At 38.0% G+C, this 53383-nt stretch overlaps 1 long non-coding RNA gene across 1 annotated transcript; it reads right to left on the bottom strand.

Annotated features, from left to right (window-relative positions):
- Positions 1–6016: 6016 nt before the first annotated feature.
- LOC107316636 lies at positions 6017–48746 on the bottom strand. The gene is made up of 4 exons (XR_004307920.1): positions 48560–48746; positions 36976–37099; positions 7710–8828; positions 6017–6982 (listed from the first exon to the last, which is right to left on the bottom strand). It is a non-coding gene; the product is annotated as an uncharacterized LOC107316636 (long non-coding RNA).
- Positions 48747–53383: the final 4637 nt, after the last annotated feature.

Below are 53383 nucleotides of genomic sequence, written 5' to 3'. Positions count from 1 at the left end.
GGGGGTCTCAGGACCCTCAGAGATGAAGTAAGCAGTTTTCGTGAGTAAGAATATAAAAATTAATTGTGCTTACTTGTTTAACACTTGGCATTTTATTCACTCATTTACATAGAAAGATGGCACTTATTTTGTGAGGATTCTCTGGGGACAGGGCTATTTGTATTAAAGTAAAATCCTTTCTAAATCTCGGTGATGAAAACAATGTCCTTATTGCACCCTGAGGATTGCTTTGTAAATCAGGACTGAAACGTGCTCTACATCCGACAGGAGTATTCTTCTGCTGGAAGTGCAGTGAGGAGCTGATGAGTTCACAGCGCTGGACCCTAACAGCTGTGACCCTGTGAACACTATGGAACACAGTGACTGTGACTGTGACTGTGGCCTTACTGCTTAATTGCCTAGGGCTTTTATTTTATTTTATTTTATTTTATTTTATTTTATTTTATTTTATTTTATTTTATTTTATTTTATTTTTTATGTTTGGCTTGTATATTTTCTAACAGTAAATAATATGTTTAGTTCTACAGCTTGCAAATGTGACCATAGTTATCTCTCACTTTAAATAGGGCTCAGTTCTACCACCAGGTTCTGTCATGTCAACGATCTCCAGTGGTATTGGGACATTACATCACATAAACAATTTGAAATGCTGTATAAAATGTTATAATTTGGAAGAACCACTCCTCCCTGGTATTTATTCTCGCACTGAGTATAAGAGAATATATGTATGAGAATATGTATGTAATATATACATACACAAGTGCAAAAATGTACATACATCCTGAAATGGTGAGTAGGGGACACCATTATAGTAGGGGACACAGATGGATCAAATTTTGACTAACCTACTGCAGCAGTTAGCATTTTCAGAGTTAAGCTGTGGTCCCACAGAAGAGTCAGAGAAAGAGAGTATCAGACCATGCCTGGGATAATTCAGCATGTAGCATTTTGACTCAAACTGCTTTAGTTTAAACTGAGATAGCAGTCTTTGCTCTCAAACACTTGAAGTGTTTACAAAGTGAGTACAAGCTTGTTCTCACATTTTACCAAAGGTCAGGTGTATTTTCTTTAAATTGTGCATCATGCCAGTTAAAAATACTCTGCCCTCCAGTAAGAATAGCTGTTTTTTACTTATAAAGTCACAAAAGTGAAATCTCTCGTTTTGTGATTCTAAGAAGATATCAACAGAAAATCCTAATCAAAACAAACACAGGGATAAAATATATTAAATAACTGGAAAAGTACAGAAGAATTTTTCTGCTTACATCTAGCTTTTAACCACAGAATTTTATTTCCGCAGCTTTTGAATTTGCAGTGACAGTGTCTACACAGGAGGCTGAAAACAGCATGTTATCTGGATGGTTATATCAACTCTGACGATACGAACTGTTAAATGTTCTCACTAGATGTACCATGAACCCACTGCAAATGGAACATCACCTGCTGGCAGGGACTCGTGCCCATGAATTCTATGGTTTTCTATTCTGCTGGGAAGGTAATCTCTTTCCTGACTCATGCTGTGTAAACAGGTGCCATCAAATAAGAAGGCATATGGCATCAATGTGGCAGCACCATCTCACAAGAAGAGCTTCCTGTGGCTGATGGCACATGTACCATGACTCAGGCTGTCCCTCTGAACGTGCTGAGAGAGAGCAAATAGGGAGAGCTGAGCATCCTTTCAGAGTGCGTCTGAGGACAATACCAGGAAATAAGCAGTCTGCTTTGAGGTGCAACCACCGGGAAACAACTGATTACCCTTGAGAAATGAGCTTATGTTGTGAAAGCAGCTGAGTGACATGGAGAAAGACCACATCCTCTCATGAATTACACTATTGAGCTTCTCTGCTTAAACACAAAATGTAGAGTAAGGGGCAGGAGAGAGATTTGTTAAACAAGAAGGAAAAGGACTGTGTAATTCAGAATAGAAGCAGTGAAGTGAGGTTTCCCTTTTTCCTTTCCTAGATTAAGACTTTTGCTATTGAATTATAGAGTGAAGCCCTCTTCTGTTCACTGCTTTTCTGGCCTCCTCACCCTGCAGTCCCTTTTCTGCAATGTGTTATGTCAAGTTCCAGTTCTTAGAGTGTCTAAACTTCTGATTTGGGAACATATTTTAAGTGATGTAGGTATTAATTTCTTGAAGCTGAACAGACATTCATGTCTAAAGCCTCCATTTCTCAAGGAAAGTTTGAAGGGGCAGACAGCAGTGCAGGTTGGACACGGCATGGTAGTCTTTTTAAAGCTCCTGTGCTTGAGATCCTAAATGCACAGAGTCTGAGGCAGAGTCAAGCCTCATATTTCTGAGTTCTTGGAAAGGAGTAAGGATGCAGGCATCTGCTTTTGTTGGTATCTTACACAGCTGCTTGCTAACCATGTGGGTGTCTTCACTGCTTGGAAAGCACTCAGTTCTCTGTGACAGTAGTGCATGAAACCATGTACATCACTGTAGCAACACTGATTGCCCACTCTAAGGAAAAAAAAAAACAAACCAAACCAAAACAAAACCCACAAAAAAAAGAACAAAAAACAAACAAACAAACAAAAAGATTTTAAAAAAGTGAAATATGCTGGTATAAATTTCTCATGAGACATATCTGTATGCATTTCTGAGTTATCTCAGACCGTGTCTACTGCTCAGTACAAGTGCAATACAAGCTGAAGTTCTCTCTAAACCAGCTAGCTCTACTACCTTGTTTCATCAAGTTAGTGAAGCACTAGGGATAAGCTAACAATATCACCTTGCTTCTGGTATCTGAATTAACCAATGTCAAGTGGCTGTATGTATATTTGGGGCAGCTGTAATGAATGCAGAATGCTTCTCTCTCTCTCTTTTTTTCTTTTTTATCTGAACAAAATGTTAGCTCAGACCCTAAAATAACACCCAATTAATACAAAATTAAATACTGTATGAGTCAAAGTGAAAATACGAATTTCTACATATGGTAAATATAGAAACACAGAAAACAGTGATAATTCAACTGAGACTAATAGCAATTAAGCCAAACATAATTATATCTTTGAAACTTGCACAAAGGGAGAAAGGATAATGTGCCCAACAAATTCATATTCAGCAGCTTAATGTTGTGCATGAACACTCCATTAGTAAGCCATGGGAAACATAGTCATGTTGTTTTCCCTTGGCAGTTTTTGTCATTGTGCTCAAAATGATACAAGTTAGAAATGATCTCATGCTGCACTCCCTGGGCTGGCTCCTCACCTGGGATGAGCACTCCATCAGTTCCTATTCTTCTACATGTAAGAAATAGAAGTTTCCATGTAGATGCTCATTGAAAGTACTTGATTCTAATGGAAAAGCAACTGTAGTAGCTCTGATAGCTTACTCCAGTAGCTGATTCTTAATCCAAATACTATTTGCAGTTAAAAGTACTTCATTAATTAATCACAGAATGGTTTTCCTACCAGCTTCATTTGGAATACAACATTTATACACAACTAATTCCCATTAAAGATAATCAGTGTGACCTTTGGCATGCTGTAGAATTACAATTTTGTGCAAGGTTCAAACTGTACTTTCAGATAGCTGCTACTATGCACCAGCTGCAGGCTGTTACTCCACACCTCAGTGACACAAGAAATTGCATCCTCTTCAGTTTCAGTGCAAGGTCAGACAAGTTAACTGAGCCAAGCCAACAAAGAGGGGATAGAGGGGATGAGAAACAAACCTGAAATTGTTCAGAGCAGGATATGGCTGTGCAAGTCCTTCTGCTGCCTTTCTCTCTCTCTCTTTTTTTTTTCCCCCTTTTTATTTTTGGTGGAGGGAGGGTAGGGTTGATGACAGTGTTAATGCTGGTTGTTACAAATTTGTGAGTGAGAAAGCAGGAAAAAGAAAGAAAAAATCTCTGACATCAAGTATACAAAACTGTTTTAGAGAGATCTAATGTCTTTGCTCACCATTACTTTTTAATACATACTAGGTAGCATTCCTGCCCATAGCAGGGGGTTTGGAACTAGATGATCTTAAAGGTCCCTTCCAACCCGAAGCCATTCTAGAGTCATAGATTTACAATATTTCCTGAATAATACCTCATTTGGGTGACAAAAAATGGGTGACACAGAGAAATACTCTTTTGTCCATGAAGGTACCAACACATTCCCAGCTTGTGTTGAATCCTTGCCAAAACACCACTATTCCCATAGGCTCACCAGGAAGGAACGAGCAGACTGCGAACTTCCACACAACTTCCACGATGTGAAAATACCCCACATATGTTTTCTATTGTTTTTGATGATGCTCTCTCAGCTATTTCTCATGGTAGTCAAATAAGTGCTCTGCATTCCTACACAGAGGTGTGGACTGGGGATACTGTGCATGAAGTGGTGTTTTCATTTCCTTACTTTCACTTGTACTTATCCGAACACGTACTTTTCCTCACTTCACCAAACTGAGGTGCTATATTACAGCAAATCCCCTGCAGGTACAATAAATTTGTTTAAAATGTCAAGGCTATATCATCGATTGAAATGTATAAACATTTGGCAACTTTCTCTTCTTTAGCAACAAAAATCCATTTTTACCACCTAACTGTCAGTTACATTTTAATTTCTTTTGTTAAACCCTTCGGAAGTATTTTTCTATCTCCAGTCCTGCAATGAAAGCAGTCTGTGCTGTTCCACAGAGCCGTGGCAGCAGAGCCCCCTCGTGGAGACACCAGGCTCAGTGCCAGAAGGTGGATTTGTGCCCTGAGAGCTACAGGACATGATGGCACTTTCTTTTACACCCTCTACCTTAACCAGGCCATTGCTTTACTTGACCTGCTGCTGAGTGCTATGGGTCTTTCTGTCCGCGTTCTCTAATAAGCATATAAAGCATCTCTTACTTAACTCTCAATGTGTAACTTCAACCATTTTTCACTCTTTAAATAGAATACGGATGTAAAGATACCAACACAAAAAAATTCCATGTATGTTATAATATTTTCCTGTGTTAAGGACCAATTAACTATCTATTGCATTCTCCTATAACCTTTGCTAGATGGCTAGGCCTTTCTTCAACTTTTCCAAACCGGAAATGGAAATAGATGATTTTTCCATCTTCTATCTTTCTCAGCAGTTAAATTAAACCTGGAAGAAAAAAAGATTAACCACCCTTTCTTCTATTGCTTCCTTGCTCTACTTCATCTGATTATTTCAAGAACCAGCAGCCACTCAAGCCAGTAAAAGACAAGTTAGCACAACTATGTCTCAGCTTCTTAACATTTGAATGTGGTGTTCATCTTTCATCTCCTTGGTGATTGAGAAGGAGAGATACTGTCTCACTGCTTGCAGGGAATCTCATGAAGCATAAATACTTCAGTGCAGATAGTATCATCATAATACAATGGGAAGGACTTCGCAATATATAGTTTACCTTCTGTTTAGTGGTCCTGAGGCATTGAAAACCTGTGCACTAATTAGTTCAGAATTTCTTCATTGTTTCGATAAATCTTTTGGTCCTGATGTCCTCACGGATTATTCAGATCTTGGCAGGACACTGTGCACCCTTTGGAGCTCTGGGATTTGCAGAAAGGAAAAGAAAAGGAAAAGAAAAAAAAGAAAAAAGGAAGCCGGAGAAGTATAGTAACAAAAAAAGTAGCAGTGAAGTTCTAAACTTAGGTGTCTTTGTGTTAATTTATTTAATTCCTCTCTTAACAGCCACCTAATGTTGCATTAGGTGTTCAGCTCTGTACAGAATGTGATGCCAAAAGCTTTCCTTTTGAAGTGATACATTTGATTTATAATAAAAAGCAACTCTTCACTATGTGAGACCAACGTGTGTTCTGGGTGGAAGGAATCCCAGGGAGATAGGAGTAAACGAAGATGTCAAAAAAAGAACAAAAAAACCCAATTCAATAAACAAAAAATAAACCCTGGAAGAAAAAAAACCAAACCAAAACAAACAAACCAAAACAAACAAACAAACAAAACAAAAAAAAACAAAAAACAAAAAAAAACCCCTAAACCCAACCAAGAAAAAAAACCAACACAAAAAAGCCCAAACTCAAAACAAACAAACAAACAAACAAAAAACAACAACAACCAAAACCAACAACAACAAAAGCACCAAAAAACCACCAAAAATCACAACAAAACAGCAGGCGTTACAGCACAGTGTAGACCTAGGAGGAAGACTGTGGGAAAGGCTTTATAGATAACCACCTATACAGAGAACATACTTCACTGGAAAGTGGCAACACCTTTATGGACAGTGCATTTGTGGGTATTCTGAACATCAGAATATATGTCCCACTTTAAAAACATCCTGAAAGAAAATCTACATTAAGGAATTTGTACTGTCGTAAAGCAGTTTCTAATGTACTTGAACAAACATTTTCCAGATAGGTCCTATGTGTTCTCCACTAAGTTAAGATGTTTAGATTCTTTTTAGAAGTAAGGATCTTACTGCCATTGAATATCAACTATAAATTTAATATGATTAAATTGCAAGCTGCTTCCTTTAACCAAAGGCTCATTAAAGTGCAATCAAATTCTTTGAAACAATAAAAAAACAAACAACAGTATTTTCAATAGTAAAGCAGATTGCAACGTATCTGGAAATATAGTTTCATAGAAAATGGCAAAATTATGAGTTCAAAATAACTTAAGCATATGTCAAATTGTTGATGATCCAAAATTTTACTTAGAAAACTGTTCTCCAGAAAAAGTCACTGTATGATGCCCCTTAGAAATGTCTTCATCGTGTCACAAAGTGTTACATTTGTTAATTAACTTTTCTTCGTACAATAGCAGACCTTCAAATTAATAGCTATTGCAAACTATAGGCAAACAGTGGGTGCCTGACTTAATTAACTCAGACTCTGTGTGATGTGATTTGTATTTCAGCAGTGCTTGTTCATAAAATGGGCACTGCTTTTCCTATGGCATATGGCTCTGTTTCTTCCAAAGGGCTGTGATATAGTAACTTCAGGATCCAGGATCCTTTATTGTTATCCTTTATTGTTATTTCATGATTTCATCTCCTGGTGTCCTGCAGAATTAGAAGATTTGTGAGAACCAAAGCAAATATACAAAACAGAGAGCAATGCAAAACTGAAAGCATTATTATTTTCATGAAGGCTTTCTACAAATGACATAAAATATTTGTTAATAGGAATACCAGAGCTGACTTTCTGTGTGTCTATGCACAGATGTGACAGAACCCCAGCACACTCAGTGGAATGTCATATAGAACAGCTAAGAAGCAACTAAGCAATAACTGTATCAGTGCCTAGTCATGCTACATTTTAATAGCTGATTAATATATATGTATATAGATAGATAACCAAATGGTATTTCTCCTAACATACTAAATTTGAAGGGAGTCAACACATTCATTATATTATTCATTATATTATATTGACCATACTTTCTATTTTGAGTTGCATCCTTGCAATCTTCACAAAGTAAAAAATGCTCGTATTTCCTCTAAGAAAGGCTTCCAGATAAGCCTTTGGCAGCATTTCTGAACAAAGAAGGGCCACTGAAGAAATAGACTGGCCTTGTGACTCATATCTCCATGGGGTTCATGAAGCAAAATGACTTCAACAGAGATAGTAGGTTAAAGCAAGGATAGGCAGCCTCCTCAATTAGCATCACAGAAAACAAGAGCAAATACCTCATTCAGCGCACATATGATTCAGTAGTTCTGAAAAAGGGCATAGGTCAAAAAGAATAAAACTATTCAGCTTTATGAAATCATGTTCTTTAATCCTTACCTGAAGGAGGAGTCCTGCACATAACTACAGTGCCTCAGCTTTACACTAAGCTTACTTTGCAGATGTAATTTAAAAAAAATAAAAAATAAATCTCATTTGGCATGATCTTAACATTTGGAGGTAGTCTGTCTTTGAAAATGGACATTTCACAAGAAAATATTTGATCTTCTTTTTGTCTGTATGCATTAGTATGTGTTTGAGGCTTTTTTGCTTGTTTGTTTGAAGCACTGGGGTCATCCTTAATTCACTTGTGTAGTAACTAACAGGTGGCCTGTTATTCAGTTGTTAGAACCCTCTTTCCAGCACAGATACTCTAGGAACTGTATTCCTGTTTTTTTCCTATTACTCCCTAATTGAATAGCTGTTATTTTCTACCACAGCACTTGTTAGCCACAGGATGGATTTTTTCCCCACATCATGCATGCAGATATAATGAGTGGTTACTTTTGGAAATCCTTTCATAAGTTACTGAATACATTGTCCCACTGCTTCCTAGCTTCCCTTACAAATTGCTTTGAATGCAGATAACATTCATTTTTGAATCTGAGTAGTTTTCATAGCTTCACAACTTGCTGATAATCCTTCTATCGCCTGTGTGTCATCCTCCACTGTATCACTGTGTATCACTGTTGGAAATTAAATTCTGAGAAAAGAAACATCTTGTTTTTCTTGGCTTTCCTCCCTTATTTTCTTGAGGAAATGTTGCCCATAAGAGCTCTTGTTTAAGAAGGGGAAGTTTAAGATGATTAAGTTAATTAGCTATTCACTGATAATCTCTAAATGCAAAAAAATCTTCACAGAATTGTTTCTAGAGATGTTGGTTTGAAAGGCAGATGAAACACAGTTTATTTTGTTTTACTTATTTTATGCTCAATAATAGAGTTTACTAAATGACAACTCTTCTAATATTTCCCATACGGAGACCTCTGCTGAAGAGAACATCTTTGCTGGCATTCTGGAGGACCGAAGGATGTGCTGTTTGCCAGGGTTGCATCTTTGCTGGGTTATTTTTGCACGTTTCCTTATTGCTGGGCCGGTTTTGTCATTTACCAGTTGACATCAGGAAGTCTGGCGGCAGTCCAGGAGACAGCAGGAAGCAATGTTTGTTTGTTTGTTGGTCTGTGGATGAGCAGAGAAGAAAGATGGTGCGAAGGGGGAAGAACAAAGAGAATTAACAAGGAATAGCTTCAGCTACAGTGTAATTGTAAAAATACATACAGCAAGCTCATTAGCCATTCTTTCTTAAAATACATGATATACACATGAAAATAATCATGAATAGCCTCAAAATCTCAGTCAGATCTTTATAACAACCTGAAGTTATAATCTGGTGGATTATTACAGCTTTTTATAAATAATACACAAATACTTCTGGACAGCACCAAAACTGCTGAAATTTTACAATTTAAGCTTTTAACAAATCCATCATCTTCAAGGGCAGATTTTTGCAAGCACAATTTGGAAATCAAGAAATGATAATTTGTCTTTGAGCCTTTACATTCAGAGAGAGCATGGGGTGTGTATGTGTGTGTTTGTGTGTGTGTGTGCGGGGGTCGGGGGGAGGTGTCAAAGACCACAAAAACAGATGATTATGTCACTTGAAAAAAAGAATCCATATTCAATTTCAGTGAAGAACTGATTTTAATGCATTAACAAATACTTGACATCAACACCTACATTTGTTTCTGTAGCAGAAACAAATCTCCAGTTCCACAAATATCGGTTGGTTGACCTCAAAAGATCACTTCAAATGATTATAAATACATGGGCAGAAACAATAGATATATGTAAATTCCTATCAATGAGTTCCAAACCAATGTCAGCTGTTTCAGTTTAAACTGAGAATATCAGCATCTGTCTTACACAGAAGCCAGCTTGTAAAGCAGTGAAAAATTAAAACCCATAAAATGGAAAAGAGGAGCTCCTTGGATTTGCAGACAGACTCTCCCTGTCCTTTTAAACTATGGGCTGTTTCCAGCCAGGTCCTCGACCACTGAGAGCTTCAGAAGTCAAAACAACTACTCGGAGCTCTACCAGGACACTAGACAGAGCACTGCAGATTGATAGATAAGTACAAAAGGCTTCTGATGCAAGATCTATGCCAAACAAGTAAAGCAGTAAACTAGATGATATCACTTAGATCAAGCCTGCAGTCAGCCGGATGTGGTTATTTCTGAGTTACACAGATCAGTGTGAATGAAGATGAATACAAGACAGGGAAAGTACGATAAAGCACACATATAATAAATTAGTCATAGTATTCCCATATGCTTTCAGATTCTCAGGAATAGAACCATGCTCTCAGTCCTGGGAGCATTCCTGGAATTAACTTTACTCTCTGATGTGTAGCTGTATTCTATGCACGGGAGATTTCTGTGATGTATAGCAATGTAATGCATGGGAATAATTCTAATTTCTCCATTAAATTTCTCCTTGTCAGTTGCAAAAGGCATTACTTTTTCTCCTGTTTTTCCATGTAACTACAAACTTGCCAAAGAAAATGCTATGGAAGAAAAGGAGTTAATGGTTGGGTTTATAACTGGTGTGGAGTGAATCTTAGGAAATATGGGAGAAAAGTGACCTCTGCTCAGATGACTGCCTGCTCATTAACAGATGGCTGTAGTTTAATGACTCCGCTATGGGGCAAAGAACAAATCAAATTAGGTGTTATGTGAAGCTGTCGTTGCACAGTGTTTATCTGCACAGTTCTCTGCGCTTAAAACATGATGCTCCTTTCATAGCAGTCCCTGTGATTACTGTATCTCATCCTTTCCACATCAAAGTGCTGTCAGCACTTTTTTAATATAAAAAGGATGCGGAGATAGTGTTACAGTATATTCTCTTCAAGTATCATTGACTTGTACACTTGCAACATTTTTTTTTTTTTTTTAGTTCTAGTAAAAGAAGATGTGTTAAAGTGAGCAGCATCCTAAAACTGAACAAAGCCAGAAGTATTTACTTAGAATCAAACCAAAGCACTTCTACAGGGATGCTGAGGAATTCAGAAAGTCAAGTCTGTTCAAGTGCTGTCTCAATTATATTTCTGTCAACAAACAGGAAACACTGTGAGTATGGAAAATGTCCATTCCTTAAAAAGCACAGAAGGCTCTTTTTATTTACAAGCTGGAACACTATAGAACCTTAAAGTGAAATATATAGTAATTCAGATCCAACTCCTTACGTCTAAAGCATGGCCTCATCTAGTCACTGGCGCACAGAGATGGGCTTGCTCTGATAATATTACTGCTTTATGACAAAGTAAAATACAATTAAATGAATACAGAATTGAAGGGATTGAAAAGCAGCAGAAAGAACTTTGGAGTATTGGCTTGAACTCTGCAGGGCTTTCTTTAAATTTGCTCCACCAAGAAATGTTCTTCCTTCCTAGATACTCCATTAGCAGCTACACATAATCTGTCACTGTTTCACGCTGTGTTTATTGGTCATGCTGTTCCCTTGCCATGATCTGTATGTCACAGAAGGGATAAGGCTTGACCTGCAGGTGACAACTGCATTTTTTGTCAACAGAGAAATTATAGAAAATTTCAAAGATTTCAGATGTGTTTACAAAAGAATATATAGCAACAAATAAAGAAATAATAAGTTTCCATTTCCTTTACAAGGTTGCAATGACATTTTTCATATAAGCTTTTCAAAGAGAAAAAAATGCAAAGCATAACTGTGAAGAAAGTGAGCTCATTTATGTAAAAACTGAGTGCAGTGGGAGACAGAAAAATCAATATTTGGGTAACTCATATTTTTAGCTGAAAAAAAAAAACCCCGACATCATGAGGATAAAAGTTTAGGTCTATATATAATATTCCTGTTAGATACACCTCTGTCCAAATGCTATTCACTTTTATCCTAGAATTATGGAAGATTTGTTCTCAAAATTGTTTCTTCCTTCCTCAGTTTCCGTTCATCCTCCCACCTTATTAGCATGTGACTGTCAGTAATGCGCCTTTGAATGTGAAGGAAGAACACTCAGACAATTATGTGTCATCTTACACACAGGTCACAGACTGATCTTGGCTAAATCAGCCTCAATCTGGAGGGACTTAGCTGAGATCAACGGGCTTACCCAGGCCTGAAATCAATTATTACCCTGGTGAAAGTGCCTTGATAAACTCACTCATTTATGACAAGCTGAGAATAAAGACATATTCAGATAAGATCAACAACAAATACTAAGAATTTGTTTATTTTTTAGAAGTTCACTTCTTTTATTTTTATGTTTGTTTGTTTTTTTCCTAAGTGTTCTAAGTAACAGCTCAGCTTTGCAGCATGTTGGAAGTAACGTAGCTCATTCTTTGAAAATGGGCAGGTTTTTTTCCTTTTTTTCTTTTTTTTCCCCCCTCCCCCCCCCCCCCCCCCCTTTTTTTTTTTCTTTTTTTCTTTTTAAAGTGCATCGATGGGGGGCTGGGCAAAAATATCTCAAACTGGACAACTTTCCTGTTCCTGGTTTAACTTCCTACTACAAATTCTGTGTGACACTACAGGTTGTTATGCTGCCTGCTGTATTGTCAAGCTGCTGCTAAAAGACTGCTCATTTTTTTCATCTGNGTGACACTACAGGTTGTTATGCTGCCTGCTGTATTGTCAAGCCGCTGCTAAAAGACTGCTCATTTTCATCATCTGTGACAACCTGAATGTGTCTGCTTACTAGCTATGTAAAAATACTAATCCTGAATGCTAAAGAGAAAGCTGCCATTTCCTTTATCACCTCTTTATTAAGCTCCTCCAGTTAATTGATTTGAAGTATAAAGATAACAAATTAAAGCCAGTGTTTCAGGGACATCCAGTTTGGGTGAGAATTTTGTATCTTTGCTGCATACCTAATAGGTGACAAGAACTGAGATAACTAATGATTGCCTTTGCTATAACCCAAATTCCCTGAAATATCCAGAGGAGTCTCTGGGTGGTGGCTGAAGAAATAATAGCACCTGTGTGTGTCATAAGACCCAGATGCAAGAAGGAAGATCATTACTACAGCCTCTGAAGAACGACTGGGGCTTGTAGGTCAAAACAGAGGAAATTTCTTCACATCGATATTACAGACTGAAACTACATGAATCCGTGGAACATACAGAGGGCACTGAAGGTAGACAGAATTCATTATGTTTCTAGTGTTGGGATACAAAAGGCTGCATCACAGCCATGCCCATAAGGCTTGTTGCCTCACTGTGGGCCATATGCTTTCAAGTTCTCAGGAATTAATAAAGTCTTGACTCTGCTCCCCCTCAGCCTCCCACACAGGTCAGCCAAATCATGGAGTGTGTGCCCTGGCATGCTCTCTCACAGTGGTGACACTTTGAAGATCAAGTCTGAAGACATTTTTTTCTAACAGGGATCACATAATAACTAACAACTTGCATCAAGGCAGGCATTGCATAGCAGCTTTGAGATACAAATATCCTAGTAGATTTCACAAATCAGTACACAAAGAGGGAAAAAATGTCTGATAACTCTGGGGAGAACCCTTTCCAAAACAGCATTAAGCTGTGACTAGTGAGCTAATCGGACTGCACTGGAGGCCAACAAGTGGAATTCCAGTGTTATGTATAGGCACTCAATAAATAATTTTATGGGGATTTTGACTGAACTAATCTCTTTTCCTCAGAACTTTATTCCATCACCTAACAGATCTACAGCATTTATTTCCTCTTGCTAGGCACATATCTGAGATGGGCCTGATACATGTCAGTCAAACTTCTCAGATCATCATTCATTACGCTTTCCAGCTGACAGTTTTGACTGTACAGAAAATTATTGAAATATTCCTATTTTGGATTTCCAATAAGGTCTGTTCTAGAGCTGTGTAGCTTTTTCGAAGATCTTATCGGCTACAATTAAGTGTTAGGCAGACGTGTAATTTGTCTGAGCACTCTTGTAGTGGCTATAAGTAATAAAATAAAGATTGCATTTGGGGACTTATTCCTCCCAGCTGGTCAGTCATCTCACTTTCTGTAGATACGCACGAGGAATGGGGACAGAAGCCCTTCACAGAACAATGTCCTTTACTCAAGTGAAATTACATAGCAAATTATATAGTACAGGTGTGCCAGTGCAGAAGGGTATTGATGTTGCCAAATTCTGCACTTGAACATACAGAAAGAAAAACTGTAATTGCCTCTATGTAAACTACTTTCCTATTAATACAGTGATTAGTCCTAGAGAGTACAATAATAAACACAGTGAGCAATAATTATTCACAGTAAAAAGAAAAAAAATAAACAGTCTAGTTCCCATGAAATGTCAAGCAATTCTGATTTGAACAGAAAGTATCTGCTGAGAGCAGTGACAAAGCTGGAGGGTGCCTGCTTTACAGAAATAAAGCCAATGAATTAAGTAACATCCAACACTAATATGACAAGCTTGTTTTGCTTTAGTCATTTACCATGAGAAATCACCATAAAAAGAAGCTTTCACCAGATTTTTTTTTTTTTTTTTTTAAGCTGGGGTACGCTCAAAGCTCTGAAAGGGTGAATGTATAAAAGCAGTGAATTGTTGTAGGCTCTTTAATGTTGACCTTCTTTTGATAACTTTAGGTTTGGCACAGCCCCTGCTTTTAAATGAGAGTACTTAGTTTGTAGCACTGCCTTAAATTCACTGTCTAGCTAGAGAGCTTCAGCAGGTTTAGTGCCTCTCTATTTTAGACACTAGCATTTGTATGGTATTTTCCTCCCCAAAGAAGTAAATTATTTATATCGCACCAACGTTTTTTAACCTAGCTTCTGACAGGCTGCGATTTTTCCAATCTCAGTTGAAACTGTCTAAATAATTTATCAAGTATTCTTTCAAAGTACAATGAATTCTGAAACCTAAGAAATGTTAAATGAGGTTCTTTGCCCTTCCAATGTGAGTGGGTTACACAGGTTAAGCTAGTGTTTTCTTTGAACTTTCCTCAGTCCCTGTTTTCTCCCACTGTACACTCTTTTTTCCCCCCTCTCCTACTGTCTATTTATGAAACTTTATGATATATTCCATCTGTCAAACTTTTTGTTTGTGTTTCTGTACCTTTTGCTAACTCTTCCCTTCCTATTGTCTTTGTACACCTTCTAATTTTAGATACAACAGGACAGTTTTCCCTGTAGACAGTACTCCAGGTACAAGAAGAATTGATTTTTGCATCCCAAAGTATACAGGCACTCACAGTCCTCCCAGTATTTTTGGTGCTGGGTTTTCCATACCAACCTCAAATTCAACTGACCCTCCTCCCATCCTTTAAAAAAATAACAATGATTAATAGACCAGATATCTTTGGTACAGAGATTGAGGAAGTTTGGACAGAACCTGAACCAGCAAACAACGTGCAGTCTTTCATGGAAGTATTTCCAAGTCAGACAGTTTACATCCCCTTCATTTCTTTTGGATCAGAATTAACTCAAAGATAGATTTAATTCCTTATTATGGTGGGATTTGCTGATCTTGTTGGCAATAGGCATCTCCTGAGTTCTCTGCTGCTGTTTTGCAGTTGGAATCTGTTATGTGCCAGAGCATGACAGGATACTGAAGGCAGATATTACATCTAATTTGCAAAGATTATTTTAAAAACATTGGTATCTTGACAATTTTTAATTGTAATACATAGCAAGAAATCTGAAGTCCACAATTTACAAATTTGCCTGCGCAAATCCATAGTTATTTCATACTGGATTTGCCTTCAAATGTATCTGCAGATTGCACTGACCTGCACGTGGTCTTGGTCTTTGTGAAAAATAGGCTGGCTCAGATAAGAGCTTGCATATATATTCAGGCTTTTTTCTTGCTTAAATGCCTGCTTTTGCAAGGAATATTCTTAGTACAAGGTTGAGTAAAGGAAAATTAGTTGCATAGGAATCAGAAACTGCAAAGAACAAAACAAAACAAATCAAAACCGACCAAGCAAAAAACACAATAAAAAGGGGGATGCAAACTCCAAACTAATTAGCATGTAAGCTCCTTCTAACTATTCTTTGTGAATTATAATATTACTGTTCCAAAGTATTTTATTTTATGCTTTGTGAATGTTGCCATCTTCTGACATGTTGAATTCCTTCCCTAAAGGCTTTCTTATCCCAAGACCCATTCTAGCTCTAAGCCCGAACAAAAAAAAAAGGATTTTCTCAGTCAGAACACTGCTATATAATTTCATTATATGTGCTACAAACAACATCTGAGAATAAAGTTTAGACCTTTACTTGTGGAGTAACAGTTTTTCCAGCTTATGGATACCATGACATTGCTAACGATGCTTTAACACTGTGAGTGTAAAGTTTTCTTATGTGATATGCAAAATTGCTTTATTTAATATCTATTTTGGGTGGTTATTTTCTAAAAGCCTACACAAATTTAATTTCAGTCTATGTTTGCCTTCTGCATTTGATAGCAACATGGAATTGAATTTTGAAGAAAGCTTTGATTACTGTTAGTCATCCCCGCATGAGTATTTCTCTTTTTACACTTAAGTGTACTTTTGCCCTGATCGGAAAGCTACATTCATTAATTCAGATTTCCCAGTAGATGGTGCTCTAAGTACATTTCAATATGTTCATAAATTTGTGTCTGAATTATTTGAAGACATTACATGTTCATTAATTTACAGTTTTCATGAGATCATCAATATTGATGACATGGAGATGTAAAGTCTTTTGTGAAATTAAAATGAAAAAAGTGGTTCTACTAAAGAAAAGTTTTGAAACTCATTGGTTCGACATTTTCCCCACTATGCCTATAGCTGTAGCACATCACTTAAGTACTAATGGTTTGGGTCACGTAGGATGCAATGTGTTGCAGTGCTAACAGCAGGCCTCCTGACATACTGCTAGGAAAGATGGATATTACTTTTTGAAACCTATCAGACAGCAAAACCTGGGGCAAGCCTTCTGGTTGAGCTTCTGCCTCTTCTTTTTTCTCTTCTGATACAATGGTTTTTTTGTTTGTTTATTTGTTTTTTTAACTTGCTTGGAGCTAATGCAAGATGATGTTAAATGCCAATAACTACTGCGCTCCACTCCCATAAGGAATACTTAATTTGAATATCTACCTAGATGTTAAATATACCATGTATTATATACAATCACACACTCAGTGATACACAAACTGGAATCCACAGAGATACTCTATTAGACATCTATATGTTCACGTGACACTTTGCTCAAATACATCTTTATATAAAATATAGTGCAGTACTACTGAGGAGTTATCATCAACAGTTTCCTCATAGACTGTCCTCTGTGTTCAATTTTTTATACAAGGTATAGAACAATGTTATAAATATGGAACTGCCTTGGAGAGTTTCAGGTTTCTATCATCTATTATATCTGATGACATCAATGCTGTAGTTGTTTATATATTATATGAACTACTTAATAAAATGACAGCAGTATTTCAATCTTTCCTCATTTAAAAAGATTGAAATACTTATTGCTGAAACACCACATGGAGGAAAAAACAACAAATTCAATACAAAATAAAAAAAAGAACAACTCTTAAGGTTTCAACTAAAAATGTTTGAGTAAGTGAAGCTGGGCCTAAAAATCTCCTGAATGTTCTAACCTATAGTTTACTCTGAGTGCCCTATCGGCAGCAAAACATGCTATTCATCCTATGTGGGAAAAAACATTTTCTAACTTTTAGGTTAAAGTGGGTACGCAGTTCAATAACGGTGTTAACTAACTCTAAGATATCCTGGGTTTACATCAGTGACAAAATCGGTGTGGATATCTTCATAGTCATAAACAGTAAATTTAAAATTTGCCCTACATTGAAAGACTGGTATTGGCAGCAGAGCCTCGATGATTGTGATTATTAACTGATACTTTTATTTTCATTTGTCAATTATGGTAAAATATTTCATGCAGACATTTATACCAGTCTCTGAATATACCTTTAGCAGGTAGCAATGGCAATGAAAGCTCCAATAGGAGCAGACTTGGTCACCCTGCTGTGTCAGACTACTGAGTAATGTTTTCATATTTCATAGATTAACTTTCTAACTCTATAAAGTACAGACACTTATAGATACAAAAGCTATTGAAGCTCTGCTTAATAAGTAATTCAACAGGATTTTTATCTTCATTAATAAATCAAGGAATGTATTTATTTATATGAATGAGTGAGCTGTGCATCTGCATTTTGTCTTTACTTGCTAAAATATCCCAATCTTCTCACATGAGAGAATTTTACTAGGATTGTTGCTAGTGATGTTTTGAGGACTTATACAAAGATGTTTTTTCTGTTAGCTCACCTATGACAAGCAATTTTTATGCCATTAATTTATAATTTAAAAAGTCCTTGTTGATTATCAAACATTTCTGAGTGTATTTAAGAAAGGGGGTACTATCACTCCTTTTATTTCTTGAAAATTACCAGAAAAAAAATTAAATTGTTTGTGTCTGTATATGAATATTGTATGCAGTTCACACCCCGATCCATTCCAAGGAAGGAGACCTATCCATACAACCATACTGACTTCATTGGTTCCAGGGCACAAGGGAGGTTGCACATGAATCAAACTGCAATGCTGCTATTTGCGAGAAATCATATATCATGACCTGTGTTTCTCCATCACTACAAATAATGAGATATTTAAATTGTAAGATTTTTTTTTTTTTTACCTTATTTTATAGTTCCAGAGCATTCTTGGCTTCAGATTTTTGAGATTTCTGGAATCACTGTGATACATACTTATTTTTTTAAATACAAAAATAAATTTGCATTTCTGTTCTCTTGGCTGTGCTGGCAGACCTCTTCTACGTGCTCAGCTACGTCAGCAGAAAAATGCTGTCTTTGCTTATGCAATTCAGGAATGTGGTGCAGCTATACCAGCCAAAAAATTCCTTCTGTCAGCATGTCTTGAATCTGTACTGGGGCTTCTGCCAGCCATGCTAGTCTGGCATAGCTGCAAAGGCAAATAAAGACAAGCCTTCAGAGCCATGCTGTGGATCTCAATTTAACCTTTGAATGCCCCAGTAATGATCAGCAATTGCAATGTAAGCTTAAACCTGAAGTCCTGCCCTATAGCCAAAATCAAAGAGCTTTAACAACTGTTCTGTGCCTTGACCCATAATGTGTCTATCAGGTGTCATACCTTATCTCACCTTAAGCCATGTGCCAGTTCCTAGCAAAGCAGCACTGTGCTGGTGAGTATGTCTGAATCTCTCCCTGACTGAATGGTGAGAGAGTGCTGCCAAAATACAGTGGGCAAACGAGACCAAAAAATACAGAACCAAAAGGGAAAGAATTTGACAGGAAGGGTATGGCTGTATGGAACCGTGGAAGCTCAGTCTAACATTTCCCATTCTTACTTCAAATGTACATTTTTTTTTCAAGATCTGGTTGAGGCAGAACTGAGATTTCACTAAAGCCTCATTCCGTTTCATTAATATGAATTTAAAGAACTCTCAGGATGGTGTGTGATTTTCTTTTTCTTCATACAAAGTGAGTGAAAAGCATCACCTAAGCTACTGTTTAGTGAACCCTACAGCAGCAGCACGCTCCTAGTCACTTCAGATGGGAGAGAATGCAAAGAGTCAGTAATTCTCAGAGCTGTGTTCTGAACAGTACAGACAGGAGAGCAATTGGAATTATCACAGCTATAGAGAAAGCCTCACTCAGAGTATCTTTTGAATTAAAGGAATAATTTTCTACATGTTTGCACAGCTCTTCTCCATTCTATGCATTTGGTATTTTAAAACTAAGGATTAGAATAAAATATTTGTAGTTGAACTGAGTTGAGCAGACAGACATTATTTTAAACTGAACCTAAACTAATATTAAGAACACACAGGGCTACAATCTATACATAAAAAAAAATTAAAAAAAAAAAAAAAAAAAAAAAAAAGAAAGAAAGAAAAAAAAAAAAAAGCAAAGTTAAGATTCTCTCTTTCTCTTTTTTTTTAAATCATTTTGAATGGACCCCCTATTTTTCAGAAGGAGAAGACAGAGCAAGGGAGGAATGTTTGAAAGTCAACATACTACTTTACACATCTCTAATGTTTCCATTCAAAGATGTCTGGTGCTTTACAAGCTTAAAATGATTAACTTTATGCTCAGTAAGCAGTTCTGCCCATAAAAAAAGGTAGGTCACTACGGGATTAGGGCCTCAATTTGTCCTTAGAGTGATGAGCAGTGAATATCACTTACTGCTTTAACAGACAAGCCGTAGAAATAAGAGATACTGTGATTTGCCCGAAGATCTGTCAAAATGAAATGTTGTATTGGATTAACCTGGAATAAAACAAGTGTTTGTATTTGCAGCAAACTACAAGTAAAAGAATGTAGAGTAGGAAAAAATCCCAAATACTAAGAGAAAAGAACATAATTAAACATTTCTTAGAATATCATTCTTTGAAATATAATGGAAATTACTGAAAACTACCAGTTAAGATTAAAATAATAACTCTTAGTATGTCAACATGAAATGTCAACTTTTCTTAACACACTGCATAACAATTTTTACATCATAAAAATATTCTTCAATAACAAGCACTTTCTGGTCTCTGTAAAATGAAAGGTTGAATGAGGGTTTTGAGACATCCCTCGTCATGGTAAAACTATCTCTTTGGAAGAAAGGCTCTGTGGAGGCAGCTGTGTCTGGAGGCAGGAGGCTGTGCTTGGCTTTGCCATGTCCATTTGTCTCTAATTAGCGGCTTTTAGAAGGAAGACACACTTTGTCTTCACCCATGGGGCGGTGAAAACCCACTTTGATTTGCAGAAAGACAGATTATTACTACAAGGACCTGCAACCCTTCATTTTGATGGAAGAAACATCACAGTTTTAACACACTTCTTTTACTATAGAACTCTAGATAGAGCCATAAAAAGGGAATCATTTCACAGAAATGTGACCTTCCTGTACATAAAGGGATGTGTTTAGGAATTCTGGTAAAAGTCATGACACTGGGCAAATAAAAATCCCATACAACTTTAACTAACTCGTCTCCAATGATCAAACTGTTGTACTCGTGAGAGCACACCCACACCAATGGCATTTCCTCATCACCTCATCAAGAGCATGCAGGTAGCACTAACTCCATGCTGTGCCCAGAGTCAGGGTCCTGGCTTGCTGCATGCAGCATGCTGGTCCTTGGCTAGGCCTGACACACACGTGGACCTGCATGCAAGCTGCTAACTTTGTGCTGCATTTAGACAAGAACAGGGAGAACACATACTTTTTTTCCAAATAATTCATTCATAATAATGAGATTAATTTTGAACTGAAATGGACAGCCTCTTTTGGCATTGCAGAATCCATAAATACAGCAAATGAGCACGAACTCATTTCAGAAATTTGAAAGCCTTCAGCTTGAGTTTTTAAGAATATTTGTAAACAGATTACTCTGGGGATTTTCAAGACAATCTGCAGGTCACGCTGCATCCATTGATTTCTTTGGAAGCAGGCACCTGATTGTTGGTGCACTTTTGAAAAGTCTCATTATGCCTCTAATGCAGATTTGAAATCCTAAGATCTACTTTGTAGTGACAAGAACCAAACTTCTAGTTCACTGAGTGTTCTTAATACTAGTGCAATGCTACTGTATTTATTAATAAATTATGCTGTTAGTCATAAAATAAAAATAAATAAGGTTTAAATAAATGAATAAAAATACATAAGTAATAAAAAGTTTTACTGGTTGCAATATAAGTATGCATTCAGCCTGCTACAAATTCAAACAAAAAATCTCTTACCTACTAAAATTGAAAATGTAGTTTTTCATTTCCTAATGAAAAAGAGTTTATTAGAGTTTGGTGCTAAATCTGCTTAAAAAACTTATGTGACCAGTACTTACTAAGAAATACACAGCTGGAATAAAGGCCATGTGCAGTTGAGAATGTATGTGTCTGACTGATTATGCACACCCATAAGAGCAAACATTTTTAGAATTAAAATGAAAGGCAAAAATGCAAAACAAGATTAAAAGCAGTTATTCAAATCAAGACTCCATGATTCAGATCTGTGATTTATATCACTTTGATTTACATGTCAATCCATTGTGCTTACAGTATTTTTCCCGATGCAATTAAGCTCAAGAACTGGATACCATATAGTTGTATTGAGCTGCAAAGGTACCTTTCTAATCTCCCTGATTCTATTTTACTCATTTATAAAAAGAAAATAAAAACTTTTGTCTTTTTTTTGGGTGACGGTACTATGCAAATGCAAATTATATTATACAAAATGGTAATTGAAATGTCAAAGGAGCAAAGGTTTTTAATAAAATGACAATTCAAGACACATGCATAAGTCCATGTGTGAATGTTGATTGCAATGAAGAAAGTTAAGAGTGAATTTTAAGTGCCTGTAGAAAAATGCATTGAATATTAAGAGTAAATTAAGAAATGCACAGGCCAAGGGACAGAGTTCTCTCAGAAATGCATAAAGAAAGAACTGAATTCTTTGTGGATTTGGGACAAAGAAGCTCATAGTCCCTGTTATCAATGCAAAGCAGGTTAGGGAATAGGTTGTGGGGATCACAGGCATTGTGACACTTCTAAAGCACCAAGAACTTTGAAAAGTTGAAAATGCAGTTAGCAACAGATATGGATCTGAAGGGTATAAAAAGAAATAGCGCACACATCTGGATATGAGCTTTGATGTTGAATTAAATGACATTTAAGAAGATGTAAGGCCTTCAGAAGAAGTTGTCATTTGAAATTCAGAAGGGTGACTCCACAGCAGGGAGAGGGCCAAATTGCTCTTTCTGCTTTGCAGCCCAAGGCTCCTGGCAAACTGCTCTGGAAGAGGCTGATCCAGAGGACCCTGACAGAGATTACTGCACTGATGCTTCTGGGACTCACCCACCCTCAGGTGTCTAAACAAAAAGGACCACAAAAGTAAAGGAACCCACAATTGACTCAGATGCATGGAAACCAACTCTGAAATATTGCCCTTTCACTGAGCCCCATGACAGATGGAGATTTTCAAAGTCAAGTTTAAGAGTGAATTATATAAGAATGAGATATGGAAACACATGATCATTTTTAGCAACCCTCAGTTTGGGATGGGAAAACTATCCTTTCTTGATTTCAGGAATGCTGAAATTGTGCTTTTGAACTTAACTTTCTTTCAAATTCAGCTCACAATTGCAGAACACACGGTGCATTATTATGCTACTAGAAGCAGAGGGAAGAACAATGACAAGATGACTGAAGAAAAGAAGGGTGTATGTTGGCCCTTTTCATGCTGATGATGACCCCAGCAGCATAAAGCTTTAAATACACAAAAGGTACTGCTGGAAAAAAATAAAAAAAAAACGCAAAAAAACCCCAAAAAACTGGTTTCTACTTTTTATAAAACTTTTTTTTGTCAAAAGTTGTATAGGAGAGTGGAAGGGACATGAAAGGGACAAAAGAACACGATAGAGGAAGCTGGGACTTATTCATGGACACTCAAAAAATGGAAGAAAAATAGTCATTTCCATAATGAGCTGTTATCTTGCAAATGAGAGAGTTGAGGAGGAAGGTATCTTACATTTTGTTAGAGGAGAAGTTCTGTAGCTGAGACTGTCTATTCATGCCAGCATATGGAATGCTTACTCCACATGAGAACAATTTCTCTGTGAAAAGCTAAACCCTAGAAGTAAGTAGGAAATTACACCAAGCAGCCAAACACTGCTGCTGGCATCTCCCAGTTGGCTGGCTATGGAATCCTTCCAGTGTGGGACACTGAGTGGATGCAGAGAAGGGACTGTCCTTGTAGCTCCCAGTGTGTCTTCAGAGACACAGACAGCAATCAGCTGTTTAAATTTCAGAGAGGATTTTCTTGGATGGCCCAATCAGCCAAGCCAATCTCTCCTCCATGAGTTTTCTCCCACCTCTTACAAATTATCACAATTGCCACTGCTAATGAAGCATTGCAGGTGAAGAGAACAGCTGAGAAAACACAAGGCCTGAAGTTTTTACAGTACCCAGTTAAAGAAATTTAGCTCCTTTAATTTTTTCTTTAAACAGACCCACAAACACAACAATCTATCATTTTAATGGATTCCAGCTGAAGAAACTATACAATGCTGAGATATACACTGCTTAAGATAAGGCTGTCTTCTCACTTTCCATCATTTCACTATCTGCTCAACTGGTTGGCAGTTATGATACTGGCAGTTTAATCCTAATTTCTAAATCAGTGTCAACAGCTATTTCTCTCTCTGGAAATGATACAGAAAGACCATAAATGATGTAGAGCACTATGTCAAACAAGCCTTTTTGTTTTGGCACATCAAGAAAAGAGGAGGGGGAAAAAAAAAAAAAAAAAGAGAGAGAGAGAGAAAAGAAAATATCTCCACAGCCACTACTTTGTAGGAACCAGCAAACCAAGTACAATGTGAGAAATATTTTCCCAGCTAGCATGGGTAGTTGTGACTGTCAGAGGATGCGACCAAATTACATTTGATCTCTTTTCCTTTTCTTATGAGATACTAAGAGACACGAATGATTAAGCTGTCAAAACACTTCTGCCATGGCTACAGGCAATGACTGTATGGCAGACCCTCAGCAACAGCTCTTTGCACAGGCTTACACTCACTCTACCTGTATTACTGATAGCGTGAAAAACCTTAATTCAGCATGAATCCATTATGAATGGATTGCTTCTGAAAAGAAATGCTGTTGATCATCTACCTAGGAAGTCTTCTGTAAAATGCATCTTCTTCCCCTTTCACACCCTCTTCCTATGTAGCTTGTGCCACTCTGTGCCGAACTCTGCACAATGTCCTTGGCTCCCAGTGGAACCAGGGCAACCCTGTTCAATATATAGCATGTTCTCAGCACCTCACAGGATGTGTTCTTCAGGCTCCAGCTCACAAACACATGTGCTTAACTTAAGCATATGAGTAGTCCTATTAATGCTGAAGTACTTAAAGTTAACCATGTATGTAATTGCTTGCAGGGCTGGTTCCTTAATTAGCTACGCTCATCTTTTAATCCTCCCTATCTTCTAACCTCTGTACTGCTACATGACTCAGTTTTTTTAATCAGATAATGAACATTAGATAAATTGTTATTTACTGTTTCTGTTTGAAGATTTGATCAAAAAAATGATGCACTCTGCATAGAGCCTAATTTTGAAACACAGCAAAACCTACAATACAATGAGAGAAGAAGTTTGCAAGTTTTGAAGAACATCCTAACTTTCATTTTGTTAAATAAATGACTTTTCAGACTTCCTGAAATCATGCTCAGATTTTCTGATGGCATTTTTTGCCTACATTTAAAAGTTACACGTTCTTTGTGTTAAAAAGAATAATAATTAGGTTATATAGTCAGAGTAGCAGCCAAACAAAACTGAAATTTTCCAATGCAAAGATAGCAGAATGGCCAAATTGAAACAAAACCCACCACCAAAAGTCAGCAAAAGATACAGTGAAAATTCTAGAAAAAGGAAGCAAGCACAGGAAAAAAGGAAAACGGAAAGAAATATGAAGAAGAAAAGGCAAAGGTAAAAGAAAGAGGAAAAGGAAAAAGCACACTGACAAAAGTAGTTTGGAAGATGCCATTTTCCAGTTGAAGTTTTTCAGTGGAAGTGTGTGTGAGCTGCAGTTGGTTGCACTGCCTACTTTCTACACTGTCTCCTTACAAAGTACAAGGCTGCTGAGAAGGCAGGAAGCACTTTGGTGAAGTCCGGTTCACTGATTTTCCTACTCCCTTGACCTATTTTTTTTCCCCCAATCTTTAATTTTTTTTTTTTTACCAAACTTTCTTAGTTCAGCACATTAACATTCCTCCAAAATTTAATTATGCTCCCCCATGATTCCCCAGAGCCCTTTGCCTGAGCTTACTTTCTCCATTTGCTTTAATTCTAAGTAACAAGCACCTACACTATGCAGGAGTCCAACCCCCTGCAGGTTCCTTTACTCCCTCCATATGCTGCAAGCTGTCCCTTTTGGAGAGTTGCCCTATTGCTTGACTGGCCTATTCTTTCTCAGATGATTTCCCTATAAGGTTCATTGCTACTGAGAGCAGGACTACTGACAGCATACATTTTGAATCCAGCCATGGAAATTGCTTCGTGATAATCTTTACCAAATGCTACATTACATGGTACTACATTTGCTACTGGGCTGGGGATTCTTCTTTCCGTTTGTAAATCTGCTTTTATGACCATATTATTTTGAACACTTCATTTCATGCCTAGTACTGAAAAAGGAATAAAATATCACAGTAAAGCATTAGATGCTTACCTAAAAAGGGGATGCTAGCCTATCCAATTTTCTTACAGTATCGCTCACTTAATATGGTGAATAAGCCTGAGGTCCAACAAGATTCCTTCATAATGTATACTGAAATGTATCGCTTCCTTCCTCAAGCCGGTTTGCTATTGAGCCAGATGTACCCTACCCATCTTCTCATTACTGTGATCAATCTTCTCTCTGCTGATCAGAATTTAATCCTGTTAAATCACTAACCTTGCAGTACATGTCTATCACACGCACGCATGCTTGCCACAGCAGATTACTGTAACTGCCTTTATTTTTGGAACACGCTCTCCAGGCTCCCCTGGGATAATCCTTACAGCCCTGCTGCACAGCCATGGGGAGCTTGAGCGGCCCAGCCCTCTCAAAGGGCAAAGCAGTGTGCAGAGGGTGCATGGATCCTCCCGACCTGAGCTCCAGGTGGGAGGGAAGAGCAAGCAGCACAGATCTGCATTACACCCAACCCTGCTGCTCAGCTGCAGCTGGGAGCAGTCAGCACCACTGGTCCGTGAAAGCTTCAATATACCCAGATGCAGTACAGTCTTCTCAATTTTACTGACATTTTTGATTATTTGCCCTAAGACAGTAATAGAGCGATAAAGGTCTTGACTATGGGAGAAGCACTCCAAGTCATTCAGCAATTTGCAGCTGCCAATGTTTCAACTAGTTTGGATCACTAGAGGGTGCAGATTAGCCTCTTCAGTCTCAAAGTGGACGTTTGTATTGTGACATATAGACCCAGACAGCTCCTGATTTCCAATATTAAGTGCTTCAGACAGGAGGCATGAATTACTTACTTTGAGTCTGCCTGTTTCAGCTTTCCTTTTACAAGCACACACTACTGAGGTACAATGCTACATAGAAAAAGGCATTTTGTGCCTCCATTTCCTATCATATATAAGGAAAGATTTTGTCAATACAAGTATTAAACAGAATAGCAACATAAAAAGTTAGGTATGGCTTATTTAGTCTTATGATTGTCTGAAAGCAGCACACTCAAGTTATGTCTCGTATTTTAAAAATAGAATATACAGCCTAAGGAGATTCCTACCCAATGGTTGAGGTTTTTTTGTTGGTTTTTTTTTCTGTCTTTTTTTTTTGTTTGTTTTATTTTTATTTTTTTTCAGACAATATACAGGATTTTAGTACATTCTCATTCTTTTCACTGTGCAACTTGCCAAACTCTTTCCCCTGACCTTACCACTTTTGATAACAAAGTTCAATAATTCAGCACTCTTTAATAATCACTGTTATATCCAAATCTATTATTTTGTTTATGTGGCACTGGCTTTAGATCACAATTTCATCTAGCAGTTACAATGAACGACTTGGATTTGCAAATATCCTTGCCAGGGAACTAGTGGTTTAGAAAATAATGAGTAAGAAAAAACCCTCCTTGTTCTCTGTGCCGTTCTCAGGGGGATAATGGTGATGAGCTAGAAAGTGGAGTGGTCGAGCAGTGTTCTCCTGAACAATAATCATCTAATTGTCCCAGGAGGCACACAGAACAGCATTCTGAAACCCCTCACTGAATAAGAGTACCCATCCAGGTGCTTAATTAACAAAAAATTCTGCATTTACGGCTAATTAAGAAAGTCAGGATCAGTCAGTCAAGAGCATATCTCAGAGTACTGAGCCATTAGTGGATCTATGAAGTTCTAAGCTATTAGAACAAAGAAACAGTATTTATAAACCTTAGCAGAGAGAAGCAGATGGGATTTTTTTATATTATGTGCAGCTGGATTCACTTGCTGGAGCAAAGGTAGATCAATAAACACAATTTAAATGAAAACCTTTGACTCTTCCCACACTTGTACTTAGTTTTTAACTTGCTAAAGAGAAATTTATTTTATGGAACAGCCAGGAATTATAGTGGGAATCTGAGTCTTGAAAATACTCAAATCTACTATGCTGCACAGGACTCAATATGTCATAAAACACTGTTAATAAAATGGAAAATAATGTACCATGTAGGTTATCTAACTGCCAGAATAACATTTGACAGCATAGTTGCGGTGGTGTAGACAGAGTCTGGATGTCAATTTATCTGCTATTAAGTCTGCAGTGTTCACTATAGATCGCAAATTCAGCTCTAAAGCAGGAACGGACAGGCAGCTAGAAAGCTGAACCAGGTCCAACTACATGTTAGGAAAAGGGGCTGCAGAAAAATAATGTCACTGACTCTTCATCACTCTTTGTCAGAAACAGAAAAAACTGAGCAGGGAAAAGAGAGTATTGCAATGGCAGAAGAATAAAAAAAACAAAAGCATTTTTTCTTCTGTGACAAAAGATAACATCTGTGTGCTCTGTAGAAGCAGCACTCATGTAGGAACTCTGCTCTATTGGCCTGCTGCAAATAGGGCAAAGAGAATAAGCTCTGCTAAATCAGTGCTTGGCCCTGGGCAGAAACAGGCAGGGAGTCCCTGTGCAGATGACTGCGATGCAGACACTCAAGGATGGCTCTAAAGGGAGACTGACGAGAGCTATGGGGTTTTCGAAGTCCAGCTGGGGCAATGGCAATGCTAGTGATAGGCTGAATTGCAAAACAGTCTCTAAAAGTGGCAAACCTTTTCTGCGGAGCTACAGACAGGGCTGTGGCTGGTATTGATTCTCTACTAAGAGTTGGAAGAACGTGGCCCTGATAGCTACAGTCACCAGCTGGTTGGGAGATGCCACCAGAGTCTGCAACAGTAGCACTAGAGAGATTAAAAGGGCTGATTCCACATGGAATATTTACATGAGGATGTTGTGCAGAAAAATGTATGGTAGAAATTTACAGTGCACATAAATTCCCATATGAACATCTCCCCATAGTCAATACTTGCAAGTGGAGCACAATAGGAAGCAGCAGGAAATAAGATTGCTTTTCTTCAGCTGTGGAAGTCTGCACAAAGCAATTGTGTTGGAATTGATCCTATTCAGTCAGAGTTGGAACTTAGAAGAGAGGCTGTTTAATCACATCTTAGTTAGTTCTAGTTCAGTAGTCCATGTTCAGGAAAAGAATAAAAATCAACAGCAGCATAATGTACAAAAATGACAACATCATTAGATGAAAAAAAAAAATTGAATCGCACTTCCTAAATCATCTGAGACAGATCTTAAAATCATAGCATTTTGCTCACGACTAAGGGGATAAGATGCAATATCATGCTTTGCTTTTTTTTTTTTTTAATAATATCTTAATATATATTCTTTGAAAAGCAAATACAAAACCATGTAACATATTTCTTAGAGGCACCACAGAAAGAAGAGACATTTCCTTGGCTCAGGGAAGATTTTGTAGGTATCTTGCCTATATTCTCTGCTACAGTGTTGGAAAAAATATAAAAAATCATGACATTTTCTTTGTTTTCCTTTTTTGTCACTCATTTTTCACTCCCATTTTTCCTGCCATTTTCTGAACTTGTGTCTAGATCAGTGAAGAGATCCTTGGCCCTCTGCTAATCATTAGCATTTTGAGACAAAATCAAGTCAGTGACCTATGGATTAAAAGCACTACAGCCTATTACCATCTACCAGGGTAGTTTGCCCTAATGTTAAGTGCCATTTAGCAAAGAGGTCCTCTAGTTTGTGATCTTCTAAATTTATTGTCTAAAAAGGAATTAATTTTAAAATAATTAATGCCAGCTTAAATTGCTATGATATATCTGCAGGCTTCTGCTTGCTACAGCTCTAAGTACAACATGATTCACTCTTTTCTATCCTTCATGGTTCAGACCCTGTAATTACAATTCACGGTCAAGATATCTGTCAGCACATCGCTCCTTTTGCTGGTTGATAGTTCATGCAACAATGGAAGGTATCTGCCAAGCAGCACCCGTCTTTTTAATCATTTAAGATATTAAATAAATAAAACAGAGTATGCACCAACAGCATTATTTTCTTTAAATTCGTTCATCCCTCTCATGCACATTTAATGAGAAAAGCTGGATGTTAAGAGATGCTGATTTGTCATCACCACAGAACATAGTGTTGCAACCAGGGAAAACTTTGCTTTTCTGGCTTATTGTTTTACTCAGAGAGGAAAGACAGCTTCAAGCTGCTGCCACTCTCAGTTGCTCAAACTAGGCAAGAAGCACGCATAAACTCAGCATATTTGTATTTCCTGTGCTATTAGACAGCCATAAACAAATTCAAACCCCTTCATACAGAAGTTGAATACAATGTTTCAGAGTATGAATTATTTTGAATTTGAAAATTAAGAAATTGCCACATCCTGCATACTATTTCTGTTCCTTTATGCTGACATTTCAAATGAGATAGAGATATTGAGTACAGCAATGTTAGAAATTTAACTACGACATCTAGTCTACAATGGCACTGACTTTTTTCTACTGCGGGCTACACCACAGAGGTACTGTGATGACAATGTACCAAATTTGCGTGGTTTGAAACAGGAAACTGCCATTTGGTGTTTTAGAGGTAGGGAACTGATCCTCAGAGACCAAATCCAGATCCTAAAGGGCACTTCAAAGCTCTTCATACAGCCATGCCAATTGCAGTGCTGCTTGGCCACTTAGAGGCTCTGACCTGACAGAATTATCCACCCTCAGAGCTAAAGTCTTTAGAGCAGAAATGATCGTGAATCTGAACCTTTCATGCTCTAGGCCCAAAGCATGAACATATCCAACTATTTCATTTTTTATATCTACTTTAAATTCTGTTTTTCAATCAGCATATATTTGAATAATCAAACATTTATTTTTGTCAAAAGAGAGTCTGAAATGTGAAAATTCACTGTTCTCCGCTCTTTCCCCAAGCAATCTGCAGAAAGGCAGTAGCTGTATTTCACAGATAACATAGCCATTAGCAGTTCTATCTGCTTCCCCTGACCAGTGGCGTTATGTCACGCATGAGTTTTGGCATCTGAATTGAAAGCAGCAGGTATCCACTTCAATTGATTTCTCACATACTATTTCTTACATGCTATATCAGTTTAGATAATATATGTCGCTATTTATCAAAATGACCATTTTGATAACTGAAGAAGAGTAATTAAAAAAAAAAAAAAAGAAACACAAACCAACTATTAATAATGTAGGAAGAGCCAGAGCCAGTGTGTAGGGGTTAGGGTGAGGGTAAGGAGGGGCATATAGAAATTCAGCTACCACCTTCCTTGCCTACAGCACTTCACAGCCTGAGGGCTTTCAGAGTGCTTCCAGAGCTCCAGCAGGAAGAACCACTCAATTACTGTGGTGCAATGTGGATAATTTCAGCAGCATAAGTAGGTTCAGGCAGTCAAGGTATTAGCATCATCCTGTTGTCCTGCAATATGAGGCACTTCTACAACATTTGAGGTTCTGAGCAAAGAGAGATCAGTGTGTCTATCTCCATAGCAAACAGCCTCCGCTAGTGATCATTTTAGCCTGTTACATAAGATCAAGCTACGTTCTTTTCATACTGTGTTGAAGATAACAGCTCCTCTAGAGAAGTGACAAAAAGAAACACCCACAGAGAGAGAAGTAGAGAAGCAAAAGCAGACACAACAGCTCATGCCTCTGAGACCTTCAGTTACTGACAGGCCTTAGGACAGAGCAAGCAGCCTTATCAGTCCCTCTAAACACAGCAACAGCTTCTCATCTTAAGCTGAAACAGATTCCTTTGCTCTCCTGTTCACAGCAGCAGGGCCAAGAATCAGACATGACAGTAAAAGGGGAGATGTTATTTGGTTCCCTTCATACACTATCTCACTCCAGCAAGGCCCTGCACAATGCTGTGGGTATAAGATGGCTGGATGGGACAACCACTGTGCTTTTAGTGCTCTCTATCTGCCCCTCTAGCACTGATTTAGTCCCAGTGAAGTCCCAGTGAAGTAACTAGATATCTGAATAAATCTCAGTTTTTTGTTGACTGATTTCTATCACACTACTTCTAGCATCCAGGCTTTGCCCCTGTAAGGTTTTGTTCTGCATCACAGTTTGTATGCCACGAAGTCAGATTCCTGGCACCTGCCTGAAGGCTTAGAGTTTTTGGGAGGCCTCTGAAACCTGGTGCTTCCTATTGCTAGAGCTGCTTGCATCAAATGCCCAAGAAAGCCTGCACAGTCTTAGCTCTTCTCTGAATCTGGCCCTAAAATTTTTAGCTATCTACATTTTGTGATCAGCAAAATAAGCTGATGGAACCAATGCTGTGAAAGTTGAAGGTGTTTGCTAAAAACAAGGGACTTTGTACTCAATGGGAGGGATTTAGAAAGAAGTGAAGCACTCAAATGCAAGAACATCCACTCCCCCTTGGACCACGGAAGCACATGAACCCAGAATTTTTCTTTTTGTGCCTCAGACCTACGCAGTTTGAAGAGACATGAGCACCCAATAGCCCTCAGCTAATTGAGATCCAGGGCTTTGCAATCAGTGCTCTCTAAGGCTGCCTTGTAACTCTGCTCACACTGCCTCTTGTGTAACATGCATGCTTGCATGCATTTTCACTCTCTCACTCAGCAAAGTTGAGTGAATATCCCTTCTGGGATATTTTAAAGAAGAATATATTTTCTTGGGGATGCAAAGACAAAGCATGAAGAACCCCTTTGCACACACATAGCCAGCAGCATACCAGTGACTCCATGGATTTGTACCACGCGACATAATCGGCACTGCACAGGAAGTTGCTCAGGCTAAAGACCCTGTCATAGATTTGTGTTGTCAATTAGCGTGTGCAGCTATGGCATTATGAATGAATTACATGAGCAGATTGCCATGTGACATCGCTGGACTACCATGTCAGGCAGAACATTTTATATCACAAAACAAATTGAATGAAAGTGGAAAAAGGCCTTGGCGTATTTTAAGGTAAAAAGCAATTTCTCACCCAGCTGTGGAAGGGGGAAAAGATTGCTTGTGCTAGTGTGCACATGTTATAAAGCTGTCATTTATAGGGATGAAAATGAACTCTCTTTTTACTAGCGACCTAGTCTAATAACCTGCAATCCTGAATGCAGAATCCGCAAAGAGCTAATGACTTCAGGTCTTGCTGACCCAGTATGGGCTCTGTTCCCAGAGTCCTTTTGAACATATGGGGAAAATAGCCAGGTTTGTGCAAACAGAAATGTTTGCTTAAGCTGAGCCCAGGACCAATGCTGTGTAACCATCATCTTAGGAAAGGAAGTTTTGTTGCCAAGTAAAAATTTAATCTGGAAACTGAAAGTCAGTAAGAAATAGAGTTGTTTCCTTAGGACAGTCCATTTCTGCTATGAAAACAAAACCCAAGGTAAGAGGAGCAGATTGTAAAAAACTGTGCTATGATGATATCTAAATACATCCTAAAAAAAGATTTATGGTTTCAGTCTAGTCCTGAAGGGAATCTGCAGAACTGCAGGACCACTGGCACTGATGTGGGGATTGCAGACAGCACAAATCAGGCTCTAAATAATGGATCAAAAATAGGAGCCTCAAAAGCTACTTTTTATTGTGCTTTGGGGAATAGCGCAGACTATTATAAAAGACTGCAGGTAGCGAAGCTCCAACAGTATCATGTAGTTAAAAGAAAAAAAAAAGCCTTGAGAAAGGCAGGGAAACATCAGTGGCAGTGAGTAGTGCTGTACCTCAATACAGCAGGGGACAGTGGTATCTCAGGCAGGTGATGGGGCTCAGCACCTTGCCCCATGGGCTGCCACACCACACTATAAATTGCAATGACAGACTGGGGGATTCAGCTGGCTCCTAACAATCCTACATTCTTCTAAAAATAAAGGTGATTATATGGACTTGGTTATTAGGAACAATCGCATGAAGATGATATTCAGATACATTCAGTTGACTGCTGCTATCCCATGTCAATTATGTAAACAGGGTCATACCAGGAACTACCTCTTCCTGCATCAAAAGGGGCAGGCATCATCAACACGCAACAACCTTTAGTATTTCAAGCTTTAAAAAACAAGACCGATCCACCCTCGACAAAATTTCTATAGCATGCTTCTTTGTAGATTTGGGGTTTCTGTCCATTTGATTTTTTGTTAGAAAATGAAAAACAAAAAAAGCAATAAAAATAAAAATAAATAAAAATAACCACAAAAAAAACAACCAAACAAAAAAACCCAACCTGGCTAGCAGTTCAAATATGTAAATTAAAATACACCAGAGAACAGAAGTTTAATCTCACCTGGAACTTAAACAGGAGAATAGCAGTGAATGCTTGGCTATCTTCAAGAGAACCAAGAGTACGATTGCCAGACACGATCTCTGGTGACCAGCTCTTTGCAGCTACATGCAAGATTCAGTAAGAAAACAGATGGTACACTAGAGCTTTGCTTCATGAAGAATAATAGATGAGCAGATAGAGCCTCTCAATCTCAGAGTGGCACACTGGGTGATCAGAATCCTAATCACAACCGTGCTGTGATAAAAGACTCTGGATGAAAAATGAATTAAGGTGGTTTGGTCTGTTTTATCAATAAAAGTAATAGCAAGACATATTTCTTACAATTCTTTAAGCAGGAGAAAACTCACAAGAGTGATACATACTGCTTCTAAAGCAATGTGAAGTCAGATAAATCACACTGTTCATTTAATGGTTGCACATTTGCTTCTACTGTATTATCAGAAAGATTATTCCCAACATTCTGGGAAAATAGATAAGAATATACAAAAAAATATATAGACCAAAGTTCCCCTTCTGGCATCTTTTGTCTCTTTTCTGTGGAGGCTAGTACGTGTTAGAAAACAAATCATTAGCTTTATGTTGCACTGTTTTGTTATTATAATACATTACAAACTAATGCTGAATTCTGTCATCTAGAAATATTTGAGCGTGATTTCCATATCTGAAAAACAATTTCATGTCAAGAAGGTAATAACAAGTGAAATAACATCAATATAACAAGAATATTAGAACAGCCTGAGAGTAATGACATTGCAGCCTAAGGTATTAGAAGAAAATAGCTTAAATTATTCAGCAAGTAAACTGATGTCATGTGGTCAGTGCACTGCATGTTTCACATATCCCAATTAGAATTAATGTAATAATAAAGATTGATTATTAAGTAATAAGCACTGGCCAAACAAATTACTGCAAACATAAGTCAAATCTTCTAGGACAGCATCTCTCTCCCTCTAGTTTAAACAACAGCTCTTGACACAAACCAGTACTGAACAAACAATTATTTAGAAATATTTTCTGACTTCCTCACCCATCTTGAGAACATAGATCAAGTCATCTCAAAACTCACTATAAAATTTCTTATGCTGTTTACTAAGTGTGTTACTCTCCGAGATGTGATAATCACCAAAGTAGTGTTCAGGCTTACATGTACAGAACTGTACCTCAGTTACCTGTTCTGATTATAAATAATTACAGTAAATATATTTTTCTTTGTATTACACAAGCAACTTATTTCATAAAAGCAGAGTAGTTTACAGACTTCCAGGTTATTTTCAGTTATTTTACTGAAAATGGTGATACATGCTACAGAATTTTTAATACTGAATTGATGGCTTTCACAATTGATGATTCAAGCTGCGTAACAAACTGTGAAGCCCTGTGGTTTTTGTCAAATACCACTCCCACGTTGTTGTTTCTTGGATGGAGCACATTGTGCCATGATACAGTTAGCAGCAGAGAATGTGTTCCAACAGATTCCTTCTAATTTGGTGGAAAAAGCACGTTTTTATCCTCAGATACAAACCTGTCCACTGATCTAAAAATAAAGCTGAATCTTGGATCCAATGGACAAATTAAAAAGGGACTTGTTAGCTAAAATACGCTCCAGGAGATCTCACACAACCTTAGGGCCGTGATATTAAATCTAATTTCAGGCATAAAAGCACTGTCTGAAAACCTATGAACCACCTATGTAAGCCCCTTCAAGTCCTTAATATTTGTTTTTGGATTTCCGAGCAATTCCTATTAAACAGAATTTCTGGTATGGTGTTATTGTAGCTAACCTTGCTCTCAGAAGCTGTTACATCATTACTTAGTGCCACAGAACTCTTTGGGCTCCATAAATTTATAAGTATGCTGTTGTAAGTGGTTTTATTGCTAACAGACTACCAAGAAAATGGAAACAGAAGAGTGTCCACCTGGTGGAGGACAGCAATGCTGTGAAAAGGCAGTTCTATTTTGGCTGGATAGTTATTGAGAGACAGTGAATACAACTTGTATGAGCAAAATAAGCCAATTTAACCCAAAGCGTTTGGGGTTTACTAGAAACAATACAATACATAATTGATTAGAACATAAATATAAACTACCAAGATTTAAAGTAGCATAGAGAATACATTTCCCACATAAGGATGTTAAAGATGAAAAACGTGAAAACTTTGTTCTAGCCTTCTTTACTGTGAATGTGTGTCTGCATTCTATATTGCTCTGGTCTGTATACAGGTGAAATATTTGATGTAGTAGGAGAGTAGTACTGGACTTTTCAAATACAGTCCAAGGCTACAGTAAGCCAATACTCTCAGAAGTCACTAGAAAAAAATTGACAAGCTGAAGAGATGCTAACTGATGTTTCTAAATGTGCAAATAGTAAATGAATAGAAGACTGTTGCTTAATACTCCAGATACTTTAGAATTCATGGCTGCTTACAGAGAGCTTAACTGAGATATAGTGGTTTTGGGATACTTCTTCAAACACATGTTGCTCTCACCAAACGTGCCTCTCAGAGAGCTGTGCTGTTCTACCCTCCATCAGATTTATATGCCATACGTTCCTAGATCTTGAGATAAACTAGCAGGCATCTGAGAGAGACCCCAAATGAAATATTCATGAACTTTCATAACATTCATTACCATTTTATGATTCTCTTTACTTGGTCGAACAACAACGCTTTCTAGCAGTCTATTAAATCAGCCAGCAAACTTTATAAATCACTGGATAAACTACATGAATCTGTCACATCTTAATGTACTGTCTGGGCTCCAAAAATACTTGCGTACATGGCAAAGTCATACTACTTATGAGGCTATCTGTTGTCATTCTTCAACATTGATTTTTCTGGGTGAACTCTGACTGTATTAGGAATTCACCATATTTTTTAGGACAGAGTTTGAGCTTTGTAGATAGATATACCAAAGTAACATGTAAAATCTAATGGATGTACATTTTCCACAATGGTGAAAATATCTTATCTAGAAAAAAATACAAATGTGCAAGAACTCACCAATTAAAGTCTTGTTGAGCTATAGCGAATAGAATGAAGATGTTCAACATCCAGCCAAATCTCTGCAAGGCTGCAAATTCTGGACTGAAAGTCAACTCAGGCTGCTAGAAGATGATGCTAAATCCTAGTGAAGGAAAATGGAAGCAAGTAAAATTGCTGAGGATGCAGATGACCTCAAGAATAATCAAATCTGTCAATTTCCATTAACATTCTGTTATCTTTTGTTTCAGGGCCTCCTGGGCACAAATCTTCCCAGCTGCCTGCAGTATACTTTAACCACCTGCCTCTGCAGGCTAACAGTAGCTCTCAAAACAACTTTTACCAACAAATTGCTACTGACTATAAACATACTTAGTTTATCTGTTGTATTCACTATAGACAACACAGCACACCTCACCACCTTCCTGGCTTCTTTCCTGGTTGCATTTAACTTTGTTTAGCTGTCTCTGTTGCTCGCTAAAATACAGGATCTAAGTAGTCTTAGCACTTCTCTCACAGATGACTTCAGACATGTAAGCTCACTCAAATAATTTGATTCAGAAAAAATCTGTAACTCGTGGGAAAAAAAGTTGCTATATCTAAACTGAAATAAAAATATCAACTACCAACTGGATTTATTTGCTGTAATTGCATCTGGCGCTTACAGTATTTTCCACAGTATCTGTTCTGTTGATAATGTTGCACAAGGTCACAGTTACTGTACCTTTTCTGTTCCAAAATTTCTATTTTCTTATCTTAACTTTGACCTTTCTTCTACTGAGCACTGATTCTTATCGATTTGTGCGACTTCTGCCCCTCATGCTACAGAAGATTAAGCATATTTTGAAGCTAATTTCTGTACTCTAAGGAGCTGGTAGATAATTTAGAAATCATTTACAAACAGAGTTAACCTCTTGATGCCAGTTCTCTAGTTCTGTGCTTGAAGTTTAAGTGCTTGTTTAAGTGCTTTGCCAAGGCGGAGAAATAGAACCTGGTTCAGGTCCCTTGGCAGCAGCAGCAGCAGCAGACATTTACCAAGGCAAAACAACCTTTGGATTACACAAGGAATATTTACAACCATTAAAAAGCATTTGACGTGCCCCTGTATTTCTGTTTCCTTTTTAAAATGGATGTCAGAGGCAGAAAGCTTCCAAGCAGACTGTAAAACTTTGGTAGGTGCATTTGAAGTTATAATAGCCTTAAACTGTCAGTCCAGAAACATTGCAGGAAGTCACACGAAACAGACAAGCACCACAGTTTATTACAGACTTGTTCATATTCTATCTCCTTTCTAAAATAAGAAAAAAAATTAATTAGTCCTTCAAGTTTCATACTACTTTCCTGCCAGCAGCATGCAGCAAAACAGATTTTTGCTGTAGAGTTAGTTCTAAGCAAACTCCAGGCCTCACCTTGCAGGAAGCAGCTAAATTCAGCCCAGCATCTTAGTTCTAGCTTCATAGAAAGCAGTAGCAGAACTCCTGTGACTTTAAATAGCAGCTTGTTTTATTTTTGGTGATTCAACTGTATCACAGAAAGTTCTAACATCTTTTGTATATTTTAAAAATGCTTCTCTGGATACCATGTTTCCAAAAGAGTGGAGTACAAGGGTGAAAGAGCCTTCACTATGTCAGGTCTGAGCTTCTTTAGAAGAAGCCTGTAGTTTACATTACAGGTGCAGTAAGTATTGAGATATGTGTCTCTGCTGCCAGCTGAATGCTAGACATTCAACTTTTCACTTGGGAAGAACATTTATATTGCAAGTACATTTCCAAATATGATTTATTTTACCAGATTGCAACAGAACTAAGCATTGCTGAAGAGCAATGCGTCAGAGATGCAAAGACAACTAAGCATCATAGACAGAAATCAGTGTGAGTTTCCCAATAAGGTTCTTTTCCATAGTAAAATTTTACTCATTAACTAAAAATTCCTACAGGAGATGTTTTTGGTTTTTTTTCTTCTAAAGATTTAAGATGATGATTTTTTTTTTTATTTAAAAATTTATCTAAAAACACCAATAACTTTAAGTTCATAAAGCCTCACTTTCACACTCCAACCACATTCTCTAGGCAGTGCTAGGTCATTTTAAAATATTCCAAGCTAAGCATTTACTGAGCATTATTTTTTGTGCATTACACAACTAGCGTCCTCTCTAGTGGAGGGAAGATCATGATTTTGTTGTGTTTTATATATAAAAGAATAGAAGCCAACATGAAAATTAACAGCTGAGGTCTGCTGACTGTAAAGTAACTATCTGAAAAGCTGCCCTTGCTCTTTTCTATTGAAGAACAACAACAAGACTTTGGAGCTTGTCAACAATTTTCCAGATGCTGACTGAATTTGTTTCATGCCACTGAAATGACTGTAAATGGATAGTACAAGTGTAAATATGGATGCTGTGTGCTACTTATTCTTCTGCAATAAATATAAAGTTTAGAAAATTTTAAAAAACTTATTCTTTATGCATATTCAGTTTCAGCTTACTGAATTAGCTAACTTCAAAGACTGCTACTTTTCAATTCAAGATATTTTATGTAAAGATTTTCTTTAGTTACTGGAGTCCTGAACATTGATAGCTTTATAGATGCAAGATGGAATGATACAAAGATGGTAACAGATGTTCAAAAAGTTATCTACAGGGAAAAACTCACCAATATGGATGCCTTGCTAGGAAATACTGAGGCAGTCACCACTGGGAAGCAATCTCCACGTGATGCTGCTTTGGTGGTGGTCAGCCCTTAAATGAGTTCTAGAGGAGGTGGAGTCAAGCTCCACCCCTTCCGGGAGCACAGCTAAATTACTCTCACCTGTGCTCCCACAGCTGACCCGACACTTGCCTCAGCTGATTAATCTGAGGTTCAGGCTGTGATTACCAATATCCCATACAATAGATAAGAAAATATTCCAATGGAGATAATTTATTGCACGCCAAAAGCTCATTTGCTGTAAATTGTCACAATTCTACCGGATTCAGCTTGAATTTTATAAGTGACCAAAAATCCTTGATGCATAGTACAACGCATCATAACAGTACCAAAATTATTTTGGTTTCTAAAAAGCTGCTTACAATTGCTAACAATTTACTTTCTTAAGGATGGAACACACAAGTGACAGTACCTCAGAGCAGCTTGCATTATTGCAATCAAGTATTTCACATTTTAGATGGGGAAGGTAATATTCAATTGCTCCAGTGTTTTTGTGCATTGACATTTGAGACGTCCAAGGGCATTGGTGACTTCTATGTGGGACTGGCAATGGGATGCAGCATACAGGAGAGACCTAGCAGGCTCACAGGTAGCAGACAAAGTCTTGATAGGATACCCTGGACTTCTAAAATGGTATTGGGTGCCATTAATTGTTCTGCAAAGCAGATAACATTAATTCTCCCCAGTCACAGGGTAGTTGAACAGAAGTTTTCTGCTATATCAGCTACTGTATTACCCACTGCATCTTTCACCTCCAAAAAGAAAAGCAGTTTTGTAAAAGCACATTTTCTTTCACATGACATTGGGAAGACTGCCTTGCATCAGACTCCTACAGCAGATGAGCAAAATATCCCAGTACAGACTCTGCCTTCAGTTACATCAGCTTAGATTTTCAGTCACCAGTGGACATAATGAAATTATACCACATATGTATTATTATAATTGGCCATAATTGCAGTGCTTAGAGATAATGAGATGAAGAATTACTTGGAATATAGAGGCATAATCAATAGACAGCAAGTAGAAAAACAATTAGATAACCTTTTAGGAGAAGGTTATTTTTTTGTTTGCTTTTCAATGTTATTTATTTATTTATTTATTATTTTTTAATTTTTTTTTTTTTTTTTTTTAGAATTTCAGTTTGTAGAATCCTGGCTAAAGAATGTATTCTGCATTTTTTAAATAGACACTCTAGGACTCAGAAGCATGATAGATTTAAATTATAACTGCCTAGATGAAAGGTGGGAAAGAGTAAACCTTGCATGGAGGAAACAGCAAATATTTCCTTAACCATTGACTGTCAAAAAAAGGTAAAACTTGATGAATTTAATGTTAAAAGAAGTGAGAACACAAGAGAATCTCCAGCACTGAGCCTTGTTTGTGTGTGCACAGGCCCAATGGGCAGCATGAGGCCAGCTGCTCTGCTCAGGCCTGGCCACAGATAAGTCTCTGCAATTTGTACTTGCAGTACTGGGGCTTAATCTGCAACCTGGACATTGCTGGGGCAAACAGGGACGTTCTCCTAGTCCTGTGCTCACTCTCTCTAACTCCTCACCATAAGCCATTAGCTGGATAAAAGGAGGTGTGGAAAGAAAGAAGACTGTAAAAAGAGGTGGAGTTGGCCTCCATCCAGCTCATGCAGACAGCACATTCTCCATGGCTGCTGTTGGGTGGCTTTATGACCACTTTGGTGCCAGCCATGAGTATGACCACACCTTTATGAAGGCTGAGATTCTGGCCCACAGTCTGATCTGCTTTGCTACGCAAATCTCCCTGCACAGGCTCTCCACAGAGCAGATGTCTATCTCCAGCTTTAGATGTCTGAATATCTTCCAAGTCAGCAACATCAGAGAACAACTTCCCTCAGAATTTCAGAATAAAAGCTACAAAAATAGGGAGGAGATCACTGTTAATGCTGGGCTGGTATATGAAAAAGGTGCCACTCTATAGTCACCATACAGCAGTATATTCACTGATGTTTTTCTGCATGTCTGTGCCAAAATTCACTACATGGGAAAATAGTTTAATAATATTATTCAATTAATTTGAATAATTTAATCATGTTGTTACAATACTTCCAGATACCCTAGACTGTCAGACCAATATCTAAATGTTAATTGCTTCAGCTTCCCTTCTACACATTTTTGGGAAGGGACGGCATGGTGCAACACTACTCTAGTGTCACTTCTACACGTTAAATAATCACTAAAATGCAGTTCAGAGAAAATCATTTTGGTCTTTGATGAAATGTGTGATCAGTTGGCACTTGATTCATGACACAGTCGTTAATAGCTAGCAATGCTTTGTGAAAATCAAGAGTAGCTGTAAACTGGATCCATTCTTCCTCAGAAGTGAACCACCTCCCTGCTAGTGACAGGCTGCACAGCCCAGGCTGTAGGTGCCTGTCCTCCCTTCCATCCTCACATCCTTATCACCAGAATTTCCAAGTGTCTATTCGGTGCTTTAGCAAATACTATCTTAGACCTATATTCCATCTCTATTTTTTTATTAAAAATGAAACTTTCATGAACGACCTCTTAATATTTTTTTTCCTCCAGTCTTTGCATCAAATGTTCAGATTGCTAAAACAATTGTTAAATATATATATATATATATATATATATATATATATATATATATAAAACAAAACAGCCTATAAATAACAAAATTTATTTTAATGCAATCTTAGACCTTGAGTTGGAAGACAAGCTTTTAGTTAGCACAGCAGAGCAAAGGAAACTTAGAGGAATTCCTGGTATATACTTTAAACTATTATGTTTCTAAATAACACTCGAGCTACATACCAAAGCTAGAATATTCTTATTTTCCAGTTGTTCTTTGTATGCAAGAGGTTTAGCTGAAGGTAAACATCATTAAGTTGCACATTACATTTTTGGATGTTAAAAAAAACAACACAGCTGAATAGCTTGGCAACCAAGTCTACAGCACATTTTTTGATTCTTTGTATTTGTTCTCTTCTTCCCCTTATGGTTCAGAAGCTTCATTAATCTTACTGTTTGCTGATTTTATATTTCTTCAAAAGAAAAAAAAAAAAACCAACAAATTGTTAAATAAGTGTAATCTTTTTAAAAACATGTAAATCCCAAATGTGAATAATGTGGTGGTCTTAGCCACTGGTGATAGCTGAGATGAAATACCTGAAAATAAATAGTCTGAACTTTGATCAAGTCTCTCAAATGCTGTACATCAACATAATCTGTCATAATCTGGACAACAGCATTGAAGGAAATGGAGAGATGGCTCTAATTTTACTCTACATGTCTAGGTTTAAATTCTTAGCATCGTCCTTTTGGTCATTACAAGACCTAGGGCAGCAATAAGGTTGCCAGGCACTGACTAGATAGAACTAGCCTCCAGACACATGCAACAGGGCAGTTACTTGTCAGTTCTGCACCCAACTCAACAGAACAGTAGGGGAGTTAAATTTATTATTTAAGCTATGGTTTTTGGTGCCTTGAAGAGCTAAATTCTATTTTAGAGAGCTAAATTCTAAATATGCAAGCAATGTAACTGGTGAACAAAATAACTTGAATAGTCAGATGATGCAAATTAAGCCATAAAGAATGAACAGCAACTACTTGTTCCAGCAACCGTGTTTTCTTTTAGTTTACAGCCTCTCTGCATTACAACTGTCTTTTCACATCCATGTTTTCTCCATCACAGTTACTTAATTCCTAAAACATACTACACAGTAGTATTAATTTCCTGTACAGTAATGTTCCTGTTTCTCCTCTGTGAATGAGGCAGATGTGCTTCAGTCCCATCTTGGCTGTCCACTTCAATTACTCTGCAGCCAGTTGAATTCTCGCTACTATCACAAGTGCCCTGCTAGCTGACTTGGTGAGAGCAGGCTTGGTCTTTGAAACAGCTCACATCTTGCATTCTCATCTCTTTCCTATGAACCCTTGCTGGGTCATTTTTGGGTTTTCTTTGGTTGTTGTTTTTTTTTGTTGTTGTTGTTGTTGTTTTGTTTTGTTTTGTTTTCTCCTCTCTTCTCTTTTTTAGCTTTTCACTGCTTCCTTTAGATTGAAGGACTGTTAAAGAGCAAGATATTTTTATTGAGTGAAGTTTTGGACTGTACAGAGCTCACAGCACTGCTGTGTTTCAGAGTTCACTGTATTGAGGTTCTATATCACAGAATAGGCTTAAATGCTTCCCCTCATCAGAAAAGACCTGTGAAGTAGGATCTACTACTGGCCTACGTACAGCAACATTTTAATGCTAATAATATAATCTGAATTGAAGAAGGTTTTATTTCCAGTAACTGAGATTACATTTATGCATCATCGCCTGCATCATTTCTACTAGGACACTTCCAGAGGACTGAAAACAGGTGACTCATGTTTGCATCATCATGTTAGCTTCTGTTTTTCAGATCTATGATACAATTTCTATTCCACAGAATTACTAGTGCCCATCCCATGCACATTCTCAAAGATTTTAATGAGCAGCCAAAAATATGCCAAAAATCAAACTAAACAAAATCCACCCCAAAATGAAAGTTTGGGTTCTCAAGCAGAATTACCTGCCATCAGATGGGTACACAGGAGCTGGCAAAACTTCAGTATCCCTGTGACTATTATGCCTGTTTGGTACCCAACGGGGCCAGGAAGAGTCTGGGGTTGATTGCCACGTTTTAGTCTTTTCATCACCTAATAAATTTACAAGAACCTGCTAACCAGATTTTTGTTTATTCTCCAGCTGCCCACACATAAAATGCTTCCTAGATCACTTGCTGGGTATTTATGCTTTTGTGTCCCAGTTGTTGGGTGCTGCCATGTGAGTTTGGTTTCAGAATTTAATAAGAGGGACTGCAGTAATCTGTTAAAAAAAAAAATATCCCAGCAACAGTTTTTCCATTGCTTCCAGCCTGCACATGAACAACTTTGTTCAGTTAGCTTCTGGCTATGATCCAGTGAGATGATTAGATGCTTGAATGAACTCAGAGAAATATTTTTACAGTGTGAAGAACTTGCGCTTAATCACTTGGGGGAAAAATATTCCATTTTGATTCTCAGCTACAGTACTTATCTTAAGTTGCTTAGTCACGTGAAACTGTAATTTCACTAGCTAGCCAGGTATCCCTTCAAAATTTCACTTGCAACATATTTTGACTCACCAGCTTTGACCCTGATGTAAGGTCATCTGCACAGCTGTTTAAATAAAAGTATACACTGCAATAACTCACAGTGTGCTCCAGTCATGCAGAAATGTGAGTGAGCATCTTATTGATTGCAGTGTCTGACAATACCTGCTTGTAATTCCAAAATCTATAATGCTAGATTCCTTCTCTCTTCTTCAGTGCTATCCTTCCTCCAAATGCCAAAAATATCTCTATATTCAAATAACGCTCTGGCTGGATTCCAAACACAATTTTGAAATACAAGCATTTCTTTAATACTTAGAAAATTTCACTCATTCTGCTTTCTTGGTATGAACCCCTTCATGAGAACAGTTTTTATAATTCGTTATTAGTATCAGTATCAGTAGAAGTATTCCTGTGATCATCAGTGACTGTAACTGGCATAAGATGCAAATACTCAGCTGACAACATCATTCAGACTATTGATCCCTCATCATTTAATCCAGCTGATAGCACAGCTGCAGCGCATCATCGCATCCCTTCCAGCCAGGTTACTGAACAGCTAGAAAATCTGAACCCTATAAAAGATGACTTTTTTTTTTTCTTCTTCTTTTCTCTATTTGAACTTTAGCACCATAGTAGCTCATCAGTGTTCCCCAGTCATCTCCCCTCTAGCTCCTACTTCTCCATGACAGCAAGAATGCCACAGGGCTTGAAAACACCAGAGGATTTTTGTGAAAGCTGCTGAAGAGGGAAATGGCATGCAGACAAACCAATGGAAGAAATCAAATATTTAAATAACACATGTAAAAGACTCCAGGCTTCTTACATAGCATCTCAGAAAAGAGTCAATTACTGGGCACCGAAAGAATCTAATAATAACCAAAGTAGGCCAAATGCAAACACTGTCATCCTGGAAAAAAATGTAAAAGAAGCTGTACAAATAGCAGTGAAGGAAGGCAAATATACACACTCAGAGCATGCGTACCCTAGAGCACACTTACTAAATCACATTATGAGAACATGATCTACTAAGTCTAAGGAGTTCTGGATTCACATACTGTTAAATTCCACCTGAAAGACTTGCCAGACCTGAACCACTGTACACTCCAAAGCTGCCAAAAAAACAAAAAAAAACCAAAAAAAAAAAAAAAAAAAAAAAAAAAAAAAAAAAAAAAAAAAAAAAAAAAAAAAAAACCACGAAAATCCAAACACAACTTGGAGGAAAAACACGGAAAGTACTTTTGCAGTTGCCTGATTCTTTATAATGGCTGAATAAGGAATAGTGTGCAACATCATATCATCCCACTGAGCTGAAATGCAGAAGCATCAGTTAAACACAAAGAATGGAATGGATAATGCCACAGAAAGGAAATAAAAGATCTGAATTTCAGAAAGTTTTCCAAAATACATTTTACTATGTCACTGACAAAATAGCAATGCCTGGCTATACATGTACTGCATAAGAACCCTTAATGAGATACGTGCTTGGAATTACCCAGTGAATGATGAAAAATAGGTATGTAAAAATGAGTTCTAGTGTAAGTTGTTTGGTTTTTTTTTTGTTTTTTTGTTTTTTTTAAATAAACATGCATATTAAAAAGAACCAATACTCTCAGAAATACTTTAGTTTGAGTACAACAGGTGAAAAAAGTTCATCCTTCATTCGAAGAATTATTTGCTAGGCTACAGTCTTTTAAGCACTGTATAAATTAGCACATTCATGTAGGATAACATAAATTTGCTTTCCTGAGAGAGGTCAACTTACTATTCTTCAACCAATACATCTGTACTACCCTTGGCTTTTGCAATAAAAAGCCCTCAGTGACTCCTGGTATTGCTTTCTGTGGGCTCAGTGCTTTCCAGTGCCCTTCTGTGGGGACACAGCAGGCTGCTGGCACTGAGCTATGCTGGGCTGAGGCTCATGGGCAGCCAGAGCTCAGCTCCTCACCCTGGGATGCCCTGTGCTAGTGGGCACTGCTTTCCAGAGCTCCATCTTCATAGAATCACAGAATAGTTTGGGTTGAAAAGGACCTTAAAGATCATCTATTTCCAACCCCCTGCTATAGGCAGGGACAACTCCCTCTAGACCATGCTATGCAGAGCTGTGATTTAACGTGTAGAATACACACATTGCCCTATGTAGAGGTGTCTGTGAAATAAAGTGAACACAAATATTACTCTGGAATAAGTATGGTAAATGGGAACAGTTCAGTGATGTAATTGATGACATGAGAATTTACACAGCACTTCTAAAGTACAGCAGAGGAATGAACTTAGAATGGAAATATGATTCTATTTTGGGAAATTCAAAGCGAGGGAGAAGGAATATAGAGCCATAGCTGCTTTCTACACAAACCAGACAAACCGGGATATTTTCCCATTTCCTCCTTGCTTCTCACTCATCCTCAGAGTCTGTAGAGCAATTCAGAATGCTTCTCTTCCAATACATATATATTTTTAACCACAATATCTCTTTACTTTCCCTTGATTTACTTCCTCTGATCCTCACATCAGCACCGCTGTAGCTGACTGGCACAGTTCTGCTGCACTGTGATCCTACACTTCCCTTCTCCCCCTTTCCATACAGCTAACAAAAATAACTTGCACTGGAAGTAAAAATATATTTCTTCTCTACCTTCATGGATTTATGAGTTACTCTTTCCTGCAAAGCAGTGGAAACAGTCAGCTCCCCGTTTCAGCTTCTCAGTGCTGTTCCACACTGATTGCAAAGACAAGGTGTGAAATTTTCCTCAATCAGAGGGCAGCTGTTCACCACAGCCATACCACAAAAGAAGATACTGAATGTTACAACAACATGACAATAACCAGAGCATGAACTGTATTGTAGAGGCCTCAAAACACACTATATTCTAATCACAAGAATAAGATCACTTCCTTTATTTTTTCTTCCCCGGAAAATTTGATAATAATCAGTATCTCATTTTTATGTAGTAACATAAAGCTTGTAACAGTTAAAAGAAGCCCTAATCTGATGGCTGTAAACATTTCAAAGTACAGCATACCACAGCCCTACTCCTGCCTCCCCCAGCTCCTCATGCTTACATTTCCCTGCTGCTTTCCAACATGTGGAATTGTTCTCCTTCACATACACTTCTTCCAGTGCTCAGTGAAAGCCAGATGCTTTTGTGCTCCTCTATGTCTATTTAATTGGTTGCCATTTAACATGAAAAAGTTATCACATGATGACAAATGCAAGGCTGCCTCCTTTGCATACATTTCCATCAAGTCACAATTACTTTCACCTCACTCTGGTTTGCCTTAGAATAAGCAAAGACAGAAGGAAGAACCCAGAGTTAACTTCTGTGAGAGCATCTCCTGAGGCAGAAGGAGAACAAAGAGTTGCCCGGAAAACTCCCCAGGGCAGAGCAAGGCACACCGGAGGCAGCAGTTGCTGGTCTGCCCCTTCTGAGAGCAGACAGTGCTGGTTTCCTCTGTCTCAGCACCCTGCAGATGAAAGAGGATGACCCTTCAGGTCTTGCAGGAGCAGAATTGGGACTTTCAGAGAGGAGAGCATGAGTGAAGCTGCAGTCAGTGTTTTTCTCTGCATCAAGGCCAGCTGGAACACTTTCTTAGCCCACTCTGATTTCTCTCTGGTGCTGAAACTACCACTGGGATGGATGCATGGCAAAGGAAACCAGCGCACTGAACCCAATTAGGAAATATCTTATAAACTACAAATCCTACAGCTAACCTTATAAATGCAGGAATCACTTGAAGAGGGTAAAACACAGTATATCTTTTCTTCCTGGAGACAGATTTTGCAAAGCCTTACCTTGAGGGAGGGCTGAAGCTGTCCGTGGCCCTGCAGACCCATAGATTGGAGGTTCTGATGAGGCTGCCTGATGTGGTCACAGGGAGGAGAGAGCTGCGCTTCAGCATCCCCTGTCCCTGCCTGCTCCAGCTGAGCCGCAGCGACAGAGCACTGAGCTGTCTGTCAACAGAAAGAGGGATTTTTTTTCTGTTGCGTAAGGAAGCAGTCAGACCTGGCTGTTCTCACAATATTTTTTTTTTTTTTTTTCCCAGCACAGCTTACTGCAAAGCAGGAGCTAGCACAACTTTCTTATCAGTTTTTCGATCAGCTTTCATAGGTACTGCCAACTGTATTCATGCTGTCTTGTCTGAGTTCCTTACAGTGGGCTGTAATTCTGTGATAGGGCCCTGGCCCTCTTGAAATTGGCCCTGGCTAATTTCAATATTTGCCATGTAAATCTCTTAGCTGATGATATTTCATGTCTTCTTGTAGCAACAGAAGATGCTACTATTCTAGTACATGATTACACCAGTGCAAAGGATCCTTTAGTCCTTAATGACACAGAATAGTTGGAAGCTGCAGCTATGCTGCTTGAATGACTCTTTCTATAAAAGCTGTGTTTTAATAGAGATTTATTTCAATTTATATCACCACTCACCACTTTCTTTGGCCTTTACACTGAATTCCATTTAATGTCAAAGAGTAGTAATCTCATGTGAAATGAATGGAAAATATACCCCTTAAAAGTTAATATGTACATGAGAGCTTCTTATTAACTATAGCTTTACTTAGCTTCTGTACTAGAACATTAAACATAATTTTCAGAATAAGGAGTGTGTGAGTTTCCACCCACAGAAGCAAATGGGGCACTGCTACTCCTTTAGCCTTGCTGAGCTCAGAAATGATGCTGGAGGCTGTGTAGGAGATGATGCACAGAGTTCTCAAGCAACATTAAGAGTACCCTCAAAGAATCTCTAATTAAACCCACACATGAGATTGAGCTTCCCAGCAGAGTTTAGCTGCCATGAACGCCTAAAGCACATGGTCTAAACCATCAGGGCACTGCAGCTAGGTAATTAACTGGTTAATCAGAAACTGAAGTGAAGATTTCATTGTGAAAAAAGCTCAAAAATATTAAAGGAGAAGGGTAATACTGAAAAGCAAAAATCTGCAAAACAATGCTCATCTGTACCAGGGAGAAACAAATGCCAAACATGTAAAAGCACTTGCCTGGTGTGCTCTCTTATTTATGTTTGACCTTCAGACAAAATCTATGTATTCCTGAAGGATACTTCTAGTACCAAATAGTGACCAGTCATGTTATATAGCGAAATAGACAGCATTCCAGTTCTCCTTGCAATATGGATATCCCTCCGCCCCTGCCCCTTTCTGAGGAGTCGTTGCTTTGTTGGAGCTGCCAGCAATCAGCATCCTGCTGTACTTCCCTTCAGCAGCACAAAGCCAATCTGATCACCCACATGTCATTTTTGGAGGGAAGTAGGCTGTGAGTTGTCAAAATACAATATAGAGCTCTGAGCTGGAGGTTCTAGTCCATAGGCAAAGAGCAGAGAAATGGTGAAAGCATACAACAATAAGTCTTTTCCCCATCCCATACCAAGCAAGGCTACTTTTAAATGATAGATTATTTTCAATGAATATTTTAGACCGACTTAGCTGAAAGGGGTTGCCTTTGGCAGTCTGGAAGGATGTCTGGGGCCATCGAGCTCAAATCATTGTTTTTAGGGACAGAGCAGGAATCACTCCCCTTCTTTTTATAGGTTGAGAGGGAGCTATGTTCTCTCTCTTTTATAGCAGAAATTCATTGCCATGCGAAGCAGGAACCTTGACTTTTCTATTCTCCACAAGCCCTGGCATTTAAAATCACAGTTTTATTTTATCTAGAAGGAGGATGGGTGTATTCAAGGACCACATCTACTTGAAATCCTTGCTGTTGGCATGATTCCTTTTGTATGCTGGTATCTATTGTCAAAAAAGATGCAAGGACAAGAATCTAGTAGAAGAGATACATAATTTGACATGAATATAAGAATACATATTTAGTATCTAAGAATTAAACACAGAAACCAATAGTATAACAAGAGAAAAATGCCTTCTACAGCAGCAACTCCTTCAAGACTGCAGATGAAAAAAGCCTCTGAGGACCAAAGCTTACTTAACCATGCAGTGAGTTCAAAGGGCCTGGTCTTCTCCTGGCTGGATATGAGCATCATCCACTGAAATCAATGCTGTTACATGCATCTTGCAGAGCAAGAGTCAGTCTGTTTGTATGTGATTTGAGTACACTTGCAAAAAACACTAACAACATATGAGAGCTCTCATTTATCCTCTAAAGGCTAGGCTGTCTGCCAAGAGAACAGCATGCTAAGCAGACACATCAATAATTCCCATCATCTATCCATCAGGAAAAAAAGAAAAAAAAGAAAAAAAAAGAGATTGTATTTACCTTAAAATGTACAATATGTAGATTTTACTGTACTGAAAAGGGTAACGTTTGTAGGTCTCTGAACTATCATAATATAACAGGATTGGTTCCCCTTAGTATTTCTCAGATACAGCCACTGCCTCAAGGAATTTATATTAATTCAGCGAATTTCATTTCTTCTTTGATAGGAGAAGATTATTTAGCAATAAATTGGCTAACCTCTTTAGCTATAACTGATCAAATGAAGTATGCCCATACATAATGTTCAACCAGAAAATTTAACTAAAGAACTAAAATTTGAACATCCAGTAAAATGGATGCTGTTGGAGAAGTGGCAGCTATGATCTCAGAAAGCTATTTCCAGCACTAGATGCAAGACAAGCATTTTTAAGTTGTAAAATTGGGCGAGTTGAATTCCAAGCTAGTGATTTCGATATATTATTTAGAATTTAAATGGGCTACTGTTGAACATAGTATTTGAATGCCATTTATTCTTTTATCACTAAGTATTTCACAGAATCAGAGACTTGTAGGGATTGGAAGTGACCTCTGAACTTCATCTAGTCCATCTGGTTCACTTCAGTAGGTTAAATAGGAAAGTGTCCAGGCAGATTTTGAATATCCCCAGAGAAGGAGACTCAACAACCTGTCTAGGCAGCCTGTTCCAGTGCTCCATCACCCTCAAAGTAAACAAATTTTTCCTTATGTTTGGATGAAACTTCCCATGTTCCAGTTTGTAATCACTGACCCCTGTTCTGTCAGTAGGCACTACTGAATAAAGCTGGGCCGCATTCTCTTGTTTCCAACCTATTATATAAGTATTCAAAAGCTCTCCCCATCTGTCTGCTTTTTCCCTAGGCTGAAAAGTTCCAGGTTACTCAGCCTTTCCTTGTGCGAGAGATGCTCCAGGCCTTCAGTAATCATTGTGACCCTCCACTGGACTCTTTCCAGGAGATCCATGTCTTATTTCAACTGAGGAAGCCAGAATTGGACACAGTACTCCAGATGAGCCCTCACTGGGGCAGAATAGGCAAGGAGGATCACCTGCTGTGCACACTCTTTTTAATGCATCACAGGATGCATTAAACTGACCACTGACCTTCTGATCCACCAGGACATGCTGCTGCCTCATAGCCAACTTGCTGTCCACCGGACCTATGAGGTCCTTCTCTGTATATCTCTCTTCTAGCAGGTTAGTCCCTACACTGATGCGTGTAGTGCAGGATTCTGCACTTACCCTTATTGACCCTAACGTGGTTCTTTTCTGCTCAACTCTCCAATCTGTCCAGGACTTGCTGGATAGTAGCACAGCCTTCAGGTACGTCAGACACATGGTTTTCAGATGACCCTATAAAGAGTTTTTTCTTTCTGAATAAGCAAAGAAGTCTTGCCTACTGCTGAAAAATATTTTGTTCAACACAGAAATAAAAACATTATAGTTTGCAGCACAAACCAGCAGTAGAGTTTAAAGAGTTGAGAAAGAAAATATTAGAAAATAATATTTTCTACCCCTATAATTACTCTGCCCTCTTAAAATAAATAAATAAATAAAAAGTTCACTGAAACTTCTTATCACCTTTACATCTAAATATTGACATAGATCACCTGGAAAATGTCAATGTGTAAACATAAATTTATTTCTCCTTCTGAGAAAGAAGATCTGTCTGGACATGCATTACTGTGATGAAAGACAGAGAGTTTCTACAGAGTCCATCTGACTCAGTTATCAAATCTGACCCAGATTCAGATATTGCCAGGTGAAATCCCAGTCTTGTGGGGGAAAAGTCTACTCTATATTTATAGGCATCCTGCTTTACATCTCAGATAACCACTTTTGTTGTCAGCAATGATTTGCTACAGTGCGGATGTTTCAATGGAAGGCATTGGGCATGCCTGGATGGGTTTGGATGCAGTAGTAACTTGTGGACAAGTCCCACGTGCAACAGCTCCAACCCTGCCAGAAGCTAGGGTCCTCAACTAGCAGAGCTACTCTGCATAATGAACATATACAGTGTGCACTCATCATGTGAATGTTATCCCTTTGAGAAACAAAACTTGAAAAATTCCAGGTAGTTTTGTTTGTAAGTAAAAATGGTTGGAAAAAATTTTTAAATGAAATACCCCTGTGAGAATAGAAATTAGAAAAAAGAGAAGATGGGAAGATGAGAGGATTAGAAGTTAAACAGGTAGGGACGGACAGGACAAAACAGTTGGATGTGTCAGCACCAGGGAATTGCATCTCCCATCTGTTTCTTCTTTTGCAGTGCCATTGCGTAATTAGGAATTGTCCCTCAGGCTAACTATATACTCAGGCCTCATGACCAAGTCTCAGAACAACCCCAAATCCCTAAGCAGAACTTGAGTAACAGAGGCTATGGCCACTCAATGCATAAAAGCAAAAG

The sequence above is a fragment of the Coturnix japonica genome, chromosome 7 (assembly GCF_001577835.2).
Source record: "Coturnix japonica isolate 7356 chromosome 7, Coturnix japonica 2.1, whole genome shotgun sequence".
Classification (NCBI taxonomy): domain Eukaryota; kingdom Metazoa; phylum Chordata; class Aves; order Galliformes; family Phasianidae; genus Coturnix; species Coturnix japonica.
This window is presented reverse-complemented; position numbering and strand designations above follow the sequence as displayed.